The sequence below is a fragment of the Chrysemys picta genome, chromosome 12 (genome assembly GCF_011386835.1).
Source record: "Chrysemys picta bellii isolate R12L10 chromosome 12, ASM1138683v2, whole genome shotgun sequence".
Taxonomy (NCBI): Eukaryota; Metazoa; Chordata; order Testudines; family Emydidae; genus Chrysemys; species Chrysemys picta.
This window is the reverse complement of record NC_088802.1, coordinates 35,954,638-36,026,726: the sequence shown is the minus strand read 5'-3', so window position 1 is coordinate 36,026,726 and position 72,089 is coordinate 35,954,638. Positions and strand designations below refer to the sequence as shown.

Below are 72,089 nucleotides of genomic sequence, written 5' to 3'. Positions count from 1 at the left end.
GAAATGCTGCCACACTTCTCCACGGCGAGTCACCTGGCCTTTCCCAGCAACACCTCTCTACGCGTGCCCTGCTCCGTCTAGACACTTGAGTGCGGCGAGTGCTCCTATTTATCCATTAGGATCTGAATCAGCAGTCAGGCGCTCTGCTCGCTATGGATTAGCTCTCCATTAGACGTGAGAGCCCTCATTCTGCTCATTGTACTTTGCCATTAATCCATCCTCAGGAGGTTGGCTGGCAGCCCAGAATAGCTCCTAAGGCCACAGACAGAGTTTACGTGCTGGGGGCGTATTTCAGCCCAGCCGTTACATGCTCCCAGTGGCCCTAATAAGAGCATCAGCTAAGAGGAAGAGGCCACTTCCATATGTAAGAGATCAATGGCAATTAGATACAAGACAGCTAGACTGTTCCAGGAACCAAGCTGGCAGAACCCTTTAATGGGTTCCTTTCAAGACAGAAAGGAAGGACCCAGTGAGGTGAGCATCGGAGATGGCCCTGGGCTGCGTAATTCATACCCAGGACCCCATTGAAACAGCTTCACACTCAGGATTTGTGGAACTGAGCTTTGCGAGAGAAAATGTTGATTCGGGCTCAGGTTCTCAGCCACCAGCATCCCCAAAAGTCGGGGTCTTCAGAGCAGCTTTTGGCCCAGACCTACGTCTAGATCCATTAAAATCAAGCATTAACCAAGTCCCCCCAAAATACAGAGCCTCAGACACTGCAGCAGAGTAGCTGAGAGCAGCCCAGTACCCAGCTGGTTTGCCACTGACCCACTCTCCAACCCCTCTGCATGGTGATGCAACAATGCCCCTGCGTAGCTGGGCGGTGCAATAGACAAGGTGCCTGTAACCCGATCCATACACTGGCAACCTGCCTGGGTCAATTTCCCTGCACAGCTGACATCTGATTGCATCCAGACAAATAACCCCCTGGGCTTCATTAACTAGGATGATAGGAAATAAACAGTAGAAATAAGGCATTGGGCTTGCTGCTGCCATGTGTTGAGCCCCCTCCTCTTCCCTTGCCTTCGGTGAGAGTGGCCAGCACCTTCTAGGAAGTGCCTAGTACCACTCAGGATAGCCCCTCTCCTTAATTTGCAAGAAGAATCATCTGTTTATTCTTTTAATAAATATATATTTTGGAGCTCTAAAGTGTAGTCTAAAGTGCATGAAAGAAAAGAAAACTGCCTCAGTTGCCAGCCTACTGGACCGGGAAGAAACAAAGCATCTTGCACAAATGTAATGTATTATGTCCCCTTTTCTGCTTTGCAGCAGCAAGTGTAGGACGCAGCAGCAGCCAGACACACAGCTCATTGACACACTAGCCAGTCCTCCGGCTGCTTTTAGCTGACGGATCATTTCTGTGGGTGGCTGGAATGCCATCCATCTCCTGAGGTTGCAAAAACAGGGCCCGGGGTGCCAATATGGAGGGTGGAATTCTTTTGATAGCTGCAGCAGCGCGGCATTCCATTCACTCTGCTAAAGGGCCGGTATGTGCCGATGGTAGGACTGGGTGACAAAACCCAGCATGGAGAACCGTGATTGCAATTCAAAGGCGATTTTACTCTATGGCTCTGTTCAGTGCCATCACAGGTCACCCTGGACACCTGCTGATGTCAGAGGGGTTGTTTATAGAAACCAATCAATAGTCACTTATGGAGCAATCCTAACCCAGCAGAAAGGGCCATTGGGCCAAATGATCTAGTGGTTAACTAGGCAGACAGGCTGCTGCATGGATTCCCTTCCTTACTTGCATGGGGTTAATGTCCTCTATGGCATGACTGCCCTCTCCGTCGCAGACCACATACAGCTAGACAGGGGCCTGGCCAGATGCAGGACAAAGATAGCCAGGATTGGGGGAGGGGGGGCGGGGGAAGTGAGGAGAGGGTATGCGTCACACTGCTTCTATGATCAATAAGGAACAGGTCCACCATCTCTGTTGATAATGACAGACGTCTGCTGGCATGTTCCTTCTCTCCCCTGCTGTTTTAAACTCCAGATCTTGCTGGCACTTAGAGGTCCCAATAACACCTCCCCGTTTCTGATTGTGCAGGGAGCACAGGAATTTCTCCCCTGATGTAAATCAACCTGATGTCAATGGACATGGGCTGTAGATCTAGCCCCCGGTAATATATCTCTGTCCCTTTCCCAGATTCCAGGCTTGGGCAAGGAACAGGGTATGGATAAAGGACAGAACAGCACGTGCATCTCCTACAACTTCCTCCATTCGGGATGGCAAAGAATGCTGAGCATCTGACAGCCTGTTCCCCTGCATGCTGCTGTGCCCGCTGTAATAGAAACCTTGACATTAGGGCTGTAATCTGCTTCCCTGAGGAATGCCAGGACTGCCTCTGGAGAGGTGCAGCTTGCTTTATTTGGATGTACAGTGCTGTGGGTGGCAGCAGTTTGACCTGGCAACTGCCTGGAGAAGTTACACATCTTTTTACCAAATGAGTCTCATCTTCCCTCGCTTTGCCATGACCCTCCTTCCCCTCGTTCTGGGGGATCAGATGTTACAAGCATAGTAAACAGAAGGGATGCATCAGACAGGCAAGCCCTTTTTTAGCTCTGCCTTGGAAAGCAGTACCATGTGCATTCCTCCAAACAAGGAAAGGCTTGCCTCAGCTCCTCGCCTCGGCCATCACACTCTGCTTCCCAAATACACAGAGGTGCTGGAACTAGAGGTGCAGGGAGTGCTGCAGCACCCCCTGGCTTGAAGTGGTTTCCTTTATATCCAGGGTTTACAGTTTGGTTCAATGGCTCTCAGCACCCCAACTATACAAATTTTTCCAGCACTTCTGCAAATACGCTCCTTCCGCACTTTGCCTGCATGAGTCAGGGGTTACAGCAACTTCAAAGACTGATTTCGCTCTATGAACCCTGACAACAACTAGGCTCCTCTGGGACAATGAAGATCAGAGCACCCAGGACAAAGCATGGGAGAGCTGGGGACAAAGCCTCGTGGGTCGAGAGAATCCAGCAATGGGGCGAGCTTCCAGAGGAGATCAGGCCAATCCAGAGTCTGACTGGTGTCAGGAAACGTTGCAAAGTCTTCCTCTTTGAGAAAACCTTTCCACATACATGATGCTCATAATTCAAACACCCGTTTCATTCCCAATCTCCCCTTTAAACAAAAAAACCCACCTCACACCCCATCTACCCCAAGCAGAATTCTGAACCCATAAAGGGAGAAGTGCTACAGACGCCATGAAATCCACCAGGGACTTTGCTAATGATTTTACATGGCAGGCATTGAGACACTATAGTGATGTAGGTGGGTAGATCACAGTTCTTCATTTACAGATTAATATAAAATAATTGGCTATATTCCAATTCATAGGAATTGGAGGCTCTGGTCTCATATGTACAGGCACTGAAGGATTTGAGATACTCGGACGTGAGAAGAAGAAAGCTTTCACCACTGGGGCCTGAGCTATGCCGGTCCTGTGCATGCAGAGAAAATGTCAGTCTGCAGAGATATCTGTTCACCCTCTTTCATCAGCACTGAATCCACATTAGGGTTCATCATTCCTGCATAACCACTGCAGCATTGAGACGAGGCATGACAGCTTCTGTACGGTTATTCGGCTTAGTGACCAAGAGTCACGAGTCACATCTTGTGGTCGCAATTAAAAAATCAACCCAAAGTATGTGGCTTTCTGTTCAGATTGTTCTTCCTGATTAGATTGGGGTCACAGGGGCTGCATCTGCTTGTTTGGTACCAGGTGCTCTTCAGAGATTGTCAAGGTTCACAAAAGTGCCTAGTCACTTTGGGTACCTCCATTTTTGGATGCCTCAAAAGGGGAAATGCAGAGCTGGTGCTCAGGACCTCATAGGGTCCAGCCCAAAATGAAGCCGCTGATGTGATGTTTTTAAAAATGGAGTTTTATGGGTACTCAGCTCCAAAGAAGAAGCACCCTTTGCAAAGCAATGCTGCCCAGCCTGCTTTGGGAAGAGGGACCTGCAAAGATTCCTACTCCCGGTGAGGAAAAACGGGCTCAGAGTAGGCCTTAGATGAGAAGGCAAGTGTGTGATGGGATAACAGGATAATGTTCTGGCAAGACATGCACAATGCCATTGGTAGCGGACGCACAAAGAGAGCTTGTGTTTATGCACAGAACTATAAATATTCCCTTTCAAGCAGGCAGAGCTGGAAAAATGTCTGAACGTCTATTTTTGCCTCCTCTGCTTCACCCACTCGAAACATTGACATCATACCAAGCTCCTACGGAGGCAGACGCGGAACGGCATAGCAGCACTCTGGCACAGTCTCAGGGGCCGGGAAAAAAGATGGCCACTTAGCCTGAGAAGAGCCACCAACTTTTGTGTGGGAAGAATTCACGTGTGAAAATGGTGGGTTTGTTCCTGTGAAAAATGCCAGGTGAACCTGAAGAACAGGCATGACGTGGCTTTTCACAATCTCTCCATACCTCTCCCAAAGCCTGAATTTTCACTGGATTGGTCTGCACTGAAAGGTGTCCATGCAACACTAGGTTTAGGCTTCCCAATTAGAGAGCTGGGCATAAAGGGAAGACAACTTTTTTCAACCTTTCCCTCCATTTCATATCCAGGCAGGACCAGCTACATTCTTACCCTTAAAGATAAAGACCTGGATTAGCTACAGAGACTAATTCAAAATCTCATGGCCTAGTTTGCTGGTGGAATTAGTTATTTTTAGTCTACCATGAGCCCATCGCCATCCCAGAAATTCTCCTACTTCCTTATCCTCTTTCAGAGACCTCTTTCCTCAGAATTTCTCTAACCCAGAGTATGCTGAAATACTCCCTTTGGGGACCTGTAATTCTTGGAGAAAATACTCATGCAGGCTATCACACCAGATACAACCAAATAGCAACCGCGCTTGCCTAGCTCACTGTCTCCAGTTGCGTCAATCAACGTATATGGGTTTCTAAGAGATGAGTCTGACTAACCACAGGTCATCTGGCTGAACTCCAGGCTGCTTAAATGGTTTGGTGTTACATTGCCTGGTTTCAGCTAAGTGCAAGCCTTGGTTCCATTCTCATCTCTTTTTCCATCTTGGATGACTCCGATTTCCAGCTAGATGGTAAGAAAGCACCTTACTCAGTCTTCTCCAATGAACCCTGCTTCATGCCAAAATTAAGGTTCTTATCACTTGTAGTTAGCATAAAATACACCTGATTTAACTAAATTGATAATGGTGAATCTATTCCTCCTTCACATTGTAAGCTGAAACTAGACCTTCGAGGTGGCATCATCTCCCTTTATCTCTGTGTGGCTGCATTTATTAACTCAAGAAGTTTCATGCTTCTAGTCTCACCAGTAATTTCTCCAGTCTGATATAGGAAAAATTGCACGGTACGTCATTTATCAGACAAGGCACAAGGACACAGGCTTAGTCTATTTAGTTCTTTGGCTTCTTATATGGCCAATGAGGGATTCACCTTTCCCAGCTGGAAATTTTACAGTTGTGCAGCTAACCTGAGATTCGTCTGGGAATGGCTACACTTCAGAGATGCCCAAGGTACCACCCCCACATGGCAAGGCATTGAAGTATCTTATTGCTAACCCTTCAATCTTTCCAAGCTAATTAACGAGGTGGCCCTTCCCTACCCACTATAAGGAGGCGCTCGAGGAGACAAACTCATGCGAACTGTGACCGAGCGAGCACTCTAAAAATAGCATAGCCATGGCAACATGAGCAGCAGGACTAGCTGCCCCATGTACCTCCGTGGTCTCAGACTGGTCTGTACCTGGGGCAGCTAGCCCCTCCCGCTGCTCACGCCGCTGCGGCTACACTCTGTATTATGCACGATCTAGATCAGAGCGAGTGCAGGGACATCTCCGGGAGCTGGGAATCGCACCTTCAGCTCCAAGTGTAGATACACCCTAAGTCTTGCACCATCCAGTCATGATAACTATCTTCAAAATCTGGAAGCAAAGCACTGCATACACAGCTCCAAAGCCCTCCCCTACACACTCTCTTAAGTGATCTCCAGGATTTGCTCTGGGTCAGGACAACCACAGCTTTAAAAGCTGAAAACATGAGGGGTTACAACACATTGCATGAGAAAACAACGGGGAATGTTCAGCATCTTAAATGATCAGTTCAGATTTCTCACTAGAGATTTCTATTGGCAGGCGAGATATTTTCTGAGGTCTTTTTCCTAAGGTCTATTCAGAAACCTTTCGGCAAGCCAGTGAACCTGGGCTGAGTGTAATCTCTCTCCTGGTAGAGAAGAGTCGAGACAAGACTCACTTGTAATGAATACAAATTGGGATTCTTTATGAGACTGATGGCCACAGACAGACCCTGCGGCTCCCTCTAGTCTTGTCCACACTAGAGACATTTGGCAGAAATGTCCTTCCATTGGTGACACGTATTCAGTTTTATTATTATTATTATTATTTGCATTATGGTAGCACCTAAGAGCCCCAGCTATGGCCCAGGAACCCACTGTGCTAGGTGCTGTACAAATACAGAACAAAAACACCCTGCCCCCAAAGAGTTGGCAATCTACTGCTGTGAGAAACACTGGGAAGGCTGGTGAAAGTGGGCTGTCACCATTGTACCAGTTAGATCATTCTCTGCACATAGTTAGATGACACAACTAGAGCTGGTGGGGAATCTTTCAGCAAAACTCCTCCCCACCCTCCAAAAATGTTTTTTTTCACAAAATGGGCATTTTTACAAGAAATGGTTTTCACCAAGCAAACTGAAAACAAAATGTCTGTTGCCGTTTGCTTTTGGAGAGGACGTTTCCCTCCCCCCCCTCTTCAGTGAAGCCCCCTCCCAAGCCAATTAAAACAAAAAAAGTAGCATATTTTCTGCAGAATCATTTGAAAACATTTCCTGACAAGCTGTAGATGTGGTGTTTGAATCTGCTAGTGGCCCATGGATCCTAGGCTCCCAGGATTGCCAACACCAAGTGAATCAGGATTAGCCTAGAAGGAAATTTCTCTTCTGTAGACAAGGCTAGGTTGCCATCTGGGACCTCACAGATTTCCTGTGACATGATATGGATTGCTGACTACACTGCAGGCTGCTTTGTAGTTGAAGCCGGAAACAGGGGCGGCTCTGGCTTTTTTGCCGCCCCAGGCAAAAAAGCTTCCCGCCGCCCCCCTCCCCAGGAGCGCAGCAGGGGAGGGCGGCTAGTCCAGCCGCGGCCCTGCTCTCCCCGACCGGCCGGAGCGCTGCCCCCCTCCAGGTGCCACCCCAAGCATATGCTTGGTAGGCGGGTGCCTGGAGCCGGTCCTGGCCAGAAACCACACCAAATTCAGAGATTCCACCTGACTTGTACTCCAAGCTAGTCAAAATGTGGCTTTTTTGACTGGTTGATGTTGAAATTTTGGATGGGTTGGAATAAAAAACAAAGTGAAACCCAGGCCTACAAACCCCACCTGAACCCAAACTGACAATACATTCTCCATATTCCCTGAGCACCACAACCACACCACTCTAATAGTTACCATCATTAGATGGAGCTGCCATCCATGGCTCCGCTATCCAGTTTGTGGGCAGCCCCGGAGAGTCTGCATGCACACAAGTGGGTCGCTTGTTTTTGCGAGGGCCTAACAAAGAAAGTGCAAGGGGTATGCTCAGTATCACAATGTAATTACTTTTAGCTGAGAGCACAGCAAAGATCCTGCCTCAGCTACTGCAGCCTAGAACCAGGAAGCTATAAACTGCTTTCATCTGTGTCCAGCCCTCAGTGCCAACCAGCTCTCAAAGTAACATTAACAACCCAAATTGGGTCCTAAATAAAAGCCAGTGGCCATCATTCCAAATCCCTGCTGTTTGCCTCTGGGGGTGTGTAAGTGTCAATTTGACCACGCTCACCTTTATGTGAAATCAGCCAATATTTCACTGAAACAAGGCAGGCGGCACCTGGCTTACATCTGTTTAATGAGATGAACATCTGCTTTCAATATACCAGAGCCAGGAGCAGTCACAACATAATGAGGGTCATTTAGAGCAGCAATTAGCTTTGGGGCCCCTGATTTTATATTACAATAACTGACTGGTGCTGCCACATATATCGATGGCTTCAGGGACTTTTGATTGTTTTTCATTAAACAGTAACTTTTCTTTTAAATTGCATATTCTGTCCACTACCCATCCAGCACAGATGGAAAAGCTGGTAGATTGGTATGTCTCCGTTTCCTTTTGTCTAAGTCCAGATTTTCATTTGGCCTATATTTTATGTTATGCCCCAGGTTTTCACTTCTATTTCGTCTTTCACCTGGGGCTATCTAAGCACTTTACACACACGAATGAATTCAGCTTTGATTCAGCATGTGCTTAGCACGTGCCAAAGTCCCGTTGACTTCAGTGGGACTTAAGCATATGAGTGAAGGGAGGCACGTACTTAAGTGCTTTGATGAAGTGGGGCCTTCTTGAGATGCAGGTTAATTATTAATTATTGTTAGCACTCTTTCAAAGTTGGGGAAACTGAGGCACAAAGCGGCAAAATGATTTGCCTCTTTTCACCCAGAGAGGCTGTGGAAGAGCCAGGAATAAAACCGCTGAGTCCTGATTCCTAAGTCTCTGTGCTAACCAGTGGACTACACTTTACTACATACACACAGGCATATAGAATGAGTGAATTATAGACTGTGTGGATTACCACATAGGCCTGGCTGGAACAGGGGAATGGTAACAGGAACATGGGACTTTTCACCTCTACATCATTAATTCAAAGCCAGCTCAGGCGGGTAGGAACTGGAAGTTGTTATCCGACAGCTGGTCTGTGGCCTTTGTGAAATAAGGCTGAGATGTTCAGAGGAGCCTAAGGCATTTGGTTGCCCAACTCCAGGAGGATTTGGATACTGATGAAAATCCTGGCCTACATTCTCTGTTTGGTAGTTTTCTGTCAGTTCCTGGTGAACTGGTGTCCACCCCACACAGACTGCCATGATAACTGGCTCCAAGCAGCACTCTTACTTGCAATCTCAGCAGCGGTGCCAAGAACTAAGGAAGCACAGGCAGTGAATTCCCCTTTCCTCTGTGAAAGGCGCCATCTGTCCAGGTCCAAATCTGAGGCAGGTTGGTGGTGGGGTGTGAGGAAGCTTTGTTTCTGTCGGGGCTGAGTCTGGTCTGTAGAGCAAGAGTGAACTACAGCCTGCAGGCCTGTCCGTTTGGAGGTTTTCACCAGAACTAAAGTTTAACAGAGGGACTGGCTGGCTCAGAGAATTGGTAGCAGAATCCAGAGCTTGTATCCAGCGTAGGATATGGCTGTAAGTTAACAGAAAGTTGTCACTCTTTGATGGCAGTTCAGTGGCCTACATGAAAAATCATTACTAGGTCTCAGTCCAGTTGCCAGAGGATAAGCGTCCACAGCACAAAACACACCAACTTAACTGGCCCTAATTGGCATCCTGGTTAACAATCACAACCGTAACCTATCCCCTGTCCACACCGAGGATGGGGCAGCATGGAGGGGCTTACACTACTGCTGCAGAGCCCTACCAACTCTGGATAACAAATAATAAAACCTTGCCCTCTTGTAGCATGTTTCATTCAAAGATGGAAGACCCCAATATAAAATCATTGCAGTCAACGGGAGTCCTTCCATTGACTTCAAAGGGCTTTGGATCAGGCCTTCAAAGTATTTTAGCAATGCTAATGGATAGAGCTGGCTGAAACTCAGAAACTTCGTTTGGTGAGACATTCTGACGTTTCCAAATTTCCCTTCGTCCCAACTCAGAACGAAAAGTCCAAGTTTCCAAATTTCCCGTGACATGAAGTTTCTGAAAAACTGAATTTAGGAAATAATGAAATAGCCTTATTGAAACATTTCACGCCAACAAGGTTGAAGCACTTTGGTTCATATTTATCATTTTGACTTTTATATTATATTATATTTAGTTAGGGCTTCTGATTTTAGGTTTTAGCCAATAAACACAGATAAATCACCCTGGGTGCGCATGCACACACACACACACACGCGCACATACACATACACACACACGCGCACACACACACACACAAAGAAAGCAGTGTTAATCCAATAAACATTAGAAAACCCCCCCAAATGGCTATTTTTATCTTGTCGGCACAGAGCAGTAATGCGGACTACAGGGGTGTGATTTCTAAAGTGCACTAATGTGCTGTGCGTTAATTGGTCTGTGCAGACTCTGCTGGTGCACACTGAAAGTTCCCCAGTGTGGTTTAATGTAGCGCTGTTTGAAACGGCACCTCGTTAAAGTGCACTAGGGAACGTTACCAAGAGATTATTCATTGCACACAGCATATGCAAGCAGAAAGCCCCAACACACACCGATTATTGGACAGCTACATAAAACTCAAAAATTTGCTAAAAATAGCCCCCCCCCCGATGAAGTTGATAAACCCAGAAAAACAAAAGCCCTATTATATTATATTATAAAAACAAAATGCTTCCACCTTATCAAAACAAAAGTTTGAATACTTTTTGTTGAAAATTTCAACAAAGCCAATACATCCCATGAAACATTTTGATTTAAATTACTCAGCATTTTCCAATAAAAAACTTCTGTCGGAAAGCTTTCCATCAGTTCCACAACTTCCCGGTCAGGCAGTTAAATATTGTGATCCCCATTTTATAGACAGGGAAACTGAGGCATGGATAATTTAAGTGACCTGCAAATATAACAGAATCAACAGCAAAGCAGAGAAGAGGTCCCAGACAATCCAGCACTCTAATCACTAGACCACACTTCCTGTCTGAAGAGAACTCAATTGCTATGGATGCCTTGCTATGTCCTTTCACCAGCACTAAATTCAAACACACACACGAGTGTACGCACATGCACAAACGCACACTCATGCAAAAGGAAAACAAAAGTGTTTTTCAGTCACCTCAGCCACTATTTCTGGGATTTAGGGATGATTTTAGCCTCCTACTGTATTTTTTCTGCTTGCTGAGCTGATTATAAATAGCTCTGGTTTCCTGCATTTGCAGAATTAGCAGCCCATTCCTCCAGGGAAGAAAGATGGTGGAGAAAGTGGTTTAAGTCAGTAGTTACAATGAGCCCCAGGTTGCAGGGAGAACTGGGAGGTAGATCTTTCATTTCCGCTACCACCACCCCAAAATAGGATTCAGTGCAAAATAACTAACTAGAACCGCGGGGGAGCATTTCAGAGATGTGTGACGGGTTGGATCACAGAAACCCCCTTGGGAACTGCCACCTGATGTGCCGAGACTACCTCTGAGCCCGTTTTCCCTGGCAGCTTGGGACTTCAGTGCCGTGTCTGGCACTAGCCTGCTACAAACACAGACCCAGGTCTGAACCATGTCCCCCAAAAGCTGCAGGCTTAACTGAAAACAGCTCTAAGAAGTGCTCCTGCCTCCAGCATTCAGATACCAACTCCCAATGGGGTCCAAACCCCAAATAAATCCGTTTTACCCTGTATAAAGCTTATACAGGGTAAACTCATAAATTGTTCACCCTCTATAACACTGATAGAGAGATATGCACAGCTGTTTGCCCCCCCCCCCCCCAGGTATTACTACATACTCTGGGTTAATTAATAAGTAAAAAGTGATTTTATTAAATACAAAAAGTACGATTGAAGTGGTTCCAAGTAATAACAGACAAAACAAAGTGAATTACCAAGCAAAATAAAACACGCAAGTCTAAGCCTAATACAGTAAGAAAGTGTTTACAGATGAAATCTCACCCTCAGAGGTGTTCCAATAAGCTTCTTTTACAGACTAGCCTCCTTCTAGTCTGGGTCCAGCAATCAGTCTCACTCCTGTGGTTATTGTCCTTTGTTCCAGTTTCTTTCAGGTATCCTTTGGGGGGTGGAGAGGCTACCTCTTGAGCCAGCTGAAGACAAAATGGAGGGGTCTCCCAGGACTTTATATAGTTTCTCGCTTGTGCATGGAAACCCCTCCCTCCCCCTGTGTAGAATCCCCTCTACAAGATGGAGTTTTGGAGTCACCTGGGCAAGTCACATGTCCATGCATGACTTAGTTCTCTACAGGAATGTTCCCAGGAAAGCTCAGATGTGGACTGGTGTCTATCAAAGTCTGTTGTCAGATTAATTGTTTCTTGACTGGACACTTACTGAGAATAGTCTTTTCTCAAGAAGCTGACCAAATGCTTCACTGAGGCTACTTAAAATCAAACAAGTACACAGCCAGTATTCAAAACTTCGAATACAAAAATGATACATGCATACAAATAGGATGAATATATTCAGTAGATCATAACCTTTGCAGAGATATGTTACATGGCATATGTAGCATAAAACATATTCCAGTTATGGCATATTTACATTCATAAGCATATTTCTATAAAGCATTATGGGGTGCAACATCACAAGATGAACATCTGTTCTCGTGACACGGAGTGAATACGGGCCTGATCAGCCATTGCCCTGCCCTGTGCTAGTGATTTTCACCAGTGCAAAGGGGCTGGGTTTAATTCTCGTTTGCACTAAGGCCACTCGACACCATTTGGGCAGTGTAACCAACCATCACATTACACTGCCCGAGTGATGTAAAGTGGCCTTAATGTAAATGAGAGTCAGGCTGTTCTGATTAAGTAGCATCTTTTACCCACTTTGCTCTGGCATAAATGACCACACAAGCTACAGGGCAATGGAGAATCTTTGACTCTTTATAGGATGATATTCACATAAATATATAAATGGGCTGCTGGACTCACTCCATTTTGATGTGCTTTAATGTAGGCTTGCCGTATTCGCCTAAAGTCAATACTCTAAGAGCCAGTTTATTACACTATTCATTATTAATTATTATGATCATTATAGTCTGATTCACTGTTACCTTGCCTACTCAAGCCTACCAGTGAAAAGTCAGTTCCACCAGTCCAATGAGTGTAAAACATTGCTAGATTGGAATAGTAGCATCTTACGCTCACTTTGTGGGGATGCAAATGAGGACACATGGTGCAAGGGAGCAGAGAATTAGGTCCAGAACGTGTAGATCTGTGTGCACATGCGTAAACATTTGTATGCTGTGTTCTACATTATACCCCGTTGTAGGGCGTTTCCTAAGACAGCATTCTGTATGCTGCGTAAGCATCATTCTACCCTTCATGCCATCGTCCAAACGAGTTCAAGTGGGGCTTTTAAGGATATGATTAAAAACCAACCCAACCCCTGAACAGTTAGTTGCAGATGAACTTTAATGCAGTCCAGAGTGGTGAAGCAGAACACTTGAGATCTATTTTTTTAACTGCAGGCAGTTGATTTCTGCTTGCTGGGAGACATCTGGGAGCCATATGGTAGCACACGGAAGGGGGGTTTACTGGAGAAAATAACCTTATTGCCTTTAATTGGGGAGCCCGCTGAGGATGAACTACTCTGGAAAAACAAGCCCTCAGTGTTTGCTGGAGAGCCCCTGGCAATCCTAAGGGGGCTGCTATCTTCATTTGTCCTTGACGACTCTTGGGTTGTCCCAGTAAAACTTGCTTCCTGAGACTGATCACTTGGCTTTCGTCCTGGTGTGTGGCTCCCTCTGCTCCTGCTGCTGCCCATTCCCTGTCTGCATTCCTCAGATGTTCCTTGGGACCCAGCCTTCCTCAGCTCGTCTTGCTCAACTAGCATTTTGACCATCGGAGACGTGAGAGTGGTATAGGCTGGCCACTGGCGGCAGCGGCGGATCAAAGGGCTGGGGAGGCCGATATTCGCCGAGAACAAACTCTGTTCTGGAACCCAAGAGATAAGGACAAGTTTAGAATGCAGCAAGCACAGCTAATTATGTTCTGCTTTGCTTTGACTGCCTCGGAGGCAGCAGAGAAAGGCCTGAATTCGCCACAGCACTCCCAGAGGTGCAAAGAGGAAAGGCTTGGTTTCCAATACGGAAAGAAATCAGTGCGCTCATCTGCAACACCCACACCTGCCAGAGCTAAGAGCCCACCGCTCCGACAAAACCAATCAGAGTGAGCAGAGCTTGGAGGGCAAACAGTGCAATGCCCAGCACCTACTCTGCTGCAAGATTCCCATTGCTGGTACTGCCATTGGTACCTGAGTTGCAGCAGGGTTGACCCTCACCAGATAACAGGTCCCATGTAGGGCATGGAAGGTTTTTCCTTTGCACCTTTACTGAGGCAGATTCGTGTCTCAGTGGGAGCAGCAGAAGGCACAAGATCTGCCAGAGCTGCCCAACATGAAGGGAGAGTGCTCCTGCCTGCAGCACCCCTGGGGGTGGGGGGTGCAAGTTCCCCTCCATCATGGCCAGTTAGCTCTGCCAAGGCCCTACCTCTTCCCCACTCTCTTTGGTTTGTCCAGCAACCTACCAGGCAGTATCAGAGAACCAGGCGTGCACTCAGGAGAACATAGGGACTGCAGCTGTGCCCTAGGAAACAATTGAGCGGCTGGGGCCTATCGCCCCTTGCTTAATTATGTTAAAAATAAGCTACCTGTCTAAGGCACTTATCACTCTACCATCTAAGCAGCGTGACCTAATGGCTAGAGCACTGGACTGGGACTCAGAAGACCTGGATTCTATTCCTGACTCTGCCACTGCCTTTCTAGGTGACCTTGGGCAAGTCACTGCCCAGCTCTGTGCCTCTGTTTCCCCTTCTGTAAAATGGGGATAATGACACTCGCCTCCTTTGTAAGGCTCTTTGAGATCTACTGATGACAAGTGCTATGTAAGAGCTAGGTGTTATTGTTCACTGAAGGCATGGGTTGTTCTCACTATTCCAAACAGCATTTTCTCGAGAGCAATATGGAACTGAGGTCAAGTTGGAACCCTCACATATCAATTAACAAAAAGGAAAAAGGCAAAGGAAATGAAATCGTAACAATACTTAGCCTTTCTGCAGAGCTGTCCCATGCCCGAGGTCAAACAGAGCATCAGTAGCAGGGCCCATCCCTGAATTAAAATCTCCCAACTCCCAAGTTTTCTGTTCTAACCACTAGACACAGTTTCTCCTCTGGTATCTCAACAAACAAAACAAAAAGCTTTAGAAGCTATAGATATGACTAGAGACATTAGAGTCAGAGTGTATATCTATCCTGCAGCTGGAAGAGACAGACCTGTGCTAACTTTACCTACACTAGCATGGGGGCATGCACAGGAATAAAAATTTGGCTGCTTGTGGAGGGGCACTTTCTGTGCCCCCTGTGTCCAGAGGAGCTGCCTCTTCCACCCCCACCCCCATCCCCTGCACCTGGAGGAGCTGTCTCCCCCCGCGGCCAGTGGAGCTGGCCCTCCCTCCCTCCTTCCCCCCGCAGCCCCAGAGCTGGTGGAGCTCACGCTCCCCGCCCGAGCCCCAGAGGAGTTCTATGCCCCTGCCAATTGGGAAGGCCCATTCCCCTGCTTGCCCCGCCCCCTGCACATGCCCCTGAGCATAGCTAAAGATAGCCGTGTAAATGCAGTGGCATGGGCTGTACCAGCACGCCGGGGACCCTTGGTACCTATTTGTGTTGCTGAAGCCCACTGCGCTTCATCTACTCGGCTGTTTTTAGCCATGCTAGCATGGGTCAAGCCAGCCCAGGAACGCCTACCTATGCTGCAATTGCAGCTTGGACTGCAGAGGAGACAGATCTAGACTCTCCGGTGCACATTCAGCTTCACATAGGAGAGAAAATCCAAAGAAGAAAGAAAGTCGCTGAAAAGACCTGATGGCCCCATCAAACATGCCTTGAGAAATCAGACTTTTAGTTTCCCTTCTAGTGTTGAATTTAAAGCCTGTCATAAAAGCAACTCATTCTTGCCTGGCAGCAATTATTCATTTAAGAATTGCACAGCCCACGAGCAGCAATAGAATTTCCTGCGTGCATGTAATCGCCTTTATCTTTACTAGCACTGCATAATAAATCACAACAATTATGTAATTAGCCATTAAATATTTACAGGATAAAGCCTGCTCTTGGTTAAACAAGTAAGTCATTGAGGATGGAGAGCTGGGAAAAGGTGCCACTGACCAGGCCCGCCTTGCGGCATAATCACTCCGCTGAAATGGGGGATGCTTCTACAGTAGCAATATTTAAAACTAGATTTGGCCTAAGCATTGAAGAACGGACCATTGGCAAGAAGAGTGCAGTGGGCAGGGGGACGGGCGAGGCAACTCAGACTAATGGGATCCTTTCCCCACCACTCCATGATTGTATGATGCTCTTTTGGGGCCAGATTCCGGAGTCCTGACTCTTAGTCATCTATTCTAACCACTAAGCAACATTGCTATGCCTAATTATTAATGGAAACCATGCTCTGCTCAAGCTTATCGTCTGTTCACTTTGCTGGCGGAACAGCACTATGCCAGAAAAAAAACATGTTTGTTTTTAGTGCTCAGCACCTACCCACGTTCTGTGCATTCCCAGCTCCAAGAATGTTAGAGAATCCAACAGCAGTTGTACTGTATAATTATTCCTGCAACCTCTGGACTGCTTGGCTCTGTTGCTCTGCAGCTCCTGGTGACATACTGTCTCATGTAGGGTGCACAGAGTCTGGAATTTTCTCTTATGTATGCTGTACTCCTGCCCACCCTGGAGAACATGGAAGTCACTGAGATAATTGGCTGCTGTTCTCTTTTATTTTCTGCTTCCCGCTGCTCCCTTCCCTTCCTTTGGCTCTCTCCACGCTTGTCAGCAATCCCATTCTGACCGGGATAATGCTGACACTAATTTCAGTCACCTGATTAGAATCAGAAGAATCTTTCATTACATCCCAAGGGCATGTGTTGTAGGTTTTCTTCCCTTCCCTGCATTACTAAGCTGTCCAAGGTCTACTGCAGGCATTTTCCTTAGTGCTTCTGAGTGGAATCCCCATGTAGTTACCGCATGAGCTGAGTTTACCTCTGATGTACAGATGTGGCTCTCGGTAGCACTAGTGAGGCTAATGTGAGTAGATCAACTAGAAGTGGGCAAAAAAAAAAAGGGGGGGGCAAATAGTAAATTAGCAGAAGAATACATTTTTCAGGCCATAGAAACTATTCACAAATTCAGATTGAATTTGGCAATGAGTTTTGGCTGAAAAAAAGATGGAATTTTTTTCCCGAAAAGTCGAAACATTTAGTTTCGACCATTTTGAAATGAAATGCTTTGACTTTTCACTTCAAAAACAGCATTTTGTTACAAAATTTACTTAATTGTAAATAAGGGGAGGTATTCAAAAATGACCCAAAACTAAATGACCCCCTCAAAAAAATCACGTGAGGGTCAAACAAACCTTTCTGTTCATCCTGAAACAAAGGGTTTTTTTTTTCAATTGTTTTGGTTTTGGTGAAAAAAAAAATCAGCTTTGGTTTGAACTGAACCACTTTTTCTTTCCAGTTTGGCCCTGAACCAAAAAATCAATTATTCACTCAGCTCTAGGTTCAAGTAATCTATACGCAATAGGAGGACTTGTAAAATAAATGTTGAGGTTGCTTTGGTCTCCCCAATTGCTCTTATTGTTCAGATGCCACAGTGATGGGCTACTACATAGACAGATGGTGTGGAGACAGGCAAGCTCCTCCACCAATATATAAGAAGAGGTGATGAAAATTTTCCTCAGAACAAAATTCCTGTCAGAAAATGTGGTTTTGTGGAAATCAAAATTTTCCACAGCACAATGTCAATTTTGATGAAAATTTTCAATTTTCTGATCCGGTGAATCAAAACAAAAACTGTTGTTTGAAATCACCCTTTTGAAACAAAGCGACATTTTCTATTCCAAAATAAAAAAAAAAGTCAGGGTGATATATCAAATTGTTTTGTAATGATGAAAAAATATCAACTTTTTCCATTCCAATATATCCAATTTGAAACTTTTCAGTTTGACATTTTGACTTTTCGTTCCTTTTCTGAGCAGAAAGTCATTTCAAAATGTTGAAATTTCCCATAAAAGGACAATCCCATTCCTCCCCCCTTCCCCCTCCAACAGCTCTATTTATGAGAGTTTTGGCCTGGTATGTAGCCAGGAAAACAACACCAAGCAACTCCATTCAGCCTTCATTTTGCAAACCAAAAGGCATCTGCTAGCAAGGAGCCTGGCTACTAATCAGTGGTTGCACGTGATACATTTGCACAACAGAAAATGTGTTTAAACTGTGTGTGTGTGCAAATATAGTGTTGCATTGACAGCCCTGCAGACTGAGGTCCACTGTGTAGCAGAAGAATTTGCACCAAAGGCAATAACAATGATTCTGTGTTTGAAGGCTCAAGGAGTAAGGGCCTGATCCAAAACGCTTTGGAGTCCTTCCACTGACTTCAATAGGCTAGGGATCAGGTCTTGAAAAAGAAGAACTAATACTCTAGCTGAAAGCCCTGCACCCAGCCACTCTGCAACACTGAGCTGTAAATTAAATACAATAATAACAAAGGCCATGGAAAAGAACTCGATGCACCACACAGGCACATCCAAAACTTACAGTCTGTTCCCATAACGCAGGCTCTGCGATGAAACAGCTGTGAGCTGCATTCCAAGCATCTTGGAGAGAGCCACAAACGGTCAGCGCTATGTACAGTAGTACCAAAGCAAATCAAAACGTAACACTGTAGGTGTTGTAAAGAGACAGCCGACGGGCCCTTCTTTCAAAGATCTCCATGGGAGGGTGAAGTAAGAAGAGCAGATTATTTTTAGGTTATTTGTAGAGCCCCCTGAAAATGTGAGAGAGGATTTGAAGAGTGAACAAATAGCCATGGTATAGTTCCTACCTCAGGGAATTTACAATGCAACAAATGAAAGCAACGAGTCATGGGGATGGAATAAGGAAGGACAAGAATTACAGCAATGAGACTTGGCTTTGGCATGTGCACATCTCAATTACATTTATCTTGTTTTTTTAAAGGAGAACTTATCTGAGCTGCACTAAACCAAAAACTGTATCGAGCCAAATTCTCTTTTGATGTAAAGGGGACAGATAACTTTATGGTCATGTGTAAGAGTTAGGGATAGGAAGATATGTGCATATACTAGTTTTGGATCTCATGATATTTAATTAGGATTGCGTAGAATTATTTTGATCAGAGGGAAAACATTGCTGTTTGTATGATATTTATGTTGGCTGAGGTTTTCAAAAGAGCCTATAGTCTTGAATTGCTAAAATACCTTTTGTGCAATTGCATATGCTTTGGATAGGCGCATAGACTTCACTCTGTGTGATGAAAGAGTAAGGCATTTTCATTTTTGTGCACAGTTAGGAAAGAAAGTTATAATCAAAATAAATATATGGAGATATACCTATCTTACAGAACTGGAAGGGACCTTGAAAGGTCATGGAGTCCAGCCCCCTGCCTTCACTAGCAGGACCAAGTACTGATTTTTTGCCCCAGATCCCTAAGTGGCCCCCTCAAGGATTGAACTCACAACCCTGTGTTTAGCAGGCTAATACTCAGCACTGAACTATCCCTTGTAGATTGAAAGCATTGGTTTAGATTTTTGTAGGTATTGGGAATGTTTTTGCTACAAAGCAAAGTTAAGGCTATTTGGTGTTGGCCAGTGAGAATGTTTCCATTTCTGTGTGTGTGTGTGTGTCTGAATTGCATGTGAAGGTGAAACAAACCTGGGATGAGGCCTCAGGGTCTGATTTCCAAACCTCCCCTCTGTCCTCTGTTATATCATTGGTGTTTCTCCCAGCTGTTTCTCCTCCGACCTTCACCTCCAGTCCTCGCTGCACTGGCACCCACCAAAATGACACACAAGCTACATTCCAAGCCTGGACAGCAGTGAGAACAACACTGACTGCTTGGAACACCACACCCATTCCCAGTCTGACTCCTCAAGGCTTCCATAACTTTTCCTGGCAGTTGGTCTAGGGTGACCAAAGGGACAGCATTGGCTGGGGAGGCTTGCGGGGGCTATAGCCACCCCAAAATTTGCCTTACCCCTCCCCCGCCCCCCCCAGCCACCCCTTCCAGCGCAAAGGTCAAATATTACACAGAAGTAAGGGTGGTATGGTATGGCATCGCCACTCTCACTTCTGTGCTGCTGCTGACTGCAGCGCTGCCTTCAGAACTGAGTATCCGGCCAGCAGCCGCCGCTGTCTGTTCTGCCTTTAGAGCTGGGCAACTCATACCCTTCCAGAGTACATTCCATGCCCCCCATTGTTAAAAAAAAAGTATGTGTGCCCACAAGATGTATAGTGCAGCTCTCCCAATTTTTTGTCTAGTCCACCTCAGCTCCCCACCAGGAAGAGGCTGGCACCGCCACATAGCAAGTGTGAAAAATCAGGATACTTTCTTTTTTGAGGGTCGGAGGGGGTAATGTTTGCCTATGTAAGACAAAGCCCCTTAAATTGAGACGGTCCAAATAATATTGGGATGTCTGATCACTCTAAGTTGGTCCCTCCATACATTTCCACCAGGGACACCAGATACATGAACCAGGGTGCTAGCTAAGGGATACATTGGTGTGGGACACACTGAGGAGAAACAGGGTCATGAAAGGACTGGGGGCTAAGTGTGGGGGGGTTATGCTCAGGGTGGGCTGGAGGGATTGCACCTAAGGGAGAAGTGAAGGAGGGCTCTGAAGAACCATCAGTTTGGTAACATCTTGGACTTGGCTACTAGCCTGGGCTGGATTTGAACCCCCCGCCTACAGAGAAAAGGCTCTGTGATCCACTACAAATGTACTGTGCGAGTGGCTGTTACCAAGGGCTGCCTCTGCGGTGCATCTGGTGATGCATCCCAGAGCTCATTTAGGAGAAGAGATTTTTCCCATGGCACGGACAGGAGTCCTGTCTGCCACTGAAGTTGGAAGGTGCTTAGTAAACCCAGCCTGGGGTTTCTCTGTAGCTGCCCAAGAATTAAACAGGTTTCAGAGTAGCAGCCGTGTTAGTCTGTATCCGCAAAAAGAAGAACAGGAGGACTTGTGGCACCTTAGAGACTAACAAATTTATTAGAGCATAAGCTTTCGTGGACTACAGCCCAATTAAACAGTTCACGAACTACCCAAAGGGGCGGGGCAGCCTAACAGAGCTGTCTCCTGTCTCATGCTAATGCTGGCTTTTCACTGGCAGGAGCTCTCCAGGTACATCCTGATGGGAATTTCCCGTTCTCTCCTCACAGCAGATTCTAGCAACACACCCTTGCCCAGCACAGCACACTCTGCTAATGCAAGCTCAGGCTGGTTCAGCGCTGGGGGAATCCCATTGGCTGCTGCCAGGATATTCATTTGGGTCACTCCCAGCATCCTCGCTGAGCCTCTCTGCACACGGGCTGGGTTTGGCCTGTGATCCACTGCACCACACAGCTGAAATAAGGCCCATGTTCTCATGTCCTGTCCTCAGAAACATTTCATTCAGCTGCCTGGCAATCGGCGAGAATCAAACCTCTAAAAAGCCTGGCTGTTGGGATAAACCACAGCCACTGAGTTCAGCTGCTCCCCCATAGCTTATGTCTCCATTACCTCTTTCTCCATCCCACCCTTCTCTTTCTCTCCTCCAAGCCTCATCTTTCTTCCTCTCCTCCTTCCAACTCTATCCTTCTTTCTCTGCTTCCAATTCACTTTCCTTGCCTTCAGTCTCCCCATGCACATACTCAAGTATCCTAATCCCTCATCTCGATGGGTCCCATGGCCACACCCAGTTCCCTCCCCTGGGTGATATCTGCAGTGTGGGAAACTGAGGTGTGGTTCTGGGAATCTATCTGCAGGTCTCTGGCCAGTTTCTTTAATCAAATCTCACAGGTTAAGAGACGTCCCCGAAAGCATTTACCCCATTTCCTACGTGACCCCAGGAAAGCCCCAGATTTAAAGACAGCAGCGGAACCTGGTTGAACACACTGAGACCATGAAATGGATATACGCAAAGGCAGCAAGGCTTGTTAGCAAGCAGTAGGAGTTAGGCTCCTAAGTCCCTTAGGCCTAGGATGACCAGATAGCAAGTGTAAAAAATTGGGACAGGAGGTGGGGGGTAATAGGTATCTATATAAGAAAAAGCCCCCAAAATCAGGACTATCCCTATAAAATCGGGACATCTGGTCACCCTACTTAGGCCCAGATGCTCAAAGGTATCTGGGTGTCTAACTCCCACTGAAATCAATGGGAGTCAGATCTCTAAATACTTTGAGGCTGGGAGCATTAGGCGCTATTGAAAACTTAGTTTGAAAATGCAAGCCCTGGAAATCAGACCTGAAAACTCCTTCCCATGGGAAGGTTCCAGGGAAGGCTCAGGAGAATATCATTCCCCAGTATTCATACCGAATGGGATTTCAGAAGCGCTCAGTGCTGGCCTAACTCTGTGCCCACTGAAGTCAAACTCGCAGGAGGCAAAGCTGTCATTGACTTCAGCGGGAGCAAAGTTAAGCAAAATGCTCTTCAATATCTCTCCCAAACAGAGGGATCTATCCCGGATGTTTATTATTCTCCTGGGAAGCTTCCCCCCCCGCTCCCCATCCTCCCCTGTATTTAAATTGAATAATTTAGGAAACTGACCGAAACTCTATGAGCCAGAGCTCAGCACAAGGCACCTCTCCTGCAGCACCCAGCCAATCTGGCAGATGGAGGATCTCCAGGAGTAACCTGTCAAAGAAGAATGTGGCATGGAAGGTTTGTGCCTCCCTCGCACGGAACAGCTCCTGTTAATAATAGGCCTGGGGAGCATTGGCCTTCAGGGCAGGTAGAAACTCGCCAGACTTTTTAACTGGGGACGTGAAGTCCGGGCTTGCAACAAAAATTCAACCTCTGAGCAAACTAAACCTACCTAATTTCATACACACCCTGAAGGGCTTTAGCCAATCCTGGTCCCATCAAAGTTTTGTCCCTGACCCAGTGGGAGCAGGATGGGTTCCTAAATGCATGTGCATGCATTTTGCAAGGATTTAGATTTTATACCCTAGCTGGTCTTCCTGGAAACACATCTCCTTATGGGCACTGAAGATTCTTTCTCTGTTTAGAAAACAGTTTGCTTGAAGGGTTCCTCTTGCCCCCAGCTGAGTCCATTTCACACAGGCACTCAAATCCCAGTCTTCTGATCTTTATTCTAGGGATGAGCCAGAGTTTGAATGCAGGTTGGGGGATCTGCCGGGACTTGCCCACTGCTCACAGATACTTGGATCCAGGTTTTTAATTTGGAACTCTCGCTTCTTTGCTCCAACAAACAAACAGACACTGCGTTCGAGTGTGCGATGTAAGGACAGCTCATCCTGGTGCTCCATGGCGCTCAAGGGGAGTGCACCACTGGGAGGGCAGGGTATGTGCTCCCCTCCTCAGCAGTGAGCTCTGCTGGCCAGGACAGAGGGGACCATGGAGCATCTTCCACACCCCTCGTGGGATGGCTTGTGTCACAGAGGGCGCTGGCAGAGAGCAGCCTCCGAGCTTAGCATAGTGCAGAGATTGCAATTTGTCTCTAGCCTTGAATGTGGTGTACAAAAGGAGGAAGGTTCCTTACACAGTACACACCCACACATTGCACACCCACAATTTGACCCTGAGTGTGCAACAGGCACACAGACATAGCAGAGGAGCTTGTTGGAAGCATCCATACTTCTGCAGTCTTATCCAATGCAGATTCAAATTAGGAACCTCCTGTTATGGTCTGCCTGTCACTCAACTACTCCTAGGAAGTTTGGATACAGTGTTACTAGGCTGGCCATTATTAGGCCAGTTTCACTGGTAAACCCCAATTGTTTTGCACTGCTTTGGTGATACAAAACAACAAGCAGTTCAGTCGAATCTGCTACCAAATCAGGTTTACAGCTGTTTTGTGTCACCTACGCACCCAGAATCTGGCCCACTGTGATCATCTCCGCAAAGCTCCTCATCAAACCAATGGCTCCATGAGCCAGCAAGAATAGAGGCTCTTTAGGAAGTTTAAAATCAAAGGGTCCTGGGGCACCTTTAAGACTAACAGAAGTATTGGGAGCACTTCTGTTAGTCTTAAAAGTGCCACAGGACCCTCTGTTGCTTTTTACAGATTCAGACTAACACGGCTACCCCTCTGATACTTTAAAATCAAAGGCACTAAAAGCGAGAAGAAATATTCCCACACCTTGGAATGTGAGCAGTCCATTTCAAGTCCAGCTCAAACACTTCCAGAGTTCACGGGTGCTCTGATTCAAGGCGTGAGATTCAGAGCTCGCTCTAATTTTGACAAAAAGAGATGAAAACAATGGTGGAGCTTTGTAAAACCAGCAATTGTTGCAGACAAACAGGGAGACCCTTTTCATGAACAGATGGAGAAATCTGCCAGCATCGTTGGTGGAGAAATGTCTCTCAGTGGACAACGCTTTTCACTGCTAAAATTGTGCAGTTTCCATCTCGGACCAAAAAAAAAAAAAAAAAGCTAATTTCACTGAATAAAATGCAGCACTTGACTGCCTGTCTATACACTGCTCTCCATGTTGTAGTCCCTGTAGCCAGAAACACCACATTATGTATCATGTCTGTGTTGCTGATTTATTTTACAAGCTGTTTCAGGAGACTATTGGATGGGAATGAAGCCCAAGGAACAAAACTGCAGATAAAAAATCCTGGTCAATAAACATTTCCTCTGTAATCTAAAATCTGCACTGCAGGCAGCAGGAACCAGTGCAGTAACACCCATTGATTTGTTTTCCCAGGACATGTTGAGATAGTCAATGTAATCGAAGTGATAAGAGAAACAATTTCCCCCCAAAAAGAGGATTTTGCTTTTTATGAAAAACATTGAAATCATAAAGCTACTGACACTTTTCTGCATGCTGCAACTGCTGCAAGTTATAATTCTAAGAGGAATTCCTGGCAGTGGGACAATTTTCACACTATTATATTTAGAGAGAGCTTGTATGAGAAATAGCCAAAGCTGTCAGTTATAAATCAGGCTGTTCTGACAGTGGCCAGAACATGTAGTAAAAGCAAATGAGGGGGAAATGAAATTTCAGAGGGGAATTTTGCAAACTAATAAGCTTTTGTTTAAAAAAAACCCTTGGAATAATTAGAACTAGTTTTCTCTCACTCTTTTGTTTAAGTTACAGTTTTTCTCGCTGCTCCCTTCTGACGGACTGCTGGCTCCCAAATGCTGATCTCTTATTTATTTTACTTTTCCCCATGTGGTTTCTATATTCACTTGGTTTGGGTCTGCTAATCAGAAAGAGCTCAGGTCTCCAGAGACTGGGGCAGAGGAGGGAGAAATACTTTAGTTTTGCTTTGGAATCAGAAATCAGACTAATGAAAAACATTTGCTTTTTGAGTGGCTTTAATGGATTGCATGAGAGACAAACATTTACACTGCAAAAGTGCTCAGATATAGGGCTTAATCCACTAAAGACAGTGGAAAAAAATCTCATTGACTTCAGTGGGCTTTGGATTGGGGCCATAATGTCTTTCATTGACATTATATTTTAAATCCAAATGAAATCTATAATTCCTGTGAATTAATCCATATATGGTGCATACAAATACTGAAACATGCTAGGACATCTCCTCTTGCAATCTTTTCAAAGCTGGAGCATGCAGGTAATCCCCAGGTAATTGCCAGATCAAAGCAACTCAGATAAGCACTCAACCCCCATCTGAACCCACTCAGGGACCCGTTAATTTAATCAGTTTCTTTAAATCAGCCTCTAGGAAAGGAGTTGTTGTCCTGTGAAATATTGTAGGGAAGGAGAAATCACTGATGAGTCATGGCGAATATCAGTCAGATCACAAATGCGATCAAACTTTGTGACAACTGTGGTTTTACTCCAGATCTTTCACTTCACTTCTTTCTTCCTGCCCTAGGTCCAACCACTTGGCCCTCCTCTGGGATCCTGGAAACATCCCTTGTTTTCCTCAGTGTACCGCAGGGGTGAGAAATTGGGTGAGGCCTTGCAGCAGAACTGACAAAAGAGGCAAGAAAATCTGTGATTCTGTCAATGCTTTCAGTCCTGGAGAAAACCACTCTCTGAAGCGCAGATGCAGCTACCTTGATGATGAACATGGGATGGATAGATTAGATTTTACAGAGGATATAATGGACCCATCTTCCCAGGAGCATTTCTTCATTCTAGATATGAGATTATATTTATTGGTTCTTAGTTTTTACAGCAATGTTTTAGCTGCTCATTTTTCTCCGACAAGGTTCCTGAACAAAATATATGAAACTCCAAGAACAAGGTGATGCATTTTCTGCCTCTGTAATTCAGCAGTGTACAAAGGGATGTTAGTAATATTTTTCAGGAGATTAAGCCAATTTAAAATCTTACTGACAAGAAATTCCCTATGCATCTGATCCTGGTCCTATTGAAGTCAATGGTAGTTTGCTATTGACTTTAACGGGATAAGCTTCCACCCTTTTAGTGCCAACCCAGATATAGCGGCAACTCTTAAAAGTATTGCTTGAAACTGAATAAAGCTGATGAAGGAATAAGAGCAACAAAAAACCCTTTATTCATACATCTGATTTCACTGCTTGAAATTCTCCATAAACTGATTCACAGCCAAACGCCTGTCCATGAGTGTGAATTGGGAAGCTGTGTAACAAGGACAGAAAGTGATCTTCACAAAATCCAGTGGAGGAATAGATGACAGACAAAGCAGCATAGGAGAACCTGTGTGTCTACTGCCCAGCATCACATCCCAGTGAAGAGGAAAATGCTGAACCTGGGGTCCGAGCTCACAGTGAGAAATTAATATAGGAAGAAAACAGCCTGGCAAATATTTTCTTTCTTTACCGGTTTCCTATTGGAAGGGTCTCAACACCCGCTCAGTTCAGTGGGAACCCTTGTAATAAACATTACAAAAAGAGCTTTGACCATTTTAAGCATTTAAGGAATAAAGAAAGGTTTTCACCTATGAGTGTATACATGAATTTAGTGCAAATCAGCATCTGACTGGTGAAACAGAATCACCAGGCGGGCTTGTGATGATATGAAACCAATTCGCTGCAATCCAGCATTAACCTGGCAGATGTTAGTCATGTCACTTAATGCACTACTGGCCTGGTCCACACTAACTCCCCACTTCGAACTAAGGTATGCAAATTCAGCTACGTTAATAACGTAGCTGAATTCGAAGTACCCTAGTTCGAACTTACGGCGGGTCCAGACGCGGCAAGAAGGCTCTCCCGTCGATGCCGCGTACTCCTCTCGCCGAGCTGGAGTATCGGCGTCGACGGCGAGCACTTCCGGGATCAATCCGGGATCAATTTATCACGTCTAAACAAGACCCAGAAGATCGATCGCTTACCGCCGGACCCGGAGGGTATTCTGCTATTACCATGATAAAGACGGGGTAAGAACCGGAATAAAATAGAGTCCTTCCACAGCTATGCCTCTTTAATTCCAGCAGCTTTCGTGAGCACGACAGACTAGATAATCTGATGGTGGTTTCTGGCCTTAAACTCTGTTAAACTATGTATTTCATAGAGTTTAAGGCCAGAAACCACCATCAGAAATATCCCATATGAAAATATCCCATATCAAAGCGCCATTAGGTTTACAAAATTAACACTGGAAAACATCAAGAAATGCAAAAGTTAAAGTTCTGACAGCAATGGCAATTTGGATGCACTGTATCCTCTGTGTTTGATGGGACATATTTTACAATCTACCCGTTAATACATTAGAAGACAAGAAACATTTAAAAATGCACCTGTGCAATGCACCTGGATGAACAGTTGCCACGGAACCTTGACTTTTGCATTTCATGACATCCATTAGTCTTGCTTTGCAGCCATGCCACTGCATTAACTTTGTGGGAGGGGGATTGTATCTAATTTCTTTGCTTTAAAAGAAAAGAGAGAGGAAAGAAATGGGGGCAGACATCATGCATGGAAACCTTCTGGAACATTTCAGAAAGTTCTGAGCGGGTATAAATAGGAGCTACAACGGAAGGGGCAGACCAGCAGCTGGTGCAAATCAATGTAGCTCCATTGGTTTCCTGCACTGACTTAAACCAGAGGAAGCTCTGACCCAGTTTTGTTTGGGAACTTTAGCTAGGGTGGGTGCTGTCTGATGTCCAATGAATGGTCAAAAGAGATACTGGACATCAATTAGAATAGCTCCCTTGACTTCACTGTGGCTGTGCTGATTCATATCAGCTGCATATAAAATGAGCATCAGTCCCTTGAATCAAGAAACAGGTGGTGACTGCAGTTCATGTTCCTTCAAACTGAGTTTGACTCTCACTCCTCCTTGTTTGCTACTAAGTCTTGTTCCCTGGCTGGACCCGTATCTTTCCATCTGAAACGTAGGGAAAAATCCTGGCCCTGTTGAAGTCAATGGAGAGTTTGCCATTGATTCTTACAGGGGCAGGACTTCACTCCTGATGTTTTAAAAACAGAACCAAATAACCCCAAAGGGCATGGCTCCAAAGCCCGCTGGAGCTGACAGGAGCCTTCCCACTGACAGAGTGGGCTTCGGAGAAGACCCAGGGCCGGTGCAACCACTAGGCGAACTAGGCGGCCGCCTAGGGCGCCTAGTGGTTGAGGGCGCCTAAAAACCCGCTCAGGCGAGGAGGTGGAGTGGAGGTGAGCTGGGGCGGGGGGGGGAGGGGCGTGGAGGGCCACCCGCAGTAACAGGGGGAGCGCACAGGGGAACCACTCCCCGCCCTAGATCACCTCCACTCTGCCTCCTCCGCTGAGCACACAGCCCCCGCTCTAAGTCTCCTCCAATCGGCGTCGCAAGCCTAGGAGGGGAGGAGAATTAGAGCAGCGCCAGCATGCTCAGTGGAGGAGGCAGAGCAGAGGTGAGCTGGGGCGGGCTCCCCGGGTGGGGTTAGCTGGGGGGGGGGTGGCGCAAGGTGGAAGTTTTGCCTAGGGCGCGAAACTTCCTTGCACCAGCCCTGAGAAGACCCTAAAGCGTATCACAAACTTATCCTACTACAGCATAGGCCCTGCCAGCAACAGCTTTCCGATCCCCATTGGTGGTGAGCCAGTGCCCTCTAGGACAGAGCAAAGAGAAAAACTTCGGGGAGTGGCCGGGAGTGGTCAGAAATACCAGGGAAAGAGCTTGTTTATCTGAAAACACAAGGAGACAAATAGTTGACATTAAGATTTCAGGCAGGCTGTGGGATTGGACTATTTCTTTCAGTTCTCACACAAAGGGACCTTTTTTCCCCCTCACACTGTATAAGAGAAGCAAAATAACAGCCACACACAGAAACCATATTGATGGCCAGGGAAGGGTCTGTGGAATTTCTGTGGATTTTCTCTCTCCCCAAGACACAATGTCCTGTGCTCCAAAGCGACAGACAAAGTAGGATGCAAAGGCCAAGATGTTTGCATATGACTCTGTATCTGCCTCTTTTAGCTGCCACCCCCACCAGCCTCCACCCAGGCAAAGCCATTATTGCTCCAAAGCCCTGAGCATCTTCTGGAGCTCCAGCGAGTTTGGCCGACAGCGGATTTGGGAGTCTAGACTTGTTTCAGGCAGTGGGGTGCGCTTGCTGAGCTCTAACCCTATGGCTATTGTAAAGTCTCGGCAAAGAAGAGAATGAATGCACTGGAGATATTCATTTAGGAGCCAGTCTTGCTCCTGACCCTGGAAGAGGGTGTGTGTGCAGAGCCCCATTCGCCAGGATCTCTTGCACAGCAGTGCACAAGGTTGGAGCAGGGGCGGGCCAAAGATTCAATGGTTTATGGAATCTCCAGTTGTCCCAGCCACCTGTCTGTTCTAATGGACCATCTAGTGTAAGCCAGACCAGATGGCTTCAGAATTATAGGGTAGCATTTTCAAAAGCAACTAAGTGATTTAGGAACCTAAGTCCCATTTTCAAAAGTGAACTAGTTGTTTAGGTGCCTAAGTCTCACGGAAAGGGGACTTTAAATCCTCAGTCACTACAGCACTTTTGAAATCTTACCCTTCAATGTTTTGTCATGTTGCATCTGACATGGTCTAGTGGTCTGAGAACTGGACTGGGAGCCAGGCCTTCCTGCGTTCTTATCACCTCTCTGATTCATCCGCTGGCCTTTGCCAAGTCACATGCACTCTCTGCCTCAGATTACTTCTCTGTAAAATGGGGCTTATTTTTCTACTCGCTCCTATTGCATGTTGATCTATGCTATCTAGATCCATCCTATTCTATCCCATATTAAACACCTCTCCTATTAGATCCCGCTCCTTAGAGTGCAGCCAAACAATCTCTCTCTTCCCTTTGTTCAGTTGGTCTTCTGGAAGTGACAAAAAGTACACTAGTGTATGTGTGACTCAGGCTATCCCATTAGGGCACTTACAATGGAGGTATAAATAACAACACACGCGTTTGCTCTATGGTAGTAAATGTACAACAAATGTGTTAAGCAAGGAAGCAGCACCCAGGAGAAGTGGCTATAAATCACCCAGGAACCCCCACTTCACAGATCAGCTCAGATCAGTACATGGCAGCCCTGTCCCTGGACACCTGCGTCGTCTGGGGCAGGCAGACTGGAAAAGCTGGCCTCTTCACCTTCTGCCCTCCCACCAGCTCTGGCTGAGTAGGTTGCTAGCAGGAAATCTTGCCAGCTCTCCTCCAGCTGGAGTAGGGGCATGCCGTTCAAGAAAGAGCTGTGCAGGCTGCAGGAGAGGGACATGCTAGGGGCCCAGCAGTCTGAGAGCCCGAGCTCTGGGCTGAGGGACAGGCCCAGGGAGCAGCCTGAGTGTGGGAATTCCTGCATGCAGGAATCAGCCACTGCCCAAAGAGAAGGAGGTGCCTTAATCCAGGACTAAGGGGCTGAGGCTGGAGAGGCCGTCAAGACTGTGGCTGATGGATATGCCGTGCTCCTGTTAACGGCCCTATGCACCGACACGGGGGTTCTGTCCACGCTGATAAGGGCACAGAGAGTTCTGTGCACTGGACCGATTCCTGGCTGAGTTCCTGCCTCCCTCAGGGTTGTAAGAGTTTGGAACAAGGTAGCAGAGGGGGTCCCCACCCTGCCACTCATCGTGATGTCTCTTGGAGATCGTGATGGGGCGCTTGACTCACCACTGGATGGCGCCGCATCCTGGCGGTTCTGTTGCTTCCATGCTGGACACTTATAGCAGGAAAGCTATTAGCAAACAAGGTCAGTTTAGGATAGCGTTTATACGCGAGGCTGGAGACGCACTGAAAATAAATACACCATTCTTACAGTAAGGGCTCATTGTGACCCTAGTGCCAGTGAAAAGTTAGTAATTGAGTTTCAGCACGATACGAATGGGGACTACAGATGCCAAGGACAATGGAATGCATTGTGTTTGTAGCTGAGTGAATCACATGATACTTGGAGTGATTGGCGCATGGCCACACTATGACCTGACATTTCACTTTCTCAGTTAAGCCTGGTAGAAGGCAGAAGGAATTAGCGGAATAATACTCTCCAGTCTAGCTGTGAGTCTGCGTCTCTGAAACACGTGGTAATAGCAAGCGCTTCTACAGCATTTTCCATCCAAGGGCCTAGAATCAATTTACAAATACTAATTAAGCCAGTCACAGCCACATATCAATTTTATAATGCCCATTTTACAGACAGGCAAACTGAGTCACTAGCCCCGGTCAAACAATAAGTCACATGGTCAGAGCTGGGAGGGGAACCTGGGTTTCATAGAATCATAGATATGAAGGGCTGGAAGGCATCTTGAGGGGCCATCTAGTCCATTCCCCTGTGCTGAGACAGGACCAAGTAAACTTAGACCAAGTACACCTATCTAATCCTAGACTCTGACCGGCAGGCCATGCTGTCTCCCAGGCTGGAAGGATACTTGAGGGGTGTACCCCCAATGGAAAGCAAATGGCACAGTTTGTTGTAAGGGGACAGTCCAAGCAGCACAACAGAGGGAAATGATCACTGAGAGTTGGAAAGCTCCTTCTCCTTCCCTCAGGAGATCAAGGGGCCCCAAAGCTCAGGAAGTGAGTCTCCTTGGCTTTTGACTGTTGGCATTCCACTGCAGTTTATATACCTAGGGGCTATTCTGCTGTGTTACAGAGCCACTAACCTCCCCATCCATCAGGCCGTGAGACCACAAAAAATAAGCGACTGCACAATTTCTAATCAATCTGAAAGAGGAAGTGCTGCTGCAGGCTGAACAATGGGTGCTTTGTGAGCCTGGGGAACAAGCAGGGAAAGCACAACAAGGCATTAAAAATTACATGCTAGGCGAGCATGGTGGTTCAAACAGATCAGCCTGTTCATCCTTCATTTCCCCGAGGCCCCAGTTAGAAATTCTGGCATTGCCACTTCAGATCAGAGCTTCATTTGAAGAAGTTGGGCTCTAGAGCCCTGAGAAAACTCTCATACTGGCTGGACGTGGTTCTTCCTCCTAATTCCCAGTTTGATTAGCTTTAATACATCCCAGATTTTCAAGCCTCTATAATACCGCTCCGATTCAGACTGTGATTAACCCTGTTTGTTCCGAAATGAGCAGCCAATGTCTCTTATTTTTTTTCATAAATTCATTTTGGTGCTGAATTGCAAACTGGCGACAGGTGCTGGAGGCCATGGGACCCATTCTCTATGTCCCATCATTCCAGGTAGCTGTTCCGCCAGTGTAAAGGGGCTGTAATAATCCAATAGCTGTGCAGTACAGTTGGTTTTGCTCTCATTTGCTCTGGTGCAAATGATCATGGAAACACAGAGCAATGGAGAATCAGGCTGTGGGAGTCCCGGATTCAGGCCTTTGTCCGCTCTAATGCCATGCCATAGAATATTGGACCTTACTAACCAGAAAGTTAGAGCCCAGAGAAATTTGTCATACAAAAATGACTTGGTCAAAAAATGGGCTTTTTTCAAAACCAAAACTATTTGTGAAAAAGTATCCACATTATAGAAGTTTTCCTTTAAATTACTTTTCAAAATAAAGAGATAGCTAAGTGGTTTGAGCATTGGCCTGCTAAACCTAGGGTTGTAAGCTCAATCCTTGAGGGGGCCATTTAGGGAACTGGGGTAAAAATCTGTCTGGGGATAGGTCCTGCTTTGAGCAGGGGGTTGGACTAGATGACCTCCTGATATTCTATGATTCTGATTACTATTGAAATTTTTCACCATCTGAAAACTGCATCTTTTTACAGAAAACTGGGTTTAAGGAAAGGAACTTTCTGGTAAAAGATATGGCAGAAATAGTTGTGAAAACACAGACGATTGGTTAGTTTCAAACCTTGCAACTTGGGAACACCAGTGAAATTTTTGCCGAATCATTTTCTTGGTTGCCAACCATCTCTCTACATTCCGGAACAGTTTTATTCCTCTCTTGGAGAGATTCCAGTGAGTTCTCAGCTAAGGGGGCCATAAGACTTTGTCTTGCCATCCCCAGTTGTCCTTCATTTATGTGAAGTCTGGCACTGTGGGAGAGAACAAGACAGTATGGACCACAGCAGGCTCACCGTGCAAGTGACATTTGACTCTATGACTCCTTTCCATCAGCCCCGTTTCCTTGCTCTCCACTTTTCTGGCAGACGTAGGGACCCAGACAAGACAGAGGTGAGGCTGATTGACAATTCCTTGAGATGCTTCTTGTTGCCAGTGTTGATGTCCACTCCATCAGCTGTGGGCATCTGTTCATTCTTTGTTAAAGGCATTCGCAGTCTGGGGGACACATCTCTGTTTTTGGATTCTCAGAGGACAGTGATGGCCATAAACACATTTGTTGATCTATGCAGGGAGCAGAAAACTGCCCCCTTTCTTCTCTGATTCAGTCTTAACCATAACCAGCCATTTTCTCATTACTTCTTGGCTGGACTTTACCTGGGGCTGACCACAGAAGCCACTCAGAAACACCAGCTATTGCAGAATGTGACTGCCTATCACCCCTGTGTGCCAGAATCTGCACTGGAAACCAGGAAACTCCTGGGCAACACTTCAAGGGGGTGGTTACTACTGAGAAAAACTTAGCATCATCCCCTCATTAGACCAGAGATCTGACTTAGCACGGCCGAATTGCAGCAATGTAGCTGGAACTAGTCACATTACAGGCTGGCTTCCTCTGGTAATCAGAGCATTCTCATTCACCATAATTCAGCATGAAGAATATTGCAGAATGTTTTTATAACTGCATGTGACAACAGCATGAGAAATGCAGCCCACAGTAAATATTAGGAAAAGAAGAATCATTTCCATAGTAGTATGGTTGTAAAAAGTGACAGCTAAAAAGCTAGCACAGGGCAACCTTCTCCCTCTCACTTGCTGTATTAGAGTAGAACATAAGAACATAAGAACAGCCATACTGGTCAGACCAAAGGTCCATCTATCCCAGTATCCTGTCTTCCGACAGTGGCCAATGCCAGGTGCTTCAGAGGAAATGACCAGAACAGGTAATCATCAAGTGATCCATCCCCTGTCACCCATTCCCAGCTTCTGGCAAACATAGCCTAGGGACACCATCCCTGTCCATCCTGGCTAATAGCCATTGATGAACCTATCCTCCATGAATGTATCTAGTTCTTTTTTGATCCCTGTTAGTATCTTGGCCTTCACAACATCCTCTGACAAAGAGTCCATAGGCTGACTGTGCGTTGTGTGAAGAAATACTTCCTTTTGTTTATTTTAAAACTGCTGCCTATTAATTTCATTTGGTGACCGCTAGTTCTTGTGTTATGAGAAGGAGTAAATAACACTTCCTTATTTACTTTCTCCACGCCAGTCATGATTTTATAGACCTCTATTTTATCCCCCTCAGTTGTCTCTTTTCCAAGCTGAAAAGCCCCAGTCTTATTAGAACCTCAGAGTTATGAACACCTCGGGAGTGGAGGTTGTTTGTAACTCTGAACATTATGGTTAATCTTTCAAAGGTTTACAACGAACATTGTTTTAATACAGCTTTGAAACCTTACTATGCAGAAGAAAAATGCTGCTTTCCCTTTTTTTAGTCATTTACGTTTAACACGGTACCATACTGTATTTGCTTCTTTTTCTTTTCTTTTTTTTTGTCTCTGCTGCTGCCTGATTGTGTACTTTCGGTTCCAAATAAGCTGTGTGGTTGACTGGTCAGTTCAGAAAAGAACAACCCGAACGCTTTGTTCAGAATTATGAACGTTTCAGAGTTACGAACAATTCCATTCCCGAGATGTTCGTAACCCTGAGGGTCTACTGTAATTGTGGCTGTGAGAGATTACCAAATCATTGTAAGCTCTTTGGGTTGTGAGTCACCATCTTTTTATGGTGTGTTTGAACAGTGCCTGGCACAGTAAGGCAAGATCTCTGACTGAGGCCTCAGGTACTACCACAAACCAAATAATGAACACAAATACAAATCATATAATCCATGTTACTTTTTGCTGTGAACATAATTTTGCTCAGAATCTGGCCCATTTGCCCTTGAAATTAGGCTCATTTTTCACTGAAAATTGTCTTGTTTTAATACAATGTTTTCCACCTCCTCCAAAATAAAGACTCTTTAAAGTAAGTGTGAGGCGAATCTGGCCCACCAAGGCCATTTGGTATCCAGACTGAGAACTGAGTTTTTCCTGATTAATTAAAAAGACGTGCTTTATGCCCACTGAAGCGACTGCTCTTATATGGGGATGAATGCTACAGGAAAACCTCAAACAGATGGCTATGCAATTACAAGGGACTGCAGCCATAGCACAAGCAAAATCAAAGGAGAGCCTTATTGTGCACACAGTGAGAGACATTCCTTACTTCCAACAAGCTCCCATTCTCAACGATGGACAAGTCAGACAGAAAGCATTATGATGCCCATTGTACAGACCAGTAACTAAGGCACAGACAGAGTAAATGACTCTTAGGAGAACCTAAGGTCACACCTGAAGCCTGTAGCAGAGCCAGAAATTGATCCCTGCTCTCTCCGGTCTTAGTCCTGAGATTTAACCATGGGACTATCCAAACAGGGCTGTGTAAACCATCAGTTTAGCAGTGTGGATTTCTTTCAGTGCTCAGTGGCAGCAGAATGCCGCAAAGCAGAATGTGAACATAAAGCCCAACCACTGAGATCCCCTACCTGCCACAACATGTCGATGGGTGCTTAGGCATGTTCTGTGTGGAAATGATCCTACTGTAATGCCCGGTACTAGGAACTAGTGTAAATCCCAAGGAAGGAGCAGAATTGTTTCAGGAATAATCAACAATCTTGTGAAACTTTGGAAGAAACGAGGCCAAGAAAATTTGGGCTGAATATCATGAAGAACCTGAATGAGGTGGGAGGTTGTAATAGCCTCCTGGGGAAATCCCTTTGCTAGTGTCTTTTAACCAGGCTGGTTAATTACCTAGAAATATGGTCCTGCATTTGCAGGAAGGTAGCTAAGTCCTAAAAGGCTTTTTCCATTCAGATGTCACCCACTCCTTCTCCACAAAGGAGATATGTGCAGCTTTGCTTCTCCTTTCCTAGGGGTTCTTGAAAGAACATTCATGGGAACGTCTTTTGGTTCAGGCTGCAGGATACAGAAAGGGGAAGGGCTGTGGGATATGTGGGGGATACCCAGAGTTGTTTTAATTATTATTTATTATTTGTATTGCAATAGCACCTAGGAGTAGTTCTGGTTGGGAATTTTCTGACAGTATTTTTTTGCAGGAAAACACCGATTCTTTGAAAGTGAAACTGTTCACACGAAAGGTTCGGTTTTGAAAAACTTCCCAACTTGGGGGAAAAAATTAAAAAAAAAAGTTTTGAAATTGTCAAAATATCCCATTTCAATATTTTCAAAATGAAAACTTTCATTTTTCCATGGAAATGACTTTCCTTTTTGAAATTTTAGTTAATTTATCCTAACAAAAAACAAAACAAAATATGTATTTTTAAAGTTGCAATTGAAATGAAACATTTTGGTTGACTCAACCCGAAATTCTTTTCGGATTAGCAGTTCGTGGCAAATTTGATTTTGACATTTTGACCTGATTCAAGATGGAAATTTTTTTTAAATCTCAAAAATTCTCATAAGATAGGAGAACCTTTTCCAACCCTGCTCTACCTAGGAGCCCCAGTCCTGGAACAGGGCCCAATTGTGCTCTGTGCTGTACAAACACAGAACAAGAAGATAGTCCCTGCCCCAAGGGGCTAAAAATCTAAGTACTAATCACAGTTTGCAGCATCGTCTGTGCCCCCAAAACCATCCTTACCAGCTTTCCCCTTCCAGATGGTGGAGCCCCATCCCCAATTTAAAAGGATCATGGGCAGAGGTCACTGGGGAGTCCCTCCAGGAGCCATACTTCCAGGAGGCTGGATGGCAGGGTGGAGGATGAGGGAAGACAGAAACCAGTGCAGAAGCACAGGGTTTCCATACAGATGGCCCTATGCCTTCATGGATCCCCAGGAGCAGGAAGCAGTGAATTTCTCCTGGGGTGAGGCAGTAGGCCCTTGTGTTTCTATGGGGACCCTGACACTGTTCTAGATAGCTGCTAGTGACCATGTTACCTATGAGGCAGTGGCTAGAAGGCTGGTGGTTAGAAAGCACTACAATCATCATGCCGTTGTCTCGCATTTGGTAAGGATCATACTTATTATCAGATGAGATCATGAAAATGAAGGCAAAAGCAAACCAAGCTGTCAGTACAGGCTGGGAGGGATAACGGCTTAAGTATTAGTCAGAAAGAGTCGAAAGTTCACTCTATTCCCACAGCCAAAAAGCTTTGTAAATGCCGAGCTCAGGTTGAGAAGCATGAAAGAGACAGGAAATTCTCAGCGAGGGTTTCTCCATCACAATCTCCCCCTTGCTGGTCAGCATCACTTGGGGGCGATGGAAGCCTCAGTGCTCAAGAGATTTAAACTGGACAAAGTTAGACCCATGCATATCTTGGCTCATCCCTTGAATAGAACATGTTCCTTAACCTGTGGTTTGGTTAACTCCTCTCCTTTGCCTTTTGGTGCTGGGATCCCAGTCAATTGCTGCCACCAAAGCACTGTACCAGGGCTTCTTTGGCTTTTGACATCCAGCAATATACACACAGGGTCAGAATCTGATAATAAGTGAAGATACTCCAGATTTACCCCAGGGTAAATGAGTCAGAGTCCATCCCAATGGGCTTGGGAAAGCCAAATACCACAGGTCCTAAGGCTTCTGCATTCTGGAGCCTGAGCACAAGACTGATACGGGTCATGGAAAGTCCCCAAAGACTCCACTCCTATCAGGGGAGAGACAGAGAGCCCACTCCAAAAAGATGCTTGCTGGCATCAGACTTAATAAGATTCCCTGGAAGAGTGACGCTACAAAGGCAGGGGGGAAGATGCCCAGTAATAAAAGCAGGCACCCAAAGTAGAGTCTTGCAACCTGACCCAACCCCAGTGAGATCCAACTACAAGCATCGGGCTCAGGTCGGGGCATCTCTGATCACCTCCTCCTGCCAGGTGGTCAGCGCAGCGGCAGCCATGTGCCCTGCTCCTGCCGGCCAACACCACCTCGCTGCGCTGCATGGACTGCCAACAAGTTGCTGTGTCTCTCACTCCGCAGCCCACACAGGGCAGCGAGGTGGCGGCAGCCAGCAGGAGTGGGGCACGGAGCCACCACTGCTCTGACCCCACGGGCAGGAGGCAGCCAGAGGTGGATCACAGCCATGAGGAACAGGAAGCCCCCATCAGGCTGAACCCTAAGGATGAGGCAGCGGCAGTGCTGACACAGGTACAGGAGGAAGCGTTGGGTTGGTTCTGAAAATGACTCAGCGCTCTTGGGTGGGTTCAGGTTGGCTGTGCTCAGGTCCAGCTTGGGCTTTTCAATTAGAGCAGAGCAGATCTCTAACCCAAGGGGCCTATGGAAGATCATATCATACCTCGAGATGTGATGGCTCCACAAGTCAGGAATACTGCATATGAATGAAGACACGGAGAGCCATGGGAGAGGGAGGGGGCTAGGCAGGGGATAGTAGTGACCATGAGAGGTGTGCACCCCCCAGCTCTTCTGAAGGCACTTTCCTAGCCTCTGCCACAATGCTTCCTCCTCTGGGAGCTGCAACTATGGCAGAGTCACAACCTTCGTGTCCCGCTGCAGGCTGTGTCTCCAAAGCCACTGAGCAGCCTGCTATGGGAATCCCCCTCCATTGCAATGATTGTGACACTGGGCCACTTCTACATATTAGAAACAGATTGGTCTGATGTGCTTTCTCCCCAATCCAATGCAGAGAAGGGCCCAGATATAATCTCCTGATGGGACTTGCTGGAACGCAGGGAAAGTCCAGATCCAGATGTAGCTCTGAACTCAATGGCTCAGGCCTGTCTGTGGTATACACACAGTACAAATACCATTTATGGGGTAGACACCAGGATAAATAGAAAACACATTTCCCTGCTCCCTACAAAGAGGAAAAGAGAACCACATACCCCCGTTACAGGCCTCCCCTCGGCATGTTTACTATTTGGTTTCCATCAGCCAGTATCTTTAGTGGATCCTTGAACAGTCTGATTACCATAACACGTGACCTGGAAATATGGGTCAGACCCTCAGCTGCTATAAATCAGCACCACTCTAATGGGGCAATGCCGATACACACTAGCTGGGGGTCTGGCTCACACTTTGCACATGTAAACAGTCACCATCAGGTTCATAGATTCCAAGGCCAGAAGGGACCACTGTGATCAGCTAGTCTGACCTCCTGTATAGCACAGGTCAGAGAACAGCTGTAGAATGTAAAATTTGGTCCTATCTGTCCAATTACATGAACAGCATCTTTCCTCTGAAAAGGCTCATACGTGTGATGCCTGTGAAATCCGCAGTTGCTGACAGAAGAGTTCTTTGTTGAGTTATTTCAAAACAATGAATGGTGGGGGGATGAGGTAGGATCAGTTTGATTTTTGGTTGTGTCAAATATTTAACCAAAGAGGGGGAATCTGTGTGCACCTCACTGACCAAAGTGAAGGTGTGAATGTAAAACACCTGACATTTGTAAAAAAAAATTAGATGTGGTTCAAGTATTCAAAGCCAGATCCACAATCAGTGTAAATCAGCATTGCTTTGCTACTTTCATTAGCGTGAAGCCACTTGACACCAGCTGAGGCTCTGGCCATGTGGTTTTCCAGCTGTACTGATTGTTTGTTATTCCTGATGCTCAAGTTCCAGTCATGTCAGAGGGCCACACTCTGCTCTCAGTTATACCATTGTCACCTGCAGTCTTTTGGCCCTGTTGTTATTTTAGAGCCTAGTCCTGCCATCTTTACTCAGTTCTGATCCAGTTGATATTAGGGCAAAATTCCCACTGAGCTCAATGACTCCAAAGGGGGACAGGCTGTCATTTGGGGAAGGGGAGACATGGGGAGTAACCCTGCTCTTTTCCTCCCCGTGGGTGGGCAGTAGGGTTCCAATGAGCTCCCCATTCTCTCAATTGGTAGAAGGAATGGTTGCACCCTAGAAAACAATGTGGAAAATTGTGGAACAATATGGAATTCCAACGAAATTAATTAACATTATGAAGGCATTCTATGCCAAATCAAAATGCTGCATTGAAATGGAAAATGGTTGAATAAGCCATTCAGCATCAAGACAGGTATAAGGCAGGGGTACATCCTGTCTCCTTTTTTGTTTACGCTAGTCATCGACTATGGATTAAAACAATGTGACAGTGATATATATGGCCTAAAATGGAACAATTCAAGCCTACTTGACCTAGACTTTGCTGACGACATTGCTCTTATCGGTGAAGATGCCAACGGACTACAAAAATGCACAAACCATGTAAAAGAAGTAATGGAGAAGATAAGTTTGAGATACAATACAAAGAAATGTAAAGTCCTGCTAATGGGGACTGCAGGGACAGAAATCAAAATTGAAGAAGAGAACTGGAGAAGGTGGACAATTTTACGTATCTTGGAAGTACCATCAGCCAAGATGGTACTAGTTCCGAGGAAATAAGAATAAGAATTGGGAAGGCAAACACTGCATTTGGAAGACTCAAAAACATCTGGCAACTCAAAAACATCTCTATCAAGACAAAACTGAATGTGTACAAAGCAATTGGTATCGCCATCATAACATATAGCAGTGAAACATGGCAACTTACCAAGAAAGATACACAAAAGCTGGATGCATTTCATCACAAATGTCTGAGAGGAATATTGGGAATAACATATAGAGATAGGAAGACAAATGAACTCAGAAAAATTACTGGACAAGGTACCCTCTCACAAATAATCTACAAAAAAAGACATCAGTGGGTGGGACATGTGCTGAGAATGGAAAAAGAACGCTTGCCAAATACTGTCCTTGAATGGAAGCCAGAAAACACAAGAAGAAAGAGAGGAAGACCGCGAATAATATGGAAATGAACAGTTCTGAACGACATCAAACACCTCAACGTGAAATGGGAAGATTTGGAGAGAAGGGCAGTTGACAGGCAAATGTGGGTAGCCCAATGTGCAGCAAAGCACGGGCTGGACTAAGATCTATGGTAAGGAAAGAATAACAGTATTGGGTTCCTTCTGCAGAAAGGATAATGGGACTGATTCTCCTCCTAGTTATACCATAATGAATCAGTGTGTAAATTTGGAATAACTTCACCAAAATCAATGGAGCAACAGCAGTGTAAATCTGGTGTAAAGGAGAGAACTAGATTCTATGGCTAAGATTTAAAAAGCAGTCATGGGGATTTAGACACATAGCTGCCATTAATATTAATTAAGAGATATGTCTAAATGCCCCCAGAGTGCTTTGAAAACCTCAACCCATAGTCCTAAATTCTTGACATGCCCATATAGGTAGGGCCACTTTGAGACAGTCTAGTTCAGTGGTTCTCAACAAGGGGTACACGTACCCCTGGGGGTACACAAAGGTCTTCCTAGAGCAACTCATCTAGATATTTGCCCAGTTTTACAACAGGCTACATAAAAAGCACTACAAAGTCAGGACAAATTAAAATTTCATACAGGCAATGACTCGTTTATAATGCTCTATACACTACACACTGAAAGGTAAGTACAATATTTATATTCCAATCTACGTACTTCATAATTATATATATATATAAATGAGAAAGTAAACAATTTTTCAGTAATAGTGTGCGGTGACACTTTTCATTTCAACTCTCTCATATTGTTTCAGTAATGTCAACATATTTCATTTTGATAAGGTGATGTTTGGACTTTCTCATTTAAATTCATTGGTTATATTCTATTTAATATTCTATATATTACATTCAATATTTATACAATATTATAATGTTTAGACATTACTGAAGTGAAATATTTTTATGTTATGGAAACTAAATGATTCAACATTATCACAATGAAACATTTCAGTGGTCCTGAGTCAAAAATTTTGGGGAATTTTCCTTTCATGGGAAACAGCAACATTTTGGCTTTCCGTTCTGATTTAGAACAAACTTTTCTCCCCAAAATGTCAGAATTTCTTGTGAATGAAAATTCTGTTTTCCAACCACTCTGAAGAGGTACATAAGTTGGTGGATAAGCCCACGGAAGGACAGACCTATGAAGGGCATTTTGGGTGACCTAGGGTGAATAAAATAATTAGGCTGCCCTTGTGAAATAATTTTACTGGGTGTTGATAAATGTTTAAATCACGTTTGCTTCAGAAGCATAACTGCCGCTTCAGGGGGGCTGGAACAATGTTTATAGTGGGGGTGCTGTGAGCCATTGAACCAAACTGTAAATCCTGTATATAATGGAAGCTACTTCAAGTCAGGGGGTGCTGCAGCACCCCCCACATGTCTAGTTCCAGCACCTATGTGCCACTTACAAAACGACCCTGATATCTTTGACATTGTATTTATTTTCATGGTATAATGGAACAATAATCCTGTTTTTAGTTGGCAGCTTTCTGGCATGCTGAGGTTTTGTGTCAATGTGTTATCTATCATGGAGAAAACCAGATAAACAAATACTATTGCTTTTCCTTCCTGCCTAGGCTCCCCACAAGAACTAAGAGGATGTTTTGGAGTCTCTTTCTCTGGTTTGACCAATAATCACAGCACAATTCCCCACCCAAGTAAGTGTGTTATTCAGGAAAATGGCATATTCTTTTTTAGATGAAGGCAAATTACAACCTACCCCACCCATGCACTAGTAAAAAAAAAAGAAGACAGTATGGGAGTTAGTAGCAATCAGTGAATGAGTTTCAGACAGAACGATGTAGAATTCCCAGTGTTAATATGCGGTGGCTGGGACCCAAACTCAGCTTGATAACACTGTCTAGGCTTCCTGTTCTGGCTGAGTTCATTCAAATAGAACTTGCTTAGATGAGCTCAAATCTAGACATGTGCTGAATGGGTTGAGTGATAATTCAGACATTGCACCAGGAAACCTGAGCTAGCTGTCGCCTGCTTAGCAGCTGGAGAAATCCTTCCTAGCCTTCATTTTGTCTGATGTTCCCCTTTTCTGACCTTTCACGTTTTCTTGTTTCGCATGCAAAGCTGGGAAGCCTGGGGCAGGAGTTCATACGCAGCACGTCTAGCAATTCCCTTGCAAGTTTGGTCTGACCCAAACTTGATGGTGATGCCACGGCAACGTGCACATTGGGTATTTATATATTGATTAGACGGAGAAAGTGAAATGGATGTGATTGGCAGGGCTAATTAGCGGCTTCCACTGGTTAGACTAGCACTGCAGACCACAACAGTGTGTGTGATTGTCCTTAACTTGGCCTCAGTCCCCAGCCTAAAAGGAATGTAGTTGCTAAGCTTCTTATTCTAGCTGGGAATCTTGATTCTGAGAGTCCCTGACTGTGCTAAGAGACTCTTCTCCCCTGCTTTGTCCTCCAGACTCTGATAGTCCAACACAATGTACCCAGTGCGCAGAGAAAGGGTTTTTCCAGACTGGGAGCTAATAGCGCAGTCTCAGAGTGGACTGTCCGGTTGTGGCAGGGGTGTGTGTGGGGAAAATGTCCTTTAAATAAACCCCAGCAGGCACATTGGGGTCAGCGATACAGTAGCTGGTGGGTGGTGGCTGTTTTGGATTTGCTGTCGGCCAATCAGAAGATGGCACGGAATGCTGCATGAGAGCCCGTCAGCAACAGAGAACCAACGGAGCTATGCAGAGTGCCCTGAGGCAAGACAGGCAGCTGTTCCCAGAGACGCGCTGAGCACGTGCAATGTTCTGTTCTGGCACTTGGCTTGGGGTTGGATTCTGACCAGGCCTTACACTGGTGCACTATGGGGCATGGGGGTGTGGGAGGGAGAGCCCAGGGGCCAGGCAGAATTGCAGACCCTGCACTTGGGGTCCAACAAGGGCAGCACTTCAGTTCCCTGTGAGGTGCAAGAGATGGAGAACAGGCAGAGATGGCTAGTCAAGCAGGCGGAAGCGTGCTGCCACCTCTCACATGGGGGTAGTAGTTTGTGCCCTCCCCCATCCACCAGACAGCCCTGTGGAAGGCATTCTAAATATGCGTAATCCTGCCTCAGCCCTTGGGGATGGATGTGTTGACCGTTTGAGGTCCCTTCCAGCCTGACATTTCTGTGGTTCTCTCATTCTCCCCTGGCTGCGTGCCTTTCCTGTTCCTCCCCAACAGGGCTGTGCCCTCAGGGCACCACCTAGCCCTCAGAGAATGGTCTTGCTGCAAAGGATGGATCTAGAGCTGAGTGTCCCCACTGTTTTTGGCCATCTCAAATTACACTATATTGTAGAGAAGGAGGATGGTCTGGTGGTTCAGGACCGGAGCTCCAGAGACCTGGGATAAAACCCCTGCTTTGCCAGGGACTTCCTGTGTGATATGGGGCAGGTCACCTAATCTCTCCCTGCCTCTGCTCCTACAATGGGGTTAATGAGACTTTCTTTCTCCCACTCTTTGACTGTCTCATCTCTACAGACTGAGGTCTTTGGGGGAAGAGACTGTCTGTGCAACACCCAGCAAAATGGGCCCCTGATCTCAAAGAGACCCCTGTGTCCTGCCATAAGACCAATTTTAATAAACTGTTTTGGAAGTATGGTGGATGACATGTTTACAAGTCACTTTATTTCCCTTGATAGGCCAGGAGGATTTTCACTAAGGAAACAAGGTCCACTTTATCCCACAACTAATTCAAACCCTTGTGTTCCCTGATATTCCACTTTAAATGTAGCTGTCTTCTTAGGTCAGACCCTAATCTTAAAAAATACGGCCCTATCAGTACTAAGTCTCTTGCTCTCTGAAAAGGAAAGACACACACAGACCAAGTCATGTCAAACTGTGATGCAGTGCGTTACTCATCGAGTCATCAGCATTCAGTCACGTAATTCAGAATAGCAACTCCAGCCCCCATTTAACCTTCCTTGCTCCAGAAAAAGGCTTGTCCAATCTTCAAGTTGTTCTTTAGCCTTGCATGGACTGAGAATATCAGGATGTGGATCTGACACAACCAAACACTTCAATTTCCCTTGAAGCGCAATGGCTAGTGAAATACACACACGCACATACACACTTGATTGTGAGGTTGTGCCTTGTGCTTCCAAAGTAGAGCGACAACTCTCAGAGTTAAATGAATATTTAACTAAAGAGACACCTTTTAGCCATTATTCATGACTTCAGTTGGAATGAACATTCCCCAGCAGCTCATGGAATGCACTCAATATCAGGACCTATCCTCGGTGAATAATGCCAATGTGTAGGGCTGGTTAAAAATTTGTATTTGAAGGAAAACTTCAGGGTTGTGACTAAAGAAACATTTTCATGGAAAGTGTCTGGATTCCATGGAAACCATCATCTTTTCATCAAAGAAATAACCCCTTACCCCCAAACTGGAAAAATTCAATTTTTCATCAGCAAAACAAAACCCCAAACATTTCTTGGTTTGGGGTTTTGTTTTGCTGATGAAAAATTTAATTTTTTCAGTTTGGGGGTGAGGGGTTATTTCATTTAATGTTTTCATTTTTTGAAGGAAAAGTCAAAATTTTCCATGGAAAAAAGAAACCTTTTTCCCACTAGTTCTGCTGACGAGCAGTCCAAGCGTGCCGTGTCAGTTTCCATAGCCGGGGGCATGACGCCACATGTGGCTTTTGTCACAAGTTGCTCCTGTTTGTGCCATGTCTGCCTGCATGATTTCTAATGCTGTGAGAAATGCTAGCAACTAAATCGGAAAAAGAACATTTGTGGGTTTTTACATTTCTTTGTGACTTAACATCAATGGTCTGAATTAAAAAATTCCTTGCAAAATGTGGCAGAGAGGAAGGATAGGCTTGGGGTTAAGTCACAGTTTGGGGCTCAGAGGGCAGTGACCCTCAACCTTTCCAGAGTACTGTACCCCTTTCAGGAGTTGGATTTGTCGTGCGTACCCCAAGTTTCACCTCACTTACAACTACTGGCTTATAAAATCAGACATAAAAATACAAAGGTGTCCCAGCACACTATTACTGACAAATTGCTGACTTTCTCCTTTTTACCATGTCATTATAAAATAAATCAATTGGAGTATAAATATTGTACTTACATTTCAGTGTATAGTATATAGAGCAGTATAAACAAGTCATTATGAAATTTTAGTTTGTACTGACTTCGCTAGTGCTTTTTCTAAAACTAGGCACATATCTAGATGAGTTGATGTGCCTCCTGGAAGACCTCTGCGCACCCCTCGGGGTATGGGTACCCCTCATTGAGAACTGCTGTCACAGGGTATGTCTTCAATGCAATACAAGACCCGGGGCTGGCCTATGTCAGCTGACTCCAGCGTGCGGGGCTCGGGCTGCAGAGCTATAAACTTGCAGTGTAGACATTTGGGCTCAAGCTGGAGTCCAGGTTCTGGGACCCTCGGCCATTGTGGAGTCTCAGCGCCTGGGCTCCAGCCCGAGCACAAACATCTACACTGCAATGTTATAGCCCCACAGCCCGAGTCCGCTGACATGTGCTAGCCATGGGTGTTTTACCGCAGTGTAGGCCCACCCATAGAGTCTAAGGGCAGAAGGGACCAGCAGACCATCTAGTCTGCCTGCCTATCACAGACCACCAATATTGCTCAGTAGAACTTGGTTCTATTCCTGGCTCTTCTTGTATGACTTTGGGCAAGGCACCTAATTTCTCTGCATCTGGGTTACCATTGAAGGCCAGATTGTGGTGCATCACTGTGCAGAGCTGAGAGGCCATGTTATGAGGCAGGTACTAGCCATCTTGTTCAATAGTGAGAACCAGGCTGAGGAGGCCAGAAACCAGAACTGGGGAACAAGGGTCAGAGCCAAAGTCGGAAACCAGAAACCACAGCCAAGGTTCAGAGCTGGAGTCAGGAGCCTGGAAGGGAACAAGGAAGAGGCAGGGCGGGAGCAGGAAAGCTCACAGCTGTGGGCAGAAGCATTGAGCAGCCAGCAACCAACTGCTGATGCTAAGCTTAAAAGCCGCTGGCTCCCTCCAGCAAACCAGGTGATCCCACCACGACCGCACTGAACTCAATCAGGCTGGAGGCTGGCCTGGATAGCCCTCAGGCTCAGCTGAAGGGGCTCAACCCCAGCAGGCCACTGCTGCTCTGGCTAGCAGTGTGGAAGGGAAGTGGGCCAGAAGGGACAGGAAACAGGTGGAGCAGGAGACTTTTACTTCATTTATGTCTACACAGCAAAAGCTGTGTATGGATTAGCCCAATAGCAAGGATGTATAGGACTGCAGAGGTGACCAGCTCTCAGTTCCTTCTCGTCGGCCTAAGACAGAGCGTCAAACGTGCCTGCTTTTACAGAGTGCTTTAGTGTGTTGGGATTCCCCCTGAGACTTCTTTCCACTCTGCTTCCCAAGAAATCAGTTCAGCTCCAGACTTTGACACTCACGTAACTTTATTTGGCATGCAGCAATGCTACGCTTAGTTGATTAGACTCAAATGTAGGAGGTGTGGATGCACATGACACTAAACTGGGAGGAGGGGTAGATATGTTGGAGGGTAGGGATGGGATACAGAGAGACCTAAACAAATTAGACGATTGGGCCAAAAAACTCTGATGAGGTTCAACAAGGACAAGTGCAGATTCCTGCACATAAGAAGGAAGAATCTCATGCACTATTACAGACTAGGGACCGAATGGCTAGGCAGCAGTGCTGCAGAAAAGGACCTAGGGGTTATGGTGGACAAGAAGCTGGATATGAGTGAACAGTGTGCCCTTGTTGCCAAGAAGGCTAATGGCATTTTGGGCTGTATAAGTAGGGGCACTGCCAGCAGATCGAGGGATGTGATCATTCCCCTCTATTCGACATTGGTGAGGCCTCATCTGGAGTACTGTGTCCAGTTTTGGGCCCCACACTACAAGAAGGATGTGGAAAAATTGGAAAGAGTCCAGCGGAGGGCAACAAAAATGATTAGGAGGCTGGAGCACATGACTTATGAGGAGAGGCTGAGGGAACTGGGATTATTTAGTCTGCAGAAGAGAAGAATGAGGGGGGATTTGATAGCTGCTTTCAACTACCTGAAAGGGGGTTTCAAAGAGGATGGATCTAGATTGTTCTCAGTGGTACCAGATGATAGAACAAGGAGTAATAGTCTCAAGCTGCAGTGGGGGAGGTTTAGGTTGGATATTAGGAAAAACGTTTTCACTAGGAGGTGAAGCACTGGAATGGGTTACCTAGGGAGGTGGTGGAATCTCCTTCCTTAGAGGTTTTTAAGGTCAGGCTTGACAAAGCCCTGGCTAGGATGATTTAGTTGGCGATTGGTCCTGCTTTGAGCAGGGGGTTGGACTAGATGACCTCCTGAGGTCCTTTCCAACCCTGATAGTCTATGATTCTATGATAGGACAGCTGGGTAAGATCCCTGCCAGAGATTCCTGCTCCTTAAAGAGAGATGTACTTACAATGCCACCTCTTTCATTCTGCCTCTGCTCAAGGCCCGGGAGCAACATCCATTGGTGTTCTGACTCGGCTTTCCCAGCAGGAAGGAATTTTTACGGTGGCTCACACAGGCCGTTGGGTGAAGCAGATGCACACAATACTGCAGCTTGAGTGTCAGAAATAGTTTTGCACAGGAAGTGAAATTTGCACCGCCTATTTTTTTCTGATTAGTTCACAACGAAGACAAAAATCCCTCTTGCCAGCATGCTGTTTTGCTCGCTTTCATCACCTGCTGCAACAGAGCTACTTTTTAAACTGCAGCTGTGCCCGGGAGACTGCTGGCAACATTAACCTGTTAACATCTCAGGTGTATCATCGAAGGTAGGAATCAAACTCCAAATCTCAGCATCTAAATGCCTGTGCCTCTACTGCATGAGCTAAAAGCCACACCTCTGTTATCCAAGGCTGAAAGAACTTCAACCTCTATATGTGCCCCCCTAACCCCTTAGAGGGGGACAAACCACTGCACTCAGTGGTGTATGACACCCACCGCTCATTCACCACTGGGCCTTGAAGGTGTTTTTTTCATCTCCTGATGTGGCAGTGGAGGAAGAGCTGTGGTGAGGTCCTTGTGGTGAGATATTACAACGAAGCACCAAGAATGTCAGGATGCGGGTGTAACATTACCAAACACATCAATTTCTATTTCACTGAGGCAGCATCGCCAACTCTGTAAAACCCTTGTGTGAACACCCTCATTCAGAATTAAAGTATCAGAGGGGTAGGCGTGTTAGTCTGGATCTGTAAAAAGCAACAGGGAGTCCTGTGGCACCTTTAAGACTAACAGATATATTGGAGCATAAGCTTTCGTGAGTGAATACCCACTTCTTCAGACGCATGTAATGGAAATTTCCAGAGGCAGGTATAAATATGCAGGCAAGAATCAGCCTCGTTATCTCCAGATTGATTCTTGCCATCAAGGTAATTTCAGAGGGCCCCAGATTCTATTACCCTTACTCACACTGGGCAGTACCTATCTCTCTGAGAACTTGAAGTCAACAGGACTTTTTACAGACTAAGTTGCTATTCAGTAGGTGAAATCCTGGTGCCACTGAAGCCAGTGGGAGTTTTGCCATTGACTTCCCTGGATCCAGGATTTCACCCAATATGCATAAGGGTATCAGAAGTTGGCCCAGAGGTAGCAATGGAGGTTTCTGCCAGCTCATTGAAATGACCCATTGGTTAGCGGTGACAGCGTTCCTTAGCTGCCCTTCTGATCACCGTCAACATATACCTAGGGAAAGTCCACCATACGTCACTGACATATTCCTCGTGATCCCGAGAGGTGCACATTTAAAAATCTGTGTGTGCGTGTTACTGCGTAACACAGGATAGCTGGACTGTAGTATGAAATGTGAGCCATAGGGTTGCGTGTGAGTCTGTTTTTAGTAGGACGATACTGGGAGGCCATAACACAGGCCTGCCATGCTAAACATGTGAAGCAGGAATGTTCAGTAGCCAGACGAATGAGCCTTGAGAACAGGAATGTCAACTTCATACAATTAATCTTCCCAAAGGGAAAAGAACATTCCCCTGATCCCGCCTCTGGGAAACACAGTACAACCCGACAAGGAGCTCTCTCAGCTCCGTCGCTCTTAAGCAACAAACAAGAATAGAAAACAACAGCAAGGGCATAAAGGGAAACCATACGTGCGCATGACCCCAAATATAGCTCGGGAAGGGATCTGTGCTGTCTATGTGTCACACATTTCAGTGCTGAGACACCTCCCTTAGGCTGAACGATTCTGTTCAGTTTATCCAGATGGATTGTCACATTTATTGACTCAAAGGGCTTTTGAAGCAGTTTAAGCTGCAAGGAATTTGTGCGTTTGTTTCCATTTTCCCATCTGTGCCTCTGCAGGCCCCTCCTTTTTCTCTCCATGCATCTCCATGCCATCACTCCAGTCAAGGAGCCAGGCTGTACAAGAGGATAAATGTTGTTTTAAACTCTTAAGGTAGAAAAGCCCCACAGTAGCTGCAGTTGTTGAGTTAGGCCAGGAGTAGGCAACCTATGGCACGCATGCTGAAGGTGGCACGCGAGCTGATTTTCAGTGGCACTCACACTGCCCAGGTCCTGACCACTGGACCAGGGGGCTCTGCATTTTAAATTAATTTTAAATGAAGCTTCTTAAACATTTTTAAAACCTTATTTACTTTACATACAACAATAGTTTACTTATATATTACAGACTTATAGAAAGAGACATTCTAAAAACATTAAAATGTATTACTGGCACTCAAAACCTTAAATTAGAGTGAATAAATGAAGACTCGGCACACCACTTCTGAAAAGTTGCCGACCCCTGAGTTAGGCTGATGTTATTTTTTTTCCAGGAGCCCAGCGATTGATCTGTGTGAAGGTGATTAGTTAAGGTAGCCTCTTAATTACCTTATTTTCCATGGCTTTAGAGGCCCCCGGCCTAAATAGAGCATATGGAAGCTGCCGTGCATTTTGAAGTGGTGTGCAGGAAGCACAGGCCCCAATAACAGGAGAGGGGTGCACCAAAAAAGAACTCTCCGCTATTATGTTTTAACAGCTGGTCCATAGCTAAATCCTTCCTTTGTATCCCAGACTTGGGAGTTTGGTTTTGATGCCTCTGGGCACGAACAGCTTGCGTTGATGGGGGGAAGGGTCAGACCACGAAAACTAACTACTGCTTGGTCCCCTTAATAATTGCTGTCCCAGATTATCCTTGGCCAGACAATAATTTTGCCCCAAGCTGATAATTCTCTCCAACTCTGTGCCTGTCTATGTGAAGATAGGGCTAAGAAAGTTTTTCTTATTATTTCAGGAGATGACACTGAAGACTCAACAGTGCTTTTTCTCATATGCCCTGTGCTCTTCTTGACCTCAGTTGACTGATGATAAAATTTGGTAACTGAGCATCAAAAGCATTGATGGATTTACCATAAATTATACAGAAACCACGTGTTGTGAAATGGATCCAACATTCCCTTAGATACCAGAAGCTATGAATTGCTTTATTCCTACTTAGAGACTGGTCCAAACCAACAACCCAGAACTTTGGGTAAATTTGAATCCAGGACTCAGCTTTGTGCATCAAGCCAATGGCTATTTCAAAGCTTTGATCATGACAGACAAATTCAGCAAAGCGCTTAGGGCTTGATCCTGGCGAAACTTCCATCAGCTTCGATGGATCAAGATCAAGCCTTTCAGCGGATGGCTAACTTCAAGCACGTGGATAATCCCATCCCTATTCTGCACAGCATTTAAACACAAACTGAACTTTAAGCACATACCCCCCAGATCACTGAAGCATGTTTAACGTTAAAAGCACATGCTTAAATGTTTTGCTGAACCAGGGCCCAAAATACCAGATTCAGGCTATCCCATTTTCCTCCCATCTGGATGGCTATATGGAATTTAATAAGTGAAAGGAGAGTTAATCAGCTTTGCTCTTGGGAGTCACCAAACTTCCTAACTGGGGCCAGGAGGGACTTTTTCACTGATGGTGCATTTTCTCCACGCTCGATTTTTGTGTGTGTGCACTAAAAGTTTAAACATTTAAAACATTTTAAAGATTGTAGGATGCTGATGGCAGAGATGCCACTGAACCACTACAGATATAAAGGGCCCATGGCCTAATCTGGGGTATGAAACTGACAAAAGAAAACAACTTTTTACACAATGCATATTGAGCCTGTGGAACTCCCTGCCACAATATATCACAGAGGACAAGAAATTAGAAAGGTTCAAAAAAGGATAAGACATTTATATAAATAACAAGAACATCCACAGCTATGCTGACAAGAAAACATTTGATAAGGGGTATAAACCCTCCTAGATTGGGTCATGAGCCAATTACTAACTGCCAGGAGATAGAAAGAAACTTCCTCTATTCACAGGTTTCGCCTTAGTTATCCATGAAGTGGGGATTTCTTGCACCTTCCTCTGAAGCAACTGTTAGACACAGGGTACTGAATGAGACAGAACCCTGGTCTGAGCCAGTCTGGCGAACTCCTTTATGCATATGCTATGGGAGAGATGTGGGGTCATTTCCAAATCCCATCTCTCAAGGCTGCACCTGAGCCCATCATTGATTTGATTGCAGATGGTTTGCAAGGGGCAACATTTGTCTGATAAATTATGAGTTGTCGCTGGTTCACTGAAGTGAATCCAAAGATTTCTCTTGAACACAATGGGCTTTGGATCAGCCCTGGGTCTCTGAGATAAAGGGATTGTCTCACATCACTCGTCAGTGTCCCCTGCTGACTGCACCACAGAGCTGCGCTGATGGGTTTTGAAAAATATGGCGTCAACTTCTTGCAGAGAAAGGCAGTGGCTAGGGCACAAGGATCTATCTACAGGCTTGGGGGAGTAAAGTGGGGAAGATGGGAGCATCCTTGGGATTCTGCAGAGTATCAGATCAGAAGGAAAGGAGGCTGGCTTTGTGGTTAAGGCATGGAGCTGAGAGCCGTGACATTGGAAAAATTTGCATAGTGGGGGTGCTGAGAGCTATTGAACAAAATTGTAAACACTGTATATGATGGAAACCACTTCAAGCCAGGGGCTGCTGCCACACCCCCAGCACTCCTCATTCCAGCACCCCTAGCTGAGAGGCAGCCCCAGCTCTGCCACGTATTTGCTGCAGGATCGTGGGCAACTCTCTGTGCCTCAGTGTTCCCTACCAGTAAAATGGGGCTAGTGTTACTTCCCTAGCGCACAATCAGGTAGTGAGACTCCATTCATTAATGTCACTGTACCCTCAGAAGGGAGTAACTCTAGAAAAGAAAAAAGAAAAGAAAAGAAGCTTCCAGAAAGGTGGAGCTTCTTTGGCTCTTTGCCAATCTCTGCCTTGCTGCCCACTTATGAGAAATTAATTTTGTTGGGAAAGGGAGACAGAGAGGAAGATGGATAATGAAAGAACCCAGCTTCCTAGGGAAGCTATTGAGAGCCACATTTGTACCCATCATCCTGTCTACTGGCCCCTGCCCACCTTTGATAATGCTGCGGGAAAAGCCCAGCTTTAAATCAGCAGCCCTTGTCCAGTAAGTTAGTAGGCAGCTGTCTGCATGCTTCTGTTACTGTATTTTTTCTAGCCTATAGGTGGCAGCAACTCTCTGAAACTTTTTGAATGTGTGGATTGAACAAAAAAAGATTTGCTTATACCGTGTAATCCCATGACGGACCCAAGGCATCAAAAGTGGGTGTCAAGGACGCGGATCCCAGTGGAGAAAGGAGGGGGACAGGAAGAAGCAAAGCACATACATGCATGTACACACATGCACATGTGCGCACACACACACACAATGAGAGAGAGAGAAAGAGCTGGAAGGGCTATAGCTAGAGTTTAGGACTACTCATAATAATTTATCAGACAAATGTTGCCTCTTACAAACCATCTGCAATCAGATCAATGATGGGCTCAGGTGCATTTGCCCCGTGGATACATACTCATTTCCTCAGATGATTCTAGGTCCATAGATTGTCCTGCAGCAATTTGTTGTGAGTATTCAATATTCTGAGTCATTCTGGTCAGATACATCATATTTGAGCGGTTTTGATTGGACATATAGATCACTTGCTGTGTTTCCGTTGCAGGACTGAATAAACGTGACTCTCAGATGGAAGCTTCCAGAGTGAATACTCGCCATTACAAATGCTAAATTAGCTTTCTGCAAATATTCTAAGGTAGTCACTTAAAAATTTGCTGGGTCCACCAAACATTTCTGCTGGGAAACTTATTTGCCAGAACATTTGTGGGAAATGAACACAAAAGAGGCACAGAGAGGTGAATTGAATTTGTTTACAAATTTGAACAACTGTTGATTTTTTTTTCTTTTTGCAGTATTTGCCATTTTCCTGGATGGACCAACAAAGTACCACTTTGCACTTCCCAGGGCCTATCCTTAGAGATCTTCAGAGTCTTTTACATACATTTAATTCAGCCTCACATCATCCTCCATTTGGTACAGAAGTGTTACTATAATTATTCCCATTTTACAAATGGGGAAACTGAGGCCAAGCATGTTATATGATTTGCCCAAAGTCACACAGCAAGTGGAAGCAGAGCCAGAATCAGAATGCAGGAGTTTTTTCTGCAAGGGCCTTGCTCTAAGCACTAGCCTACACTTCCTCCCCTGTCGCTGGATGATAGGGTGTTCGGAATTAAAATAAGTCCAGCACAATACAATACATTTTACAACAGCATTTTTATACACAGCACAACAGAGTGCTTCAGAAAAGAGGTGCTGACAAATGAAAATACTGGCTGACATTTCCAAAAGCAACGGGTGATTTTGGGTTGCTCAACTTGAGAGAAAGCGAGGGCTCAACACTTACTGAAAATGAGGTCCCTTTAAGGTGTCTGAAGTTGGGCTTCCAAAATCATTGATCACTTCTGGAAATCTAGACCAGAGTCTTTGTTGATTCCCTCGCAAGGGCCCAAACCTATGAAATATGGACTCAAGTCACAATATTTGCCTCTGGATTTCAGACCCCAAAAGTCTAGGGGCCACATTGAGGGGTTGGTTCCAGTGTATTTTCCTCTCCTCTGGAAAAGACAGATGTGGCTGAATGTAAAACTCAAGACATTAGAAACCACCTCCCAAATACTGCCTTTCGCTACACAAGAACAATCACTGTGAGCACCTCTGAGCTTTCTCTATCAGTGAACACTGCAATAGTGCTTTCTCTACAGGGATTTGTCCATCCTGTTTTCAGCTATGCACTTCCAATACCCCTTACAAATGTAATGGTAAATGGAGCCTCTGAGCATAACAGAATTAAATGAATCCCTTCTCGATTGTGTTCCACTCAAAGAATCATCACGGTGCAGTCGGCTGAGTAGCTCATACAGAGACCTCCCTATTCTGCAGCAGAACGGTTTCCTTGCCACATCTGAGTTGCAGCACAGAGCCAGAAATCTGGAAGAATTTAACACCCGGTGGATTCAGACACAGGGAACAGTGTTCAAAGTAAACACTGGAACCCCTCACTCATCATCCAGGAATGCAGAGCCAGCACTACCCTGAGCTCAGCAACTTTTGCTGAGAGGGATCCAAGCCGTAATGCAATGGTGCCAGAGCCAATGTGAAGGAAATGGGGTCCCGGTGTGTTCCAGGATAACTTAACCTTATTTACATTTTTATGGGGAAAAGCTAGCTCACCAAAGGTTGCCTATGTGTCCCTCTGGCTATAGCCGGTGAGGTATATGAGCCCGTGATGCCTGTGCACCACCAATACTTAGAAACATGGGCCCGGCTCCACCAATGTTTGGGCTTACTGCGCTTTTGGGGGGGCGTGCTTCAGGAGAACGCGGGGGCCAGGGTGGCCCTGGAGGTTAGCGGGGGGCCTGGTGCTGGCATCAGCGAGTGACCCGGCCCCAGCCCACTCCACCGGCTCCCGGTGTCACTCAGGGGAGGGAGCGGAAGCCAGAAAGAGATGGGGCGGGTGCTTGGGGGAAGAGGTGGAATGGGGGGTGGGGAGAGGGTGGAGCGGGGGCGGACTGGAGCTGGGTCGCTCACTGCTGCTGGCACCAGGTCCCCCACTAATCCCCCAGGCCACCCTGGACCCTGTGTCCCCCTGAACTGTGGGCCCCCCCAAAGCATGGGGCCCGGGGTGGTTGCCCCAGTCCATCCTATGAACGAGACGTCTCTGCTTGGACTCATTCTGGGCACCACCAAAAATTATACAAACCTGGCGCCCATGCCTCTGGCCACTGACTGCAGTCTGTCCTGACCCTAAGTCTGGGTCTCTTTTAGCTTGTGGGACACTAGCTAGTATGTTTACAGAATTCAGTGACTACTAGCAGCTCTTATTTTCATTTGCATGGGTTGGTAAGAAACAGCCTGTGAACTTTCAGGGCGTCACGCTGAGCAAAAACAAGGGACTATTGTCATGTACGTTAGAATGCACACGTAGTATGACATGACCAAGAATGCTTTGTTAATATGAAACAAAGGGGAAGGAACTGCATTGTGTCTTATGGAGAGCTACGTCTACTACACCTCCTGAATGGCCCTTCATTAGGGCCCAGTTGTGCCATCCCTACTAGTCCCTTAGTGCACACAGTCCAAAGGGGCCACTCGTAGTAAGGTGCTACTCAGCACGAGTAAAGGCAGGACAATGAGACCCTAACAATGAATAATATACAGGCATCTGTGTTTGCAGAGCATGCATGTGTGTGTTCTGTGCCCCCTCTGGGCCAGATTCTCCTCTCACTTCAATGGCTTGCACCAGCGTGAGGCAAAGGAGTTCCATGAAGGAGAGGAGAGTCCGCCCCTCTAGACCGTCAGCTGGGGTAAAGCAGCACAGCTCTATTGACTGCAGCTTAGGGTCTGGCCCCTTTGTGTTTGACTTTGAGCCTGGGGTTCAAATGAACCTAAAAACTCAGCCCGAAGCACCAGTTTTGGTTTCGTGTCAAGGTGGAATCAGACAAAACCGAAGATGGGTTGAAAATGAAACTTGGATGAAACTGGTCAGTGTCCTGTTTTCTGATTCCAGTGTAGATGTGCCCCTGAGTACCTGGAAATAAGGGTTCTTGCATGATTTTCACCCAAGATGATGAGATTTTGTGAGACCAGCTGGTTTGGTGAAGTTTCTGCTTCTTGGGGCCAAAATCTCATGAGACTAGCTCCTAAGGTTTCAGCAGCATCAATTCCAGACACTGGACTAAACCTAACTCACATACAACCAGCAGCTTCTCAGTCCATACCTCTTTGCAAAACACTGAATGTAAACGGTTTCCAGGCAGGACAACATGTGCTAAAATTAGCCTAAGTTTAACTCAGACTTCAGGCCAGGATCACCAAAAGTCTATGAAACTCATCAGTGAACCTGCTTCAAGTTCCCAGGCCTGGTTTTGTTGTACAAAACTTTTATACATCTCCAATACATATACATTATTCATGTCTTCAAATGCACTTGTAATAAATACATTAATCAGAGATTCATCATACATATTCTACGCTTATTGAAGCTAATTTTGGGGAAGGGCTCATGAGATTTTTCTATATTGAACAGAAAGAAACCAAGAGACAGTGGGGAAAGGTTAATTTCTGTTATTTGCGGGCAGTGTTGTTCCTCTTAACAAACCTGCCTGCCGTGCCATACACACACAAACAAAGGATCAGCAGTCAGGATGTTACTTTACATTGATCTAGTAAATGTATTCTGGGCTACGTGAGCCATTTGCTTTACAATTGTCATAAGGATAGGATATTGGTGATGAAACACCAGTTCCGTGGGGCTTAATAGGTCATGACCATAATGGGCCTGGCTGGAAAGGAGACTGGGAAGACCAGTGAGATTGAGAAGACATGACAATTTTTGAGTTCTGGAGAGCTATCTGAGGACATATCACCCCACCCATATCTGCTTAGCAATGTTCCCACGCATGGAGAAGTTATGTGTGAAGCCAGATCCTATTGTACCTTGAGCGCCTTTGGCAAGTTGAGCTACCTGGCTTGAAAGACTGAACATGAAAAGCAAGGTCAAAGTGTTTCCTGCACAGTCTTGAAATGGAATAATTGCTTAATGACGTCAGATGTTCTGCCTTTGTAATGCACCAGGAAGACCATTTAAAAAAATAAAGTTTGGCTGCATCCTATTCCAGGGGCATCATTTGATATAGAGCAAGGGGGACAATTACCCCCCCCCCCCCCAAGACTTTTCATGGGTATATGTGCCCCACTATGTCTTCCATTCCCACCACCTGACTTTGCAGGATAGAACGTAGTAACATATTACATTGTATATACTGGCAACTCCCCTCCACAGAACTTTTCTGAAATGTGGCCAGTCCTACCCTTGATTTTGTGTTTCCCTGCTCTCCCATGCCTTGTCTCCATAGGGCTACTCTACAGCTTTCTGAAGATGTGTTGCAAAGAATGATGTGTGTGGTCTGATGAAGCCGAAACACGCATGCTCACATCGCTATAGACATGTGAATCAGTGGCTCTCACCAATTACAAGGCAACTGTCCAATCTACCAAGTCTCCCCTCTCTGGCTCTTCCTCAGAAGACACGCAGCACTTCCCCAGGAAAGGCTTTTGAAGGGTGCAGTGCAGGTTCTGGTAATAGGACATAAAACCTTTGCCTGAATCCCATCTAGTTAAGTCGTGACTAAAAGTTCCTACTAAAACTGATCAAAATCTTTTGTCTCCCAAAGAATGTTCTGCCGAAAAATGCAATTTTATCCAAAAAATATATATATTATATATATATTGGCAAGAAAGGGCCATTTTTGACTAATATTTTCTATAGGAAATTTCTAAACAAAACCTTGTTTGGTTTCTAACTGCATTTTTCATTTCAGTTTGGTATTCAGAAAACAACAAGAAACAAAAATTTCAATTTGGATCAAAATGGAACAACATTTTTAGTTTTGTTTAGTTTCAAAAGACCCCCTGAAGAATCTCAAATAAAAATGTTTCGTTCAACATGTTTCGCTGGGAAATAAAAGACATTTTTTCAGCCAGGTCTGTTTGCGACTGTCCGTTTGATGGCCCATGTGGAATAACAAATACAAGGTCCTGGTCCATTTTCCAACAGATGGATGTCCACCTTGCCAAACCCATCCTCCCATCTAGGTAGTCTCAGCAGTGAGACCAATGACTGAACAGTCATGAAGACTGAACAGTCATGAAGACTGAACATTTCTCCTTGAGCTTCTTTCTCCAGGTCAGGGTTGAGGCAGATGGTCAGTAGTGTGTGGAGAACCTTGCACTGCTGTTCCCTCAAGCTTTACTTATTCTGTTGATAGAGAAATTCTGTCTCCAAGCTCCTCAATATATCACTTTCCAGCACCCACTTAGGGTACATCTATGGAAGCGTGTAGAGCTCAGACACTGCACGCCCAGCTAGCACTGGTATAAATAGCTGTGTAGATGGGAAGTATGGCTTAGGTGAGTACGTTAGAAACTTTCCCTATTTAATCCAGCCCAGAGAAATCTTGACCTAATCCCAACAGGAAAACTTGATGAAATATCTATTCCACTAGGAGCGTGTGCTTCAAACACTTAACAAGCACATTGTAAGTTGGCAAGTGTTTGAGTCACAAGGAAAATGTCAGTCATTTCTAATTGAATTCATGTATTCCACCCACTGAAGATAGATACTCAAGAAGCCAGCAGTGATCATGTGAGTGACAATCATCCAGGCATTGTCACCTCTCTGGCATCTGCACCACTTCCTGGAACAAATAAAATGTGAGTAAAAAGACCAGAAAAGATGCTCCTGAACTCACAATGGACGGACACCATTTATATATCTCTTTATGCTATTGTAGATGGTTGGAAATTGTGTGTTGAAATTGGGGGGTAGGGGCGGTGTATTTGTGGTTTTGGGGGGGGAGGTTGATGAAAAGTGGCTTGTCAACAAAATGGAAATTTATACAACTTTTTTTAATGGCTAAAATCTAAAATTTTGGGATTTTCTTTCAAACACCAACCCCTAAAAAAAATTCAGTTGCCAAAAAACAAGAAACTTTTCAGTTTTTCAAATAAACCTCCAAAAATTGAGATGGAAACATTTAGAAGAAAACTAAAAGATTTCATTTTTGTCAGGATTTGAGGGTGCAGGGAGGAATACAAGTCCCAACCAGCTGTAGGCTGATATACCAAAGGCATCATTAATTAATACAAGACAAAATGGACACTCAACTAAAGGAACCAACAGCCTCCTCCCAAACAGCCATCTTTCCTAGACACGACACCTTTGGAAAAGGTCTGATTAGATAGGCCAACAAACTCAGAGCTTGGCTACCCCATGTCTTAATGCACACCAGCTGGGCTGTGAGTTCTAATGTACAATAGCGTGCCGTGATCTAATGGTTCGTGCACAGGGCCGGCTTTAGGCCAATTCCACCAATTCCACCAATTCCCCCGAATCGGGCCCCGCGCCTAAGAGGGCCCCGCGCCCAGTGGCAGGGCCGCCGGGGTGGGGGCAAGTGGCCGAGAATCCCTTCCCTGGCTAGAGGCTCCTTTTTAATTTTTACTCACCCGGCAGCGCTCCGGGTCTTCGGCGGCACTTCAGCGGCGGGTCCTTCACTCGCTCTGGGTCTTCGGCAGCACTTTGGCAGCAGGTCCTTCAGTGCCACCAAAGACCCGGAGCGAGTGAAGGACAAACCGCCGAAGACTACGAGTGCCGCCCGGTGAGTACAAGCCCCACATGTTTTTTTACATGGTTTTTTTTTTTTCAGTCATCCCTGCCAGGGCCCCGTCAAAACTGTTCGAATCGGGCCCCGCACTTCCTAAAGCCGGCTCTGTTCGTGCAGACCTGGCTGGCGCAGTACATGTTCCCTAGTGTGCATCGATATAGTACTGTGAAACGGGACTACGTCAGCACATGCTAGGGAACTTTTAGTGCACACCAGCAGGGTTTACACGGACAGTTAGTGGGCAATGTGCTGATGTGCACTAGAATCTACACCCCAGCTGGTTCACACTCATGCACTTCAGACACTGCTCGAGCAGCTGTGGAAGAGAGTTCAAGAACTGAGGGTCCTTCATTGAGCATGCTTCCTCATTGCAGCCCCAACACAGGTGGGACAGGTGCAGAGAAGGGCTACTAGGATGGTCCGAGGAATGGAAAACCTGCCTTATGAGAGGAGACTCAAAGAGCTTGGCTTGTTTAGCCTAACAAAATAAAGACTATGGGGAGATATGATTGCTCTCTATAAATACATCAGAGGGATAAATACCAGGGTGGGAGGGGGTTATTTAAGTTAAGCACCAGAGTGGACACAAGAACAAATGGATATAAACTGGCCATCAACAAATTTAGGCTTGAAATTAGATGAAGGTTTCTAACCATCAGAGGCGTGAAGTCCTGGAACAGCCACTCAAGGGGGGCAGTGGGGGCAAAAAACCTAACTGGCTTCAGGACTGAGCTTGATAAGTTTCTGGAGGGGAGGTATGATGAGATTTCCTATAATGGCATGTGGCGCAGTTGCGACTGCTGGCAGCAAATATCTCCAATGACTGGTGATGGGACACAAGAGGGGAAAGGCTCTGAGTTACTACAGAGAATTCTTTCCCAGGTGTCTGGCTGGTGGGTCTCACCCACATGCTCAGGGTCTAACTGATGGCCATATTTGGGGTCGGGAAGAAATTTCCCCCAGGTCAGATTGGCAGAGCTACCCTGGCGTTATTCGCCTTCCTCTGCAGCATGGGCCATGAGTCACTTACAGGTTTAAACTAGTGTAAATCGTGGATTCTTTGTAACTTGAAGTCTTTAAACCATGATTGGAGGACTTCAGTAACTCAGCCAGAGGTTAGGGGTCTATTACAGGAGTGGATGAGTGAGGTTCTGTGGCCTGCAATATGCAGGGAGTCAGACTAGATGATCATGATGGTCCCGTATGACCTTAAAGTCGATAAGTCTATGGTGTGTGTTGGGGTGGAATGTATAGGAAGTGACCAGAAGAGCACACTGCACTCCAGCTGGTGTATGGTCCCCAGCTGGTATAACAGAGCAGCCCCCAGGCTATTGTGGCCTGTGGCAGGGCTGGGGCAGAGAATGAGGGAGTATTAACCAGTTCCTTGATAGCATCTGGCTCTGCATGCAGCAGAGAACCTGGCCCAACAGTTCTGCTAGATGAGGCATAAACCTTTAGCTGAACCGACCAAAGCTGTGGTAAACGTGCCTCAATTTACTAGCTACAGCCTTGTGGCCTCTGTAACAGGCTGAGAGCCAGACTGCTTAGGCCCTCCCGTGTAAGAAGGAAACTGATGTCAGGGGGCTGGCAGTGAAGGCCTATAGCTTAGCCGCAAGGTCACAATACTAGCACCATCTGTTTTCTGTGTCCCCCTGGGCAGGACTCCAAGCTTATAACAACATATGCAAATATCTTTCTCCATACAGTACACATTATTTGCCTCCTCCAGCACTCTGACGGCCAGTGGTTGTCAGCAAGGCTTTGGAGATGGACTCTGTTGTGTCCTAGCAATTATGCACACCTCGCCTCTAGGGAGATATTGCAAGCTGCATGGCAAGCAGACCAGCCAGTGTTTTTCCCTGTCAAATGAAGCCGTAAAGTTTGGCCGTGCTAAGTGAATGCCAATGGCTTTGCTGGCTTTATAAGCGCATCCTTTTCTCTAAGGCGGTGTTCCGCAGCCCACGGTCGCTGAGCCTGAGGGTTCAGACAATGTTTTTATAACCCCTACCACGTGGGTGGCAACAGAAACATCTGCAGGCTGATGGACGCGTACAGTACGACGTGAGCTAAGAAAAATAAGTGGTCGAAAAGAAACTCGCCCCACCCACCTCAAGATGTCCGGAGCGTGACTGCTCTGCTGCCAGCTGTTTGGATTTTGGAGACAGCCTGTCTTTCATGAGGGAAGGGGGCTGGGTTCTGCCTTCCTCAGCCAGCTGGTCCCACAATTGTAAAGAGCCCAACTCCTGCTCCCTTCTGCAGCAGGAGAGGGGGAGCAAACCCTGCAGATCTGCTGCGTCTGTGCACGGCTAGATTGCAGGAACTGCCAGGGAGGCATGCTTCCTATGCCACAGGGCCCAGCTCCAAGGGGGCTCCTGGGGTGGCCACGCACAGTGGTTCTTTGGGGGCAGGAGTAGACAACAGGCTATTATGTGGATCCCCCCTTCCTTCCCCATGCCACGGCGAGGGGCTGCAGCCACTACTCCAGCTCTTCGGCTGAAGTATTTGCTGCAAAGTGGTGTGATGGCTGCCAGCTTGACCCACACACCAGGATTGAACCAGGAACCTTCATGGCTACAAGCATGAGCTGCTACAGTTAAAGAGCCAAGGCTCCACAGCTAGACTCATACCCCCTGCAGATCTGGGACTGAGAGGGACCTGTCACACACTCACCGCTGGGCTACTGCAGCGTGGCTTCTGGGAGGAAAGATTCCTCCCCCCTCCAGTCCGCGAGCGTGCAGCCAAGTGAGTTGGGCTTTGGGGAGAGGATTTAGACCAAAGTGCCTATGGACAGTACAATGACTGTGACCCTCTTTCTAGATGTTACTCCTAGATATATCTCTAGGATATGTGCTTGCGTCGTTGAAGCTGGGGTTAATTGCTGCATGGTGCATGCACACACACACACGACATCCAGGCACTGTTGCAATGTGCACTCATTAAAAGAAAAGGCCACAGGTGGGGCTGCTTTAAATCATGTATGTAATTTAATGGAAAGGGAACTGATTGGTACTGTAGCGAATCGCCTTGAGCAGCAGCCCCTGTTAGCCTGATGGCTCAGGATCACGTCTTGTGCTGTTAGTGGTCTCCTGAGTGAGAGTTCCTCCTTCTGTTTCCATTGTCCCTTCCTAGGGACCACGAGGGGCTCCCGACCTATCTATCCAATTTCTAACGAGCATCTCTTGGAGAAAGTCCTACACTCCTTCTCGCTCTTCTTCCCTTTGCTCTTTGTTTCCCTCATCTCAGCTGCCCTCCTTGGAGTTTTCCTTTCATTCTAATTCCACCAACACAAATTGGACTAGGCTCTCCGTTTTTTGAAGCTGTTGGTGAATCTAGGTTGGGATTTGCCATGTGGCCAAATCTCATTGAAGGTCAATGGGAGCTGGGTGCCAAACAGCCTTTGAAAAATCTCAGCCCTAGCACAGAAGACAGGTGTCACGCTGACGGCTCTGCAGGAAGCCATTCTCCATCTGTCCTCAGCACAGGCATTAGCAACCCTCACCTTACTGCCTGGTCTCCATCGGCACCAGGGCTGGCCAGTCACCACCAGCCCTTGCCCTCTGTGCTGAGACTAAGGGTATTAGTTAGTGCCAGTCATGGAAGTGGGCTCTATGATGCAGATACCCACACACCATGAAGGTCAAGTTCATCCCTGGTGTAACCCACACCCACTCTGTGTGGCGCTCGGGTCACAGAGAGCTGCTACAGCCTGGGCTAACACAGCTGGCTCTTTCACTTGTGGCTGTAGAGCCTCGTGCATTTAGATCTATAAGTCCTGGGTTCAATCCCCCCAGCTGACAGCCTGCTCTGAAGCATGTAGTAACATTAGCATGCGGGTGTAACTCCTACTGATGATGACTTAGGCGAGGGTTGAATTTGTTGCACAGACTCATTTCATACTGAACAGTAACTACTTTTAGTCCCCAGCAAGTAAGTGCATTCACCCTAGCGACCGAGAGACTGACGGGTCTGTAAACCATTACTCAGCCTCCACACCATTTGGTCTCCTTCTAAGCCTCTCACAAATGACTATTTTACACAGCACCTCTGCAGCACGCAGAGGATGGCCCCACCATGGGAGAAATTCTCAAAGGACCATTACGTTGGCTTTAGAGCTGCTATGAGCTTCCAGGGCTGATGTTCTGACCCTCTATCAGTCGTTGACAGTATACTACCACCCACGCGCCATTCTGGATATCTAAGGGCCTGATACGGCCTCCATTCCTGTAGTGTCTGAGTGCCTCAGAATCTTTGATGAATTTGTCTTCCCAATACACAGGTGAAGAAATACTATTATCCCCATTTGAGAGACGGGAAACTGAGGCACAGAGAGTCTAAGGGCCATGCTCAGCCAGCCTCCCAAGTGTATGGGGCAGCATCAGAGAAAGCAGAAAGGTGCCTGACTGAACACTGAACAAGCGGGCAGTGGAGGCTGGCATCATGACCGGGTGATCAGAAGCAGGAGCCGACCTTTCAGTAACCAATGAGAGATGATAGGTAGGTGGAGATAGGTCTGATGCAATAGAGAAAGGGGAACCCGTTGAGGGACATTAAGAGAGGAATGACATAGTCCAAGCGATGGGCAAGGAAAATGACTGTTGGAGCAGCCTTCTAAATGATATGAGCAGCACACGACAGCCTTTGTCAAGGCCGAAGAGAACATTGCTGCAATAATGAAAAAGCGAGCTGAGAGCCAGGAGAAGAGAGCGTTGGCTGTGTGGATGGACAGGAAAGGCCAGATCTTAGATGTCCTACTGAAAGAATCTCCAAGACTCAGACAGCCTGGCTGTGAGGACCTAAAGAGAAGTCCGAGTCGAAGATGACACCCAGGTTACAAGCCTCAGTGACAAGTGGAATGGTGGTATTATCCACAGTAGGAGGGAGTGGGATGGCTTGGGGTGGGGAGAGAGAGGCAATCTTAGCCATTCTGAACTCCAGCTGACAGCTAGACATCCACAAGGAGATGCCAGAGAGACAGGCTGAGACTGTAGTTTGGATAGAAGACAGGTCTGGAGTAGAGATGTCCAAACATCACTCGTTTGGCTGTATTTGCACACGTTTAAATGAAAACAATAAGTCACACACCCATATTTTGCTATGTTGTGCTCTTCCACTTCTGGAATACCAGTACTCTCTGTGAAATATCACCTCTCTTTAGGACGGATAGCTTCATGACATTAATGGCCAAATACAACAGATTTCCCCTCTCCCCACTCCCCCCACCAGCCATTCCTCTAAAAGCTGCTATCAACAGCTGACTTCAAAATCCTGTGCCCAGCAGACTGTGCAGAGATGCTGCTGCTGTTTCTGTAGCGCAGGGCGGCTTGGCAGCTCTGCAGAATAGTTCTGTCCACATTCTCAGAGGTATGTAACCACATAATGGCCGTACAAGGCCTTCGGTGGGAATGGAAGCCAGGCTGCATCTGTCCTTCCATGAAATCAATCCTAGCACATGGCAGTCATATAGTGGGTGACTTGCCAGCTCAATGCTTTGCTTTGAGATTCTGGCACCATCCCTACTTCCAATTTCATTGAGAGCCAACGGAGCAGATTTCCAGTAAAGAACAATTGCACCTCTTCTTACAGCATGCAATAAACAGATAACGGGTTGATATATGACTCCCTGGACTGAATCAACTACAAAACAATGCACTTAGCTAGGGAGACAGTAACCCTGCCTAGTGAAAATAAGTTTAACCACTACTGTGTTCATACTAAACCTGCTTAGAGAGAGGACTAATCAATGTTAAACAACTTTGGGTTAAGTTCTCATTTGAGACATACTGAATTACACTGAGAAATCATGCCATCTGCTGGAAGTTACACACCTTGTGATCCTAACAGGGGCGGCTCCAGGCACCAGCGCTCCAAGCGCGTGCCTGGGGCAGCAAGCTGCGGGGTGCGGGCTGACGGTCGCCGTGAGGGCGGCAATCAGGCTGCCTTTGGCGGCTTGCCTGCGGGAGGTCCGCCGGTCCCACAGTTTCGGCGGCAATTCGGTGGCGGGTATGCCGAAGGCGCGGGACCAGCGGACCTCCCGCAGGCATGCTGCCGAATCCGCGCGACCAGCGGACCTCCCGCAGGCGCACCGCTTGACTGCCATGCTTGGGGCGGCAAAATACATAGAGCCGCCCCTGGATCCTAACTGGCAAAACCCTGTAGAATAAGATAAATTCCTGGGCCCAATTTTTTCCACTCAGGAACAATCACACAGTAGGGACTTCAGAGGGCAGAGTTTACAGGTGGGCAAATGATTTGTGACAAGCAACTTATCTGATCAATTTCATCTCTTTCTGTTTAATTGTCCATGAACAAATTCCAATATTCCCCGGTATATTGGAAATGAATCACAAAGTTAATCAGTGAATAATGATAGGTCTGCAGATAATTTCCAAACAGCTTTTAGTGCATATTCAAACTTCCTGCTGAGTTCCGTAAGTCAGATGGCATTGATTTAATTCCCTGATTGATTGAATGAACTAACAAACAACAGCACAACTTTCAAAGGGCACAGTCAAGGGAAAAGTTCACAGTGAACAATTCTCACTGTCCCTGGTTGGCTCTATATTTTGTAATTTGTTTTTGGTGAATATTTGAGCAGTTGAGCTTAAGGGCTGCTCCACCCCAGCATAAACAGCGCTAGGTCAATGGACGAATTCATCTCTTCTCCGAGCTACCCCCTCTCGGCGAGGTGGATTAACTGCAGTGGCAGGAGAACCCACCAGTTGCTGAAGTGAGTGTCTACACTGAAGCGCTAAAGCAGCACACTGTAGCATGTTAAGTATAGACATAGCCTATGTGACACAGGGCCAACAAGGGTTACACAACTAGCAGGCTAATTGACCCAGATTCAACTGTTAGTAGAGGATGATTGTGTTTTTTGTGTGTTTACAATCATATATATTGTTTCAGATTGACAACGTAACCAAAACGGTTCCTGTCTATCACTGTATTCTTTTAATTCAGAGATCAAAAGGAGATGTTAACATTTAGATGAACTGTGAATGTAGTGATATCACTGTCTTCATTTCTCTTTGAAGTATGTAGTAAACTACCTGTAAATGGCAGGAGATGGGCAATTGTCTTATGCTAATCCATGCAACTAATCACCGGTGGGCCTTAGGAAATAGGAAGTTACTTCAAAGCCACTATTGTTCGCCCAAGGACTGCACGCTGTCAAGAGGCTGCTAGACAACTATACAAAGAACTCTCAGGCCCTGATCCTGTTATCTCAGATCTGCTTAAGCTTCATCAGGGGAAGTTTGAGTCACAAGACTGAGGTCTCCAGTTTCATTCTGGATAGCCTGGATATTGGACATTGGACTATGGATATAACCTATGGAACTGATTCTAGAATGGATTCTTTGCAACTCTAAAGCTCACCATCTCTACTATGAAACTGACCTAAGAACTCTATTCATATCTGTATGTAGAATGATCTTTTAACCAATACGCTCTCTTTTCTTTTTAAAGAAATTTTAGTTTAGTTAATAAGAATTGGGTGTAAGCATGTATTTGGGTAAGATCTGAAATATTCATTGACCTGGTGGGTCCTTTGGGATTGGTAGAACATTTTATATGATGAACAAGATTTTCAGTCATCTTCATCATATTTAACTTGGCTGTCTGGGTGGGAGCTCAATACTGGGTGCTTTAAAGGAACTGTATTTCTGGCTTCTGGGTAACCAGTAAGGTATTGTAGAAGCTGTTTTGTTGCTGGGTTGGTGAATCTGAGTATTAGAATAACCACCAGTTTGGGGGATTGTCTGCCCCATTCTTTGCAGTTTGCCTTAATTGAGCAATCTCAGTGTGTCCCCTCCTCCGCCCCCCCCCCCAACCCCGATCATTGCTTAACATTCACACTCCGTGAGTATTCATACTAGTAAACTGTGAGCAGTAGAGTATCTGTGGAAAGCGAGCACACAAGGGGAGTGAGCACAGTCAAAGTGGCTTTATTTAAGTTTGACTGCATTTTAGAAGGCTTGTTTTTTTTCAATATTTGCTCAGCAGTAGATGAATTTAACCTTTGAGCTTGCATGGCCACTCCTGTTCCAACAGACCTCAAAGGGAGCGTTGCCATAGACTTCAATGGCAGCAGAATTGAACCGGGGAAAGTACAAGCTACATCACCCACAGTGCAGTCATCTTACCTTTCAGTGAGTTCTTAAAGTTGTAAGCAGTGGCCATTTCCATCTGTGTCAGGTGGTTGAACGCATCCCTTTGAGAAGGCTCCAAGATTTCCTTTAAAAAAACATCCATTTCTGTCTCTCACTAAGCAGGAGGGGTGCAAAACATTGATCACAGACTGCTACGCAACCAAAAACATTTCCAGCTATTTTCCTCACTCAGAGGTCTCTGAGCCGAGAGCAGATTGAAGGGAGTTGTACAAGCGCCAGTAAACAATGTGTGTTACTATAGGGACATCACATTACTACCATTCACAGGGAATTGTGGTAGTTACTTTGTACACCACCAGGCACAAAGCCTTAACACAAGCTCATCAGAGTCATTCCCCTGACTGCAGTGGGTATTGGATCAGACTTTAAACACACATTATACAAGGGGAGGGGGACCCACCACACCCACCCACCCCATTATTAATGTTGCAAAGTCAAACACTCAAAAATTAGGAAATGCCAGAATGAAGATTGCCTGTGCAACTTTAATTCAGATCCCTTGGGTGTATGCATGATAGTCTTTAATTACATGATCACATAATATTTCTTCCACAGGACCTTGGCCTCATTCAGTGCTCTTCCATTGACCTAGCTACCACCTCTCGGAGAGGTGGCTCTACACAGCAACTGAAGAACCGCCCCCTTCGCAGTCATGTCTACACTGCAGCAGTACAGCTGTGCCGCTGTAGCATTTTAAATGTAGACCCAGCCTATGACTCATCACTATAGTATCCAAGTACTTCACAAATAGTAATTGCTTTTTTTCTGTGAGCTGTGGGGATGGTATTGTTCCCATTTTACAGATGGAGAACTGAGGCACAGAAAGATTAAAGTCAAAACTATCCACTAATTTGGGGTGCCTGGCTTGAGACAATTAGTATAGGATTTTTTCAGAGTACTTGGGAGAAGGTTTGGGGCTCCGGCAGACAAGTGGGGAGTAGGAGCTGTAGGAGCAGGGCGGCACGGCTAACCTCCGCAAAGGGGGAGCTCATGCACCACCCATGACGCGGATGGTCATGCTTGGTGCTTGGTGCTTAGAGCAGGGTCATGAGTCAGGAATTGGAGCCCCAGCTCAGAGCCAGATTCAGGGTATAGACCCTGTAATTAGATACCCACGGCTGGCCAATGCCAGCTGACTCAGGCTCCCAGGGCTCAGGCTAAAGGGCTGATCAATTACAGTGTAGACATTTGGGCTCGGGCTGCAGCCTGAGCTCCGGGACTCTCCCACATCTCAGGGCCTACTACAGGCCCGCCGTGCTTGTTAGGCAGCCCAGAGACTGGCTCTGCTGCAGGCCCTGATTCCTGGGAGCTTGGCACTTTTCCGATGCCATTGCCTTGGATCCTCCCAGCTCCTATGTGCACTTTGGCGACAGGGTGGGCACTGCTCTCCCTTTCCCAGACTCCCACACGTGCGGCCAAACGCCCTCACAGCTGCCACTGAACGCTGGCGTTCCACGGAAGCAGGCAGCAGTTACGCCCACGTGGAAGCGCTGTGCAGTGTGTGTCAGTGTTAGGGCTGCCAAGTTCCAGCACTGTGAACAGTCCCACTGACCCATGGGCTGAAGGACCAGGTCCAAAGCAGTTCAGCAGAGACACAAATCCTACGTGCTGTGAGTGACTCATTGTGAAGTCCTTGGGTAAGTCACACAAACTTCCCTGTGCCTGTTTCTCCATCTATAAAGTAGATATACTATGCAGTGTGTCTCAGTGGCTAGGGCACTGGACTAGAAGTCAGAGCAGGGGTTCCCAGCTATGCCACTGACTGGCTCTATGATGGTGTCCAAGACACGTCACCCGCTGCTCCTTTGTTTAGATTTCAAGCTTCTTGGGACAGAGGCTGTCTTTTCACTACCTAGCACAATGTGGCCTTCATATTGGTTGGGACTGATAGGTTCTACCATAATACAAATAATTAGCAACCTACTTCACTGACAGGTTGTGAAACAATCCGAAGAAGTGGGCTGTAGTCCACGAAAGCTTATGCTCTAATAAATTTGTTAGTCTCTAAGGTGCCACAAGTACTCCTGTTCTTTTTACGGATACAGACTAACACGGCTGCTACTCTGAAACCTGTCATATTGGTAAAGGGCTTTGAGCTTAGGGTTACCATTCGTCCGGATTCTCCCGGAGATGTCTGGCTTTTAGAGTTAAAAATAGCGTCCGGAGGGAATTTGTAAATGTCCGGACTTCCCCCCCAGGCAGAGCACGCGCGGCTGACAGGGCAGCCGGCCGGATGGTGCCACTTGCATGGGGCTCCAACAGCCAGAGAGAGCCCCTCCTCCACTTCCCCTGCAGCAGAGATCACTCCCTCCCTCCCTCGCAGATCACCAGCCAGCCGTTCGCACCGGCAGTCTGGAGCTCCTCCTCCCCGGCATGCTGGTCTGAGCGGCAGGGTAAGGGGGCCAGGGGGTCGGAGAAGGAGCAGGGAGGTTCTGGAGGGGGCAGTCAAGAGACAGGGAGCGGGGGGGGGGGGTCAGGAGTTCGGGGGGGGCTTTCTGGGGGTGGGGGGGTGGATAAGGTTTTGGGCAGTCAGGGTAGAGGGTAGGGTCTCAGGAGGGGGCAGTTAGGGGACAAAGAACAGGGAGGCTTAGGTGGGGGTGGGGTTCTGGAGGGCAGTTAAAAGCAGGGGTCCCAGGAGGGGGCAGTCAGGGGACAAGGAGCGGGGGGAGGGTTGGGGATTCTGAGGGGGGCAGGAAGTGGGAGGGAGTGGATGGGGCGGGGCTAGGGCAGGACAGGGGCGGGGTTAGGGCAGGGCTCCTCCCGTCCTCTTTTTTGCTTGCTGAAATATGGTAACCCTATTTGAGCTCCTCCAATCAGAGGAATCGTGTAATTCACACGTTCAATTAAAAATATTTGGGGGGGAAAAGTGTGATCTTTCAGCCAAGTGTGCTTTGCACAAAGCCGGCAGTGTTGCTGAATTGGCTTGGCACTCAGGTTTCCCAGGAGGCTGGCTGAACTTTTCCAAACATATTCAGCCCAAGATAGACACTCAGCATGGAAGATTTCAGCCCAGCGAGGCTGAAATCTTTGTTTGCCTCACATGGGGCTGTCACATGCATTTCTAAGGGATTTCCATTACAATCCAGCACTGATCCGTGTTTGCTTATTAGACACCAGAAGGGGAAAAAAATGGCTTAGATCCTTCATGACTCCCAAGGTGAGGCGGTCAGGCTGGCCCAAGATTTTATGGCCTTTAATAAGAATAGAAAGGGAGAAAGAGTGGGAGATTTGTTTTTTAAAATCTCTGTTTGGCAGGGGAAGAGGAAGCGACACTACTCTTAAATGGTGCTACAGCATCTAAAGATTCCCCATTTCTCTGGTCTGTTCTGTGCAGTGTGTAGGCTGGGATTCCCAGGGCAACACCACTTCCTGGCCAGCTGATCTAGGTTGGCAGGTTCTGCTCCCCTGCAGCCTGTGTAGAATCCTAATGAGATTGCTAC

General features: G+C 46.2%; 1 protein-coding gene across 1 annotated transcript; it reads right to left on the bottom strand.

Annotated features, from left to right (window-relative positions):
* Positions 1-11,481: 11,481 nt before the first annotated feature.
* On the bottom strand, positions 11,482-68,894 carry CDRT4 (CMT1A duplicated region transcript 4). The gene is made up of 2 exons (XM_065563351.1): positions 68,623-68,894; positions 11,482-13,635 (listed from the first exon to the last, which is right to left on the bottom strand). Exons 1-2 carry the CDS (start codon positions 68,729-68,731, stop codon positions 13,160-13,162), a joined length of 585 nt encoding a protein of 194 aa, XP_065419423.1. The 5' UTR covers positions 68,732-68,894; the 3' UTR covers positions 11,482-13,159.
* Between the last annotated feature and the right edge of the window lie 3,195 nt (positions 68,895-72,089).

Bases quoted from the DNA above. Each gene is read 5' to 3' on its own strand.
- CDRT4 (XM_065563351.1), bottom strand. From the start codon at position 68,731: ATGGATGTTTTTTTAAAGGAAATCTTGGAGCCTTCTCAAAGGGATGCG. The intron at 13,636-68,622 runs GTAAGATGACTG...CTTGGGTTCCAG, and splicing joins CTTTAAGAACTCACTGAAAG to AACAGAGTTTGTTCTCGGCG.